Below are 72,089 nucleotides of genomic sequence, written 5' to 3'. Positions count from 1 at the left end.
CATAAAATGGAATGTGATACAGCAATGAAAAGAAATGAATTCTTGCTTCACAATAAAATGGATAAATCTGACAAACATAATGCTGAGTGAAAGAAGCCAGACATAAAAGAGTACACACTACGTGATTTTATTTATATAAAGTTCAAAAACAGACACTACAGTGTTAGAAATTACAATAGCCCTAGCCAGTGTGGCTCAGTTGGTTGGAGCATCATTCCATATACCCAAAGGTTTGATTCCTGGTCAGGGCACGTACCCAGGATGTGGATTTGATCCCCAGTCAGGGCGTGTGTGGGAAGCAGCCAAATGATGTTTCTCTCTTCCATCGATGTTTCTCTTTCTCTTTCTTAAAAAAAATCAATAAAAAATACATCTTTGGGTGAAGATTATAAAACAACAACAAATGAACAGAACATTAGTTAGCTGATACAACCTTAAGCCTTACATACATGTACCTGGAGCCCCAGAAAGGGGGTGGGGTGAAGGAGAGGCCAGAAAAAAATATTTGAAAAAAAAAACAATGGCTGAAAATTTGATAAAAACTATAAACTCACAAGTCAAAGAAGCTCAAGAAGCCCCAAGCAGAAAAGCATAAAGAAAACTCCACCAAGGCACCTCATGATCAAATTGCTGAAGAAAACTAATGATAAGAAAATGTGAAAAGCAGCCAGAAGGACAAAAACAGATTATGTGCAGAGGAACAAAGATAAGGATGCTAGCAAACATCTTGGACACATTGCAAACCAGAAAATAGTGGAGAAACATCTTTAAAACATTGAAAGAAAAACTGCCAACCAAAAACAAAATATCTTTCAAAAATGAAGTTGAAATAGACTTTCAGAAATACAAAAGTGAAACTCTGCTTCTGGGTGTGCTAAAGACTATACTGCACAACTCCTGCCTGCAGAAAACAATCACAAAACCTGGGTTTAAAACAAAAGGAACTACCTAAAGATACTAAAGAAAAAAACAGAATTGGACAGTCTACCCACCTCTCGGACTGTCCTCACTGAATGGATAAACAATCTATGGTATGCCCATGCAACGGAGCACTACTCAGCAATCGAAGGGAACAGACTACATGCACAATATGGATGAATCTCACAAGCATTATGCTAAGAGAGAGAAGCCAGACACAAGACTCTGTAATGTATGGTTCCATTTATATAAAATTCTGGAAAAGGAAAAGACAACAGTGATAAAAAGTAGATCAGTAGTTGCCAGGGGCCAGAAGTTGGAGGGGAAAAATTGAATGCTAAGGGCCATGAGGGAAATTTTTGGTGTAATAGAAACACTCTGAATCATGATTGTGGCAGTGGCTGCATTTGTCAAAACTCATTCAATTGGCCCTAACCGGTTTGGCTCAGTGGATAGAGCGTCGGCCTGCGGACTGAAGGGTCCCAGGTTCGATTCCGATCAAGGGCATGTACCTTGGTTGCGGGCACATACCCAGTAGGGAGTGTGCAGGAGGCAGCTGATCGATGTTTCTAACTCTATATCCTTCTTCTTTCCTCTCTGTAAAAAATCAATAAAATATATTTTTTTTAAAAAACCTCATTGAATTGTATACTTATAGTTGGCAAATTTTATTGTGTATAAGATACACCTCAATAAAGATGACCAAAAAAAATATAATAAATAAAAGGCTCACTTTACACATATAGATTAACTGCTTGTCTCCTCTCTGCTTCCAGCATGCATGAGTTTACAATCCCTGACTAGTATTTTATGTTTTCAAAGCTTTTCATAGCCTTTAATGTGCTAGTTGAGATTTGGAAACATGAGAATTGGCCTTTCAGAATTTGTCTTCTTGAACCCCAAGAGACAGCAGAAGTTATACAACCTGTTAAGATGTAAAAAAGAGGAGTGGAGGCATGTAGCGCAAGGCCCAGGCTTCCACTAGCTTCTGCACATTAGGAAAAGTGTCCCCCTCCTCAAGTAAAAACCATTGTCAGTATATTTTTTGCACAGCCTGTGCAGTGGCATATGCAGGCTCAGCTCCTTGGCTTGACTCAGGCAGCTCCTCTAGGGTCCTAGCATGGAACATCCATGGTTGGACCCAGGCATACTCACACCCTTGCTCTCTCCCACACAGCCCATTGCCACCTCACCCTTCCCCCAGCCTCCTAGATGAACTATGTCAAGTTTAGAGTTGGGGGCGGGGGAGTGTGAGAAGTTGGGCCTCTGAGAGGAACAGGCGGTAAGAGAGGAGACCTCATTTACACCACAGTGCCTTTGAGACAGGCATGGCTGTGCACTGGCTGTGAGCGCATGCAAGCATTTGTTCTCAAGTCTGTGCATAGCTGTGTATGCTAGTGGGGGTTTCCGTAGATGGGTGCTGCTCCAGCCCAGAGGCCTAGAATGTCTACAGCTGCTTACCTATTTTCACTCAAGTTGGTCATGTATGTTGCCTCCTTCAATGTTCCTGGTGACCCTGAGTAAAGATTCCTAAAACCTCTCTTCCTCTTAAGGAGAAACTCCTACCAGTCACCTGAGAAAAGGCAAGATGTGGAGATGTCAAATCTCCTTTCTTTCCACACCTTCCCAGATGAGACACTTTATCAGAAATGTCTTAGGTCTCCATGCCAACTTCTTCACACAATACCAGCAGGACCTGGGAGGGGGTGGGGGAAGGCAGCAGATGGAGCCTTCTCTGCCCTTCATAACTGACCACCCAGAAGTCTCCTTCTTCCCTCTGACATCTTCTCTCCCACAAGAGCACAGATGTCAGTCTTTGTAGTTCACATTGGTGCTAATAAATGACAGGAGACCTTGGTCTAGTGTGGCCCCCTTCCAGGATGTTCTCTTTTCAGTTTTGCAGATGCTGGACCTCAAAGAAGGAATTGCATTCTTATGTTTCAGTATTCAGAAGCTCATCTTTCCATTACATCTTGTTCCTTCTTTTAAAAAATATATTTTTATTGATTTCAAAGAGGAAGAGAGATGGAGAAAGAGATAAAAACATCAGTGATGAGAATCATTGAATGGCTGCCTCCTGCATGACCCACAATGGGAATCAAGCCCACAACCTGGGCATGTGCCCTGACTGGGAACTGAACTATGACCTCCTGGTTCATAGGTCGATGCTCAACCACTGAGCCATGCCAGCCGGGTTTTTTAAATTTTATTTTAAGCAAATACATGTTGAGCAACTATGCTGCCATGTACTGGCTAGGTGCCAGTGATATCTCAGTGAACAACAACAACAACAAAAATATATATTCGTGCCTTTATCTATCCTTAGGTTTTTAAAGGCAACCTAAGGACAATTACTTTTTCCTCCCTATCTTTGCTGTCAAAGTAAATCTTTGCCCTTCAAATCTAAGCTCAAATAGCAGAGACTAGAACAGCCGTGGGCAAACTACGGCCCACGGGCCGGATCCGCCCGTTTGAAATGAATAAAACTAAAAAAAAAAAAAAGACCGTACCCTTTTATGTAATGATGTTTACTTTGAATTTATATTAGTTCACACAAACACTCCATCCATGCTTTTGTTCCGGCCCTCCGGTCCAGTTTAAGAACCCATTGTGGCCCTCGAGTCAAAAAGTTTGCCCACCCCTGGACTAGAAGGTCCACACCACCAAATTGTTATCAATGGTACCTTTATGGGTGGCTTTAATTGCCCTTTGTCTCTGTATTTTCTAAAGTTTAAACATTTGCTATTACTTTATTTTATTTTTTTTTATTTTTTTAAATATGTTTTATTGATTTTTTACAGAGAGGAAGGGAGAGAGATAGATAGTTAGAAACATCGATGGGAGAGAAACATCGATCAGCTGCCCCCTGCACATCTCCCACTGGGGATGTGCCCGCAACCCAGGTACATGCCCTTGACCGGAATTGAACCCGGGACCTTCCAGTCCGCAGGCTGATGCTCTATCCACTGAGCCAAACCGGTTTCGGCTATTACTTTAAAAAACAACCACCTCAGTTTAAACATTGCCTCCGCAGGGGCACTTCCTCTGATTACTCCTCTCTCCAGTATGACTTAGGGATTCCTCTTCTGTACACACAGCACCCTGCACTTTCCTCTCGCCTAGACATTGATGAAGCAGAGGAATCATTAATGTGTGCATCCTCCCTTGGACTGTGAACTGGAGTAGAGGGCAGGGAATGTGTCTTATTCATTTCTGAATTCCCAGCCCCTAACAAAATGCGTGGTGCCCAGTAAGAGTTGAGTTGAATGAACAAATGGATGAGGTTATCAAGTCCTGGCCTCAGAAACAAGGCTGAGGTCCAGAGACCAGACCTTTGGTGGTAAGAGAGGCAGTGGGTCTTAAGTGTAGTTACTGAAACACATTCTCTCAGAGTCTGGGTCAGACTAGAGGGGAAATTTGATGCTGAATCCTTTGAGATTGGGCAAAAGCTTAAGTCTTCCTGGTAAAGGTGAGAGGGGGAGGTTCACAGAACCTGGGATACAGCTGAGCCTGTAGAAAGGAATTCAGTAACCTTAGGTGTGAAATATCACAGTGGGAAATTATCTATTGATTTGTGTTGTTATTGTCACCTCCCCTTAGTGTGTGCACTCCATGAGGACAGGGATCTTAATCTGACTTGCACCACAAGGGCTCGGACCTATGCCTGGCACATAGATGGCACTCAGTAAATATTTGTTGAATTAATGTTGAATGAATAAACTCACTCTAAACCAAACCCATGAAAGAGAGGCCGGATGCAGCATTATTCATTCATCCAGCAGAACATAATTGACAATAGGCCCGAAGAAAGCCCAGTCAGCACATTTTTTACTCTGTGGGAAGGCGTACTTCAGAAGCCACAAGCAGATCTGAGAGCTGTTTGGTAAATACAGAGTTGGACTAAGGGGACTTGGAAGATCTTAAGCGACTGTGTCACTGAGCTGTGGCACCCTGATGAGTCACGCTTTCCCACACGGGAACAGACTCCCTTGCCAAACAGGATCCTGCCTTGCCCAATGCTGCCTTCTCTTTCCTGTCACTGTGGGAGAGGCACTAACAGTCTGTCCTCTCTCATTCTCCCTTCTCTGTGCTCCCTATTGGTCATAATGCTTCACTCCTTTAGGCTCGACATCGCGTCACATCACATCCAGGTTGACACAGTGTCCCTTATCGGTTACATATTTCCACTGTGGCTTCCCAATGAGATTTTGGCCACAATTTCACGTACCCTGCTAAAGATAAACAATCCTAGATCCCAGATCAAAACCTTCCACTGTCTGAGTTGCAAAGTCACTCAGTGTCACTGTACCTCAATTTCCCTATGTTTAGAAGATGAAATACTATGCCTTTTCCATGTATCCCACGGGGTTGTTAAGCCAAAGAAACTGAAGATTATGAAAGTGAGTTGCTCAGAAGTTGTGCTTTGACCCTTATAATTAAAGGTCCATTCCAGATTTGCCAGTAATGAGTTACATGACGGTAAGTAAGTCATTTTGTGAGATACTTAGCCCAGTGTTTTGTTCTAAATAAGCCTTCAGGAAATATTTATTATTTCCTAATAATAACGGAGACACCTCCCCACTTTCCCAAAGAGCATGCTTGAGGGAAAAGGGTCAGCTGCTTTTCAGGTAGCTATTGTGTTTTTGTTTTGTTGAGTGTGCTATATAAACTTGGTACCATAGCTTGAATGGTTTGGAAAAAAAGAGGGAATGTCAAAGTTGTGTAGTAGGAGGGATGAAGAGAAGAGACCTGGCAATATGGTAGCAAGGGAGAAAACTTTTGGAGGAAGAACAGGTCTAGCTAGTCAGATGGAGGGATCTAATTAAGTATTGCTTTATGATCTTGATGTAATCCTCTTCTCCATCTTCCCATGAGGCCTTCAGTAAAAGCTCATTAGTCATAAATACTGTTGCATTTGAATGTATTGGGGGGATGCAAAGAAAGTGCTCGGCCTGGCCTTGATGGGTACAGGGAATAAGCTGATAATCCAATCATCTTCTGGTTATATTATCAATTTAAAAATAAGGGGGTGAATTACGTGACCCTATGGGCTCTCCCAGTCTTAGTGGTCTATGATTTTATATATGGAAGATATAGACTATCGCCAGGAAATTCTTTTATTTATATATTTATTTATTTCTGAGAGAGGGGGGATCTGAGGAGAGAGAGAGAGAGAGAGAAGAAACATCAATTTGTTGTTCCACTTATGTATGGATTCACTGGTTGACTCTTGTATGTGCGTTGATGGAGGATGGAACCCACAACCTCGGCATATTGGGAGAATGCTCTAACCAACTGAGCTACCTGGCCAGGGTTGCCAGGAAATTCTGATGCAGTAGGTTGGGGTGGAGCTTGTGAATTCCCATGAAAAAATGTTTCACAGATTATGATGATGCACACCAACATGTTGGCATCCTTGCACACATACTCATCATATTCTATAGTCAAATGTTTACTCACCCACAGAAAAATCACCCTCCTCCTCAATCTCCAGCATGTAACACTGCTGACAAAAACCACTGGGTGTGCTCAGAGAATATAAACTCACATTAATATTGTTCTAAGTAAAAACATGTTTATAAAAATATGGTTTTACCAGTAGGGGAAAGAATACAACAAATGGTGCCAGAAACAAAAAAATAAAGTTGAACCCCTCCCTCATACCATATTAAAAGATTAACTCAAAATGGATTGTAAACCTAAATGTAGGAGCTAAAACCATAAAACTCTTAAAAGGCAAAACAGGAACAGTTCTTCTTGACCTTGGATTAGGCAGTGGTTTTTTAGATATGATACCAAAAGCACAAGTGAGAGAGAAATAAAAAAGGTAAATTGGACTCTCAAAATCTAAAACTTTTGTGCTTCAGTGGACACCACCAAGAAACTGAAAAGAAACCCCACAGAATGGAAGGAAATATTTGTAAATCATATATCTGATAAGGGACTTGTATCCAGAATATATAAATAACTCTTACAAAATAAAAAGACAACTCAGTTCAAAACCAGGTAAAGAATTTGAATATACATCTCTCCAAAGAAGATACACAAAAGACAATAAGCACATGAAAAGATGCTCAAGATTATCAATATTAGGAAAATGCAAATTAAAACCACTAGGATAGCTAAAATAAAAAAGACAATGACATGTGTTGCTGAGAATGTGGGGAACTAAAACTCTTAAACATTGCTAGTAGGAATTTAAAATGATGTAGCTACTTTGGAAAATAGTTTGACAGATCCTCAAAAAGTTAAACATGAAGTTACCATATGGCTCAGCAATTCCATTCCTAGGTATGTAACAAAGAGAACTGGAACATATGTCCACACAACAACTTGTATATAAGTGTTCACAGCAGCATAATTTATAATAACAAAAAAGTAGAAACAACACAAATGTACACCATTCATGCATATATAAACAAAATGTGATATATCTATAGAATGAAATATTGTTCATCCATAAAAGGAATGAAATACAAATTCATGCTACAACATGCAAAACCTTGAAAACATTATGCTAAGTGAAAGAAGGCAATCACAAAAGACCACATATTATATGCTTCCATTTGCATAAAATGTCCAGAATAGACGAATTCATAGAGACAGAAAGTGGATTAGTGGTTACTAGGAGTTAAAGGAAGGTGGGGGAATGGAGTTTGGGGAGTGATGGTAATGGATACAGTTTCTTTTGGGGACATGACAATATTCCAAAATAAGATGGTGGTAATAGTTGCACAATTCTGTGACTATACTAAACACCACTAGATTGTATACTTAAGTGAATTTTGGATGCCTGAATTATATCTCAATAAAGTTGTTATAAAAAGAATGTTGTATACACAATATGATCATACAAAAATTATTACATAAAATAGAACATTTTAGATTATGCATTGCTCAGCCAATTACACACACACACACTGTATTAGTCAGGACTTCTTTTGCAAGTGACAGAAATTCAGCTTAAACTGGTTTAAGAAAATAATAGAATGTATTGGCTCACATAGCCAAAAATTATAGGGGTTGTTGGCTTTAGGCGTAGCTAAATCTGGAGGCTCAAATGATGTAACTCCAGAATCCCTTTCTTTCCATTTCTCAGCTCTGCTTTCCTCTGTGTTGGCTTCATTCTCAGGCAGACTCCGCCCAAGTGGTGACAAGATGGCCACCAGTGTCTACAGGATTACAACCTTCCAACTTAGCAGGGAAAGAAAATGCCTTTCCCAATAAAAATCCAGGAGTAGACTTTGCCTGTCATGGACTAGCTCATATGTGTGGCCCCAGATGTGTGACTGGCCTAGTATTACGGTAAGGGACAAACTATAGTGAGTTATTGTTGATGCCATACATGTCCAAATTGGATTTTTTAAAGCATGTGATCTTTGGGTGTTTTGGAAAAGAAAGATGAATACTTGGAACCAATTTCAATTCACTTAGAACAAATGGATCAAACTCTTAACTAAACAAATAGATTGCAAAAGTGGCAGGAAAGGATAATGCTTGAAATTTGGCATTTCTATTTTTGCAAGGAACTAGACAAGTCTTTCATGTTATCCTTGTAAACAAAGACTGGATAACTGAGGTAGGTGGAGTCATGGTTCATTGATCAGCCATTTCCAAAGAGGACTGACTGATGGATCAACCTTGTGGATCTTGGTGAGGCATAGAAATCTGTTCTTAGTTCTAATCTGGTTGACCTGTTTATTAACTACTTACATATAGGTACAGAAATCGTACTTATTAGATGGAGGAAGAGTACAGGGCTAAGAGCAGTTAATATGCTGGATGACAGAGGCAAGATACAAAATAATTTTCATTTTGGATAGTTTCAAACATTCACAAATGTGGACGTTATAGTATAAGAAACCTCATGTGCCAATTATCCAGCTTCAGCAATTTTCAACTCAGAGCCGATCTTGTTTCTTCTATACCCCCATGAACTTCCCTTCCATTATTTTATTTTGAAGCAAATCTCAGGCATCCTACTTGCTAAAAACAAACTCTAACACTATTATCACACCCAAAAAGAAACTTCAATCATTTCTTAGCATCATCAAATATCCAGTTCCAAATTTCCAACTGTCTCATAAATATAAATTTTGTAGTTGTTTTGTTTAAATTAGGATCCAAACAAAACTCTCACATTGCAATTGGTTGATATATCATTATGCTTCTTTCATTCTTTTTTAAATATATATTTTTATTTATTTCAGAGAGGAAGGGAGAGGGAGAGGCAGAGGAAGAGGGAGAGAGGGAGAGAGAGAGAAACTTCAATGATGAGAGAGAATCATTGATCAGCTGCTTCTTGCATGCACCCCACTGGGGATCGAGCCTGTGCCCTGACTGGGAATTGAACCATGACCTCTTGGTTCATAGGTCGACACTCAATCACTGAGCTATGCCAGTCAGACTCTTTCATTCTAAAAGTTGCCCTCTTATACTTTTTCCCTTACACTTTATCTGCTAAAAAACCAAAATAGTAATCTTGATAACAAAGTGATATTTAGTAGAGATAAGTAGATGTCATACTAAAGTTGAGCTTATAAAATCAGCTGTCACAGTACAAAATGACATCTGGGAGACACCTGCAGTTTGTGAATAAAGGTCTATAATTTCTAGTTGACCACAAACGTAAAAGAGCAACATTAGGACATAGTTGCCAAAGCCCTATGACTTAGGTTACATAAACTCCAGGACATATGCACACCATGAGAAGCGGTGGTCTTTTCTACCGTATCAGGTCAAACCATTCCTGGAGTATTGTCCTGATTGTGGCTCCCAATCCGATTTTCACAGGGACTGAAAAACTGACATGCTTACACAAAGCCCTGATCCTGGGAAGAGAGCTGTAACACCCTTCCTTGGCCAGGGAGCTATTTGGGGAGAAGGGAGGAGCTAGCTGTCTATTTGGGTCCAGGTTTCGATTCTGGTCAAGGGCACCTACCTTGGTTGCAGGCTCTTCCCTGGCCTGGCCCATGGTTGGGGGCTCATGCAGGAGACAACCTATCAATGTGTTTCTTTCACATTGATGTTTCTCTCTGTCTTTCCCTCTCTTTTCCACTCTTCCTAAAAATCAATGGGAAAATATCCTCGGGTGAGGAATAACAAAACAAAACAAAAGAAAACAAAACAAAAGAAAAAGAATTGGGTCTCCATATTGCCCCAGCCCTAGTTGCTTCTGGACTTGAGTCTAGGGGTAGAATCCTCCTCTACAGGAAGGTGAATGGTATCTTTATATTTTCTTCTGCTTTTCTCCTAAAGCAAATCCCAGAGTCACCCAGAAAAGGAAGATTTTCCTTGACAGATGGCAGGAGATGCTGGTACACAGCTCATCCTTTCTACCCAGGGACAGATTCCAGAGCCTTTTCTACATCTCCAATTGCACGGAGGTGGTCTTTCAGCTCCCTTCTGAGCTAAAGTTCCAGGCATGAGATTGCTGTTTTGGATGACAAGGGCAGTGCAAGGGTAGGAACTCAGGTGAGAGCAAGGGAGCAAGAAGCCAACGACTGAGGAAGATGCTGAGACAGGGCGGGGTTGGGCTGGCCCAACTGGTTCAGCCCAGCCTTGAAAGGGCAAGTCAGATCTGGCTGAGCCGTGGGGGCTGGGTGGGGAGTGGTGCTGATTCAGGGCCTGGCAAGTCAGGTGACAGCACAAGGACAGCTGTTGCCTGGGTGTTTTTAGAAAACTTTGGCTGCCAACGACTCTTACAGGCTGCTTCTGCACCTACCTACTCAGAAGCAGGCAGAGAAAATGAGGGCATCTTTAAAGTAAGTTCTAGGCATGGGGAATTAATATCTGGCCATACTCTATTGATCCCTGCCATGATGTGCCTGGAAAACAGGAGCAGAAATTCGTCAAGAGGCCTCTGAATCCCCTTTGAATGCTCTGAAAATCACTAATCTGTTCCTCTTGGTCTTTTTAGGTACCTTGGGGAGGATTCGTGTAGAGAGGTTAAGAGAGCGGGCATTGAAGTCAGGAAGGTCTGGAATCTAAACCCAATCTTATTACTTATTTCTTGTATGACTTTGATCAAGTTTCCCAACTTAAAAGAAAACAAAACACATTTCTAATTATGGAAAATTTCAAATACATGCAAATTAGACACAATAGTATAATAAATTCCCATATACCCATTATCCAGCTTGTATAATTATCAACCCATGGCCAATCCTGTTTCATCTACATCCTACTTATCTCCCCTCCTTCCAATTATTTTGAAGGAGATCCAAGGCATCATTTCATTCCATCCCTCTTAACTTTTTTAAAAATATATTTTTATTGAGTTAAGAGAGGAAGGAAGGAGAGATAGAAACATCAATGATGAGAGAAAAATCACTGATTGGCTGTCTTCTGCACATCCCACACTAGGGATGGAGCCTGCAACCTGGGCATGTGCCCTTACAGGGAACCAAACCGTGACCCCCTGGTTCATAGGTCAACCACTGAGCCATGCCTGCCAGGCGTCCCTCTTAAGCTCTTTAAACTCTTGTTTCCTCATCTGAAAATGGGTATTATAGTAGTCCCTACCTCAAAGTATTAATGTGAGGTCATGCATATAAAGGGCCAGCACAATGCAGGAACTCAGTGAATGACAACTTATATTATTAGATAAAATATAAAAACAGGAAAAGTCTCTGCTACCTTCCCACCTCTCTGCCTGTGCTCCTCTTTCCTACTGGTGACCCTCCCATCTGGCATCTGAGGACTCTCTCCTGTCAGCACGAGGCCTACTGCTGACATCACGACAGGGTTAGGATGACCACCCAGCTCTCCAGGCCTCAGAATGGGCTGGGAGCATAGGACACCTGAGTCCTGGGAGGGGCTTAGAGGGAGGTGGTGGAGACACGGGGAAGAGGACTTAGGAGAGAGACTGGCAGACAGGGGCCAAGATTGAGCAGAGGTGTGGCATGTCCAAGTGGTAAGGTCAGCAGAAGATGGGAAAGAGAAAGTGGACACGGTGGGAATACCAGGCAAAATTGAAGTCACATAGGAGTTCTACCAGAAACAAATAAGTCAGTCAGAGATCCTGGCTGCAACACAAATACACTTTGGCAAATAGAAGCAGAAAATAAATTTATTGAAAGGCTGTTGGGAAGCTCTCAGAATTATTGGGAAGACTGGATAACCAGGCTGAAGTATTGGGGGGCAGAGACAGACCACAGATGCAGTCTGTTGAGGCCAGACAATGAGGCCATCACTGTCCCCTCTGGAAACCAAGAGATTCTGCAGCCTGAAGCACAGCTATGGCCAGCACTGGACCTGGGATAGCATCCGGCTCTGGGGATTATATTATCAATTACAATATAACCTATTATATTATATTATATTATATTATATTATATTATATTATATTATAATTATACACCGGTGCCCTGGAAACCAAGTGCTGCTGCCGTACCCTACTGCCCTCTCAGTACATGCTCCACGGTGCCTCCTCTTTTGTGTCCTTAACCCCTGTGTCAAGGTTTTAGGCTGGTGCATCAGACTGGTAGAGCCCAGCTCAGATGTCTCCACAGCCTAGATGTGTATTTAGGGGTACAATGTGAGGTGGGTGCTGAGGAAGGGAATACAGTGGGAGGAGGGGTCTGCATACCGAATATTTGTAGTGGAGAGTTTCCTAGTCAAAGGAAGGAAATTCAATGCTGGGCAGCCAAAGATCTGGAAAATGTTCATTACTCAAGGAAGTGAGTGAATATGGGTGAAGGCTGGGAGCCCGGCACTGGGTGGAACAAGGCAAAGAATCAGGATCTCCATTTGGCTGTCAGGGACACCAATGCCCCGAGGTAGGACAAAAGGCAGTGGAACCCTGGATGCACGAGCTACATGGGCAAGGGCCTGGCTTCCTGTATTTTGGACAACATAGATGGCTGCGCTCAGGTATTAATCTTGACGTGTCTAATTCAATTTGTATGTAGCATGAAGGCTTTTGACACCCTGAGCTTCTACCTCTTTCTGGCTCCAGGAAAGAGGTGGGGCAGCCTGTAAATAACTGGGTGCTTAGTCCAAAGAGCTGGAACCAGACAGGGCGGGGCAAGGGCTGACAGGTGACAGCTGAGAGCTGAGCACCAAGCTTCATGAACAGACAATTCCATGAAGTCTGAGCTTCCATAATCAAATCAATGTGATCAAACAAATCTGTCACAAATTTTTAAATTTGCATAACTATGTTATGTTACGTGGCAATTAGGCATAAAAGCAGACAAGTTAGAATCTGTATTCTTTTTATCAAACCAAATCAAATATTTAGTTTTTTTCTCACTTTGCTATTAATCTGACATATGTAAGGCACATCAATATAAATTTCCTCTATCTCCATGTACTATTTAATCCCTTCCTCACTTTAGTTTTGTTTAAAAATTTAGATCTGGGAGGCAGAAAGAGCAATGAATTAATCATCCTCGCTTCTTAGCACACTAACCACTGACATTTTTAATCTGTGCGAGGTCCTGCTCATTTTATCTCATTTAATATTTTTCCCCTTCCCCCTTCTCTTTGCCCTCCCTCTCCATAGGTTCCTGCTCCAATGTACTTGATGTATGTTATTAAATATATATGAAACCTCATAAAGTACGGTTTTGTATGTTTTTAATTTACATGAATGGCATTGTACTATAAACCATTTTGTTTTTGTTTTGTTTGTTTTTTTAATATATTTTTATTGATTTCAGAGAGGAAGGAAGAGGGAGAGACAGAAACATCAATGATAAGAGAGAATCATTGATCGGCTGCCTCCTGCACGCCCCCCACTGGGGATTGAGCCTGCAACCCAGGCATGTGCCCTTGACTGGAATCGAACCTGGGACCCCTCAGTCTGCAGGCTGACGCTCCATCCACCGAGCCAAACCAGCTAGAGCTGCTTTTGTTTTTTTTGTTTCAGTTCTCCATGTTGCTGTATGTGCAGCTGGTTACTAGCTTATTACTGTTATATAGCACTAGAGGCCTGATGCACGAAGATTCGTGTAAGAATGGGCCTTCCTTCCCCTGGCTGCCAGCACTGCCTTCGCTCCGGTCAGAGCCGCCTCTCCGCCTTCCCATGCTGCCCAGAGGCCCAGAGTGGCTGGGGCAGTGCGGAACACCTGTGTCGTTGCCATGGCGACGACGACGCAAGCCTCCTGCCCTGCCCCTGGCCACTAGGCGCCTGTGTATGCAAATTAACCTGCCATCTTTGTTGGGTTAATTTGCATACTCACTCCTGATTGGCTGGTGGATGTCACAAAGGTATGGCCAATTTGCATCTTCCTCTTTTATTAGTGTAGATTTTATAGTATGTGGGCTAAGCCATGGACAGGGATGCTATAGGCTCAATTTTCTGTACAATAGAGGATGTTCTTACACGGTAGATGGTAGATGCTAGAATGCTGACCCAAACCCTCCCCAAGCCTAATCTCACAAACACTTTAGAATTGACTCTGAACTCATTAGACCAGTTTCTTCCCTCTAAATGGCCTGAACTGATCACCAGAATTTGGCCTGTTTCTGTGAGGAACTAGGAAGACATTGTTTTTTGCTTTGCTTGTTTGCTAATTTATTAAAAAACTGAAGTGATAACAACCTTGACTTGGGTCTGAGTTGCCCTATTAGCCAATTTTCAAACCCAAGCCAACCCTTTGGGACCAGGACTAACCAATACGCATCCACCACCTTTTATTTATTTATGCCCCTAGTAACAGATGCTTAGATTGATTTCAACATCTAGCAGCCACAATCAAAGCCATGATGAGAATTTCTCTTGGACACACCCAGGAGTGGTACTGTTGGGTCACAGGCATGCACATCATTTATTAAATATTGGCTGATTACTGTGCAGAATAGCTGGACCAGATTGTACTCCTACCATCTACGCATGAGAGTTCTTATCTCTCTACATCCTCACCAACACTTGGAATATCCATCTTTCTAATTTTTTATACTCTAATGGACAGAAAATACTATCTTAATGTTGTTTTAAGTTAAACTTATCTAATTACAAATGAGTTTGAATATTTCTTCATATATTTTTCTTATACTTCTGTGAGTTGCCGATCCTTTGTTTTGTCTATTTTAATTTGTATATGTAAGATGTAATTTTTATCATAATTTATTGGAAAGTTTTAGTAACTTAAAGAATGGTTACAATGTAAGCTTGATCTGGAAGGTGGTTTCTTCTCAATCAGGTATTACATCGCCTCAGTCTTAGGGAGTATCCCAATCGGCCCTTATTTCTATAACCTACTAATGTTAGCCTGATCCAGGCATCTCCACAGGGTTATGTCCTCAATTCTAGCACAGTTCTCAATTATGAATGCCACATTCCAAGAGGGTCATATGTAAACCAGAATGGTGTGCTGTCTTATATGAAGGAAGTTCACTTGGAGCAATTTATAGGAAAATACCAATGCTATCTTCAACTAGTTGAAGAGCTATCACATGAATGTGGGAAAAGGTTTATTCTATGTTGCTTCAAAGGACAGAATTAAAGCAAATCGGTGATGTGACAGGGAAGCATAGTGAGCAGTATAGGAACACCATTCTGTCAAAAGTCAGTCCTTTTCAAAATATATCTTTTTTTATTGATTTCAGAGAGGGAGGGAGATGAGAGAGATAGAAACATCAATGATGAGAGAGAATCATCCTGCACACCCCACATTGGGAATTGAGCCCACAACCTGGGCATATGCCCTGACCAGGAATCGAGCTGTGACCTCCTGGCTCATAGGTTGATGCTCAACCACTGAGCCATGCTGGCTGGGCAGAAGTCAGTCTCTTTGGCATCAGGAGGCTCACAAGCAGTATTCACTGAGGCTAGACAGGCCTGTGATTGTTAACCATCGGAAAACACATATATAATTACATATTGCTTTTGTGATTAATCACTATGCTTTAATTATGTTCAATTTGTAACAATGAAATTGGGGATCACCACAACATGAGGAACTGTATTAAAGGGTCACGGCATTAGGAAGGTTGAGAACCACTGTTATAAGGGGAAGAGAACCAATGTTTAAGGAACTGCTAGTCCCACTGCCAGGTTCTTTGCATGAAATATTTTAATTTTCACCATAGCTTGCGTTGGTAGTTACTGATAACCTCACTTTCCAGATGAGGAAACTGAAGTTCGAGTAAGTAGTAATTATAGAAGATGACCAGTTAAAATGAGCTACAACAGGGATTCAAGATAGAATAGGGATTCAACTGTGACTCCATTATATCATGCCATGAGTCTATATGTCATAAATGTGGCTTCATATTTCTTAGCTTCACATAGAGTTAAAGCATTTTCCTCTTGTCATTGCTTTTTTAGGTCTGATGGGTCTGTCTCTAGATCTTGACACTTGAAGGTACAGTTTTCTAGAGAAATAGCTAAAGTTGAATTAATTTCTGTTCCATTTGGGTTTCAAGTCTCTCTTTGAGCAGCCCTCTGTCCTCACTTTGCCAGGACTCCCCTGATCCTCAAATGGAAAATGTTTTCTCAGTTCTTGTGCTGGTAATAACATTTCTGAACATTAACTAACGGCCAAAGACAGTGTCTTCCTTAATCCTCACTCAACCCTATAGTAATTTCTATCTTGTTTTCACTTTGCAGAATAGAAAACAGGTTCAGAGAGGTTAGGTAACTTACTCAAGGTCTCTATCTCACAAGAGACAGATGTGGAACCCTAGGTTTAGTCAACTCCAGGCCCATGTTTTAACCACTATGCTGAACCAATTGCTCCAACATAGGTGAGTTGGGATTGATCTGATGGAGTTGATGGTATGAAGTTTTCAGTGTGTGTTTGTGAGGTTCTGCTGCTTTTAGCCACTGAATTTCTTTCTTTTGGTCTCATTAATCCTTTTTTTAAAAATTGTTTTTATTGATTTCAGACAGGAAGGGAGAGGGAGAGGGAGATAGAAACATCAATGATGAGAGAGAATCATCTATTGGCTGCCTCCTGCATGCCCCACACTGGGGATCCAGCTCACAACCCGGACATATGGTCAGACTGGGAATCAAACTGTGACCTCCTGGTTCATAGGTCACTGCTCAACCACTGAGCCGTGCCAGCCTGACTCATTACTCCTTTTGATGATACCTTTGAATCTTGGCAACTCAAGTCATTCCAATTCTTGCTTCTTCTAGTTTTAATCTTTCATTTCTCCTTCTCACCTATTCCTGTTCTTAGCTCAACTTTTTTCTGCTTTCTTTTTCCTTATGGTGCAATTCATCTCTCTTACCTCTTTTTTTTAAAAAATATATTTTATTGATTTTTTACAGAGAGGAAGGGAGAGAGATAGAGAGCTAGAAACATCGATGAGAGAGAACCATCGATCAGCTGCCTCCTGCACACTCCCCACTGGGGATGTGCCCGAAACCAAGGTACATGCCCTTGACCGGAATCGAACCTGGGACCCTTCAGTCCGCAGGCCGACGCTCTATCCACTGAGCCAAACCGGTTTTGGCATCTTACCTCTTTTTTTAAATAAATATATTTTTATTGATTTCAGAGAGCAAGAGAGAGGGAGAGATAGAAACATCAATGATGAGAGAGAATCTTTGACAGCTGCTTCCTGCATGACCCCTATTGGGGGATTGAGCCCACAACCCGAGTATGTGCCCTTGACTGGAATCAAACCTGGGACCCTCCAGTCCACACGCCGACACTCTATCCACTGAGCCAAACCAGTTAGGGCTCGTCACTCTTACCTCTTAATAATAATGGTAATCACTATGTTTGCATAGTGTTTTATGCAACATAAAGCACATTAATTTGTATTATCTTGTTTAATTTTTTAATCAACCTCATGAAGTACTATATCCTTTTGTCATATTAAGAAAATATGCTTAGTGAGGTTAAATGAATCATCCATTGTCACAGAGTTAGTCAGTAACAGAACAGGTTCGTGAGTACGTTTTCTGCCTCCCAGCTTAGCGTTCATTCCACTATCACAATTGCTCTATTAGCCTTAACAGTATTTCTTGTTCACAGAAATAAACTTTATCATGGAGTTAGGTGAGTTCTTCATATATTTTCTTAAATAAATAAGTAAAACATTCCTCCAATAGTTTTATCTTTCCATTACTTTTGAATTTTCAATTTTCCCCCAACATTTTGAAAATTTCTGCAAGTTAGTATTGTTTTCTAGGAAACAAAACATGAATCTCTTTCTGAGTTTCATTTTCTTTTTCCTTCAATAAGCTTGTTTTGATTTTCTAGTATATTTAAGGTAGTGTACAAAGTGATATATACAATAGTCACACCCCTCAAGATTCCAATTTGAGAAAATAAGATATGCACATAAGTATCTTTCATAAAATGTAGAAAATGTGTCATAAGATATGTCTAATTAGAGAGCTATAGGCAGAATATCCATAGGGCTATTAATGCTAATATTGGTTATCTCTGGGGGTAAAAGTGTTTTCTATTTTTTTAATTTATTTTTTTATTTAAGTATAGTTGCTATACAATCTTATATTGATTATATTAGTTTCAGTTATACAAAATAGTGATTCAACATTTTTATACCTTACAATGTGATCACCCCATTAATTCTAGTAATCATTTGTCACTGTGTGAACTTATCACAATATTATTGACTATATTTCCCTTCCCCTTTGTACCCTCTCACCCTCCCTCCCTTCTGGTAACTGTCCCTTTGGTTGGAGGTTGAAGTTTAATAATTAAAAATTTTCGTTTTGTTTATTGGCAGGTTCTAAGTATCTAAGAATAAATATATATTACTTGTGAAATAAAAGGGGGAAACATAATTGATATCTAAAAGTGAGATACGAGTTCCTTGGCAAGAGTGTTGGGGAAGACAGTCTATGGTGAGGACATTTAAGCTGAAGACTGAAGAGATGTAGCTGGGGTGAGGAGAGTGCATTTTGTATAGAGAGAACCACATTAAATTAAGCATGAAATCAAGCAGATATATAGTAACTGTGAAAAAGAGGACTAGTTCATCTTGTCTGGAGACTAGTGTGTGAAAGCTAGGATAGGAAATAAAGCTCACTGGCTAGGGCCTGGAGCCCCTTAAGTGCCAACTGAGGAGGCCAACACTGAGGTATCCCTGGAGGAGACTAGAACAAACACATCAGGTGGCCTGGGGAAGGCTCAGGGGGCAAAAATTCTCTAACAGGAGGTATGACTAAATCAAGATACGCAGACAGAGCAAGATATTGGCAGGCTATGGTGATAAGAAAAGTTGCAGCCTCTTGGCAATCAGTAGTATCTCATGGAAGTCCCTGGGAGACGATTGGGAATACGGACATAGCAAATAGGCAGTATAGAAATAGGCTAAGTCCCTGAGGTTTTACAGCAACGTGATGACTAGCAGTGGGGCTACCATTCAAAGGAAGACTCCATTCTTAAGAAGAACAGAGAGAGCAAGGGGCGGAGAGATTAAGGAGGAAGAAATCAGGTACAGAGACTGGAAAATATACACAGGAAGAGGGATAAAGATGATCCAGAGTCAATACCTCTTGAGGCAGAGATTTCTTATAAAGCAGGTCCTGAGAGTTGATGCTGAAGATTGGAACTATGAGCTGGCCAGCTGTGCGTTATCTAGAAAAATATAGAAATAACACCTTAATAGTATAAACATATAAATATACCAATTTTCTTTCTTGGCTTTGCAAATATTTGGACTAGATTTTTTGCAGAGCAATTTTGAAAAAGGCGTAAACCCTAAGCTAGTACTAAATTGGCACTTTCTGCCGAAACCGGTTTGGCTCAGTGGATAGAGCGTCGGCCTGCGGACTGAAAGGTCCCAGGTTCGATTCCAGTCAAGGGCATGTACCTGGGTTGCGGGCACATCCCCAGTAGGAGATGTGCAGGAGGCAGCTGATCGATGTTTCTAACTCTCTATCTCTCTCCCTTCCTCTCTGTAAAAAATCAATAAAATATATATTTTTTTAAAAAATAAATAAATAAATTGGCACTTTCTTTCATTTAGTTTGAAACTTTTTCAAATATTACTTCACAACTCTAGGTTTACCTTTTAGGCCTACATACACCCCCATTTTATTCTTTTTTTCAAGAGTCAGGGGATCTTCCATGCCTGACCACTCCAGCTGCCTTCAGTGGTAGATATGGCTTGAGGCTTAGGCCTCACTCCAGCAAAACCTTTAACTAACTTTAGGGAAGCCAAACATTAAGTACTGGCAGAGCCTTCCAAGTCTCACTTTCATGCAATATGGTGTCCTGTGGAGGTTTGCTTCTCCTTCCCCTGGCCCATATAGTGTTGGCTCTGCCACTAACAGTGTGATTTCTGACAAGTCCCTAACCTCTCTGAGCCTTAGACTCATCTGTAAATTACAAGCACAAGTTAAATTATGATTTAAAAGATATTACAGCCCTAAAATTCTAAGATCCTAATCCAATAATAAATAAATTTTATTAAGAAGTACAATTCTTTTAAAAAATATTTTTATTGATTTCAGAGAGGAAGGGAGAGGGAGAGAGAGAGAAACATCAATGATGGGAGTGAATCATTGATCAGCTGTCTCTTGCACCAATTGAGCCCGAAATATGGGCATGTGCCCCAATGGAGAATTGAACCATGATATCCTGGTTCATAGGTTGATGCTCAATCACTGAGCCTCGCCGACTGGGGGGATAATTGGTTCTTAAAGTTTGGAGTCAATGGAGAAAAGGCTCTAATTAATGAAACTGCTGAAAACATGGTATAAAGAATACTTTTTAAAAGTTTTTCGTTTTTAGCTGCCCATTAACCCCCAAATTTATATAGGGAAATTAATTAGGCTCTCTACATTTAAAAACCATAACAATTCTAAAATGCTTCACAACACTGAGGCTTGAGTTAATAGAACTTATTTTGAAAGAATCAAGCTAACAAGATATTCCTGAGGTGCTCAGGGTTGATTCTGAGTTGATAATAAAACTGTGAAGCACTGACCATCGCTCATTTTGTGATTCCCATAGCTAGCCTATTTTAGAATTGTTGGCCTTATCATAATAAGACATTCCCAATTGAAAGAAAGAACAACGTTTAGATGACAAGACTAAAAAGAGCGAGCATAGAAACAAACTGAAGAGCAAGATGTACTAGAGAAGACAAGCATCTTTAGTAATGAAGCTTAAGGGGTCATTTTGAAGGAAGAATGTAAAACAAGTCTTTAAAGAATGGGTGACTGAGATATGATTAATTGCCTGAAAGACTAATTTTAATTACATATTAAATAAACAAACATTTTGGTGGTGGGGGTGTGTGTAAAAATGTAGTTCTCAATACCGTTTCTTGCTTTTCAGATGTCTCAGTTTTCCCGTGTCAGGTGGAACCAGCCCAGGTTCAACCACGCTGCCATCCTAGGTGTGCTTTGGAGCCATGAAGCACACTGATACTGGTAGGGCAGGAGTGTGAATATTGATTAATTGATTGATTGATTTCAGAGAGGAAGGGAGGAGAGAGAAACATGAATGATAAGAGAATCACTGATCGGCTGCCTCCTGCACGCCCCACAAGCGATCAAGCCCACACCGCGGGCATGTGCCCTGACCAGGAATCCAACCCTGACCTCCTGGTTCATAGGTCCAGACCCAACCACTGAGCCACGCCGGCCTGCGCTGGAGCATGGATATTTAAATTACAGAAAGGAGGACGAGGAAAGGGTAGTCGTTATAAATAAGGCTGATGTGAGAGAGGAAGGATGTAAGGTGTAGGAAAAGAAAGTGCAAGAAGAGACCGTGTGGGGTTGGGGTTGGCTTCGCTATGCTCCAGTTTTGGACACGGGCGGCTCGATTTTGGCGGGAGGGAGGGGACCTGCCTGCTCGGTCCAGCGCCCTTGGGCTCTCCGTATTCTAAATGGACGCCCAGGCCCGGAGCGGGTTCTCCGTGGACAGCACCGCGCCGAAGGTTCCACGTGGTGGGCGGGTTCTCCCGGCGCCCGGGTGTCCCTCAGCCTTCCACGCCTCGCCCTGGAGGATGACATCATGCCAGCCAGAGCAGCGTGGCCAGCTTTTCCATGTCAAAGCTCTCGAACGCCAACTCTTGCTCCTTAAGTCAAACGGGATGTAGCTTTCACGTTCCCCCTGTCACGACTAGCCCACCACGGAGGGCACGCCAGGCTGCGCCGCATGTCAGCCAAGTATTAAATGACCGAGGCGCCGCGTTGACGAGGTTCAGCTACACAGGAACCCAGGGCCACCAAGCCGGCCGCGGCGCCAAGAGCAGCTCGACACCCGGTGACACACAGCCCGGGGCATCCTCCTCGAAGCGGGCAGGGAGACCCCGGGACTGAGAAGGGGGTGAAGAGGCTACGCCAGCCGACCGCGCCTGCGCAGTTACTACGCAGCGCCACCCGCGCGGGGCGTGCTCGTGCCGCCGCGCACCCTATCAGGCGGCCGCAGGGAGCGCGCCCGCGGCCTCGCCCTCTCTCGCCCCGCCCCTCTCGCCTCCGTCGGGCCTGAGGCTGAGGCTTGGAGACCCAGCGCTCCGCCCCCCGCCCCCGGCTGCCCCCACAGCCCCTGGCGCGCGTGCGCAGAGGCGGCCCGCAGGACGAGGGCGCGAGGGAAGGGCGGGCCTACGTCCTTGCGTGAGTCAGGCAGCGCGCACGCCGGCGTGAGAGGGCACGGGGAAAAGGTGGCTCTGGCCGGGCGGCTCGGCTTCCTGTGGCTATGTAGCTGAGCTCTCGGCTCGGGGTCCTCCTTGGCTGCCATCGCCGTGCCCTAGCGCGGAGTTTCGGCTCGGGAGAGAGACTGTCTTCACGCCCTCCGCGCTCCCTCGACGGCCGAGCTCGCCGGCTCGCCCGTGGGAGCGTCCCGGCCGAGCAGCCCTGAGGGGGGAGGGGAGGCCATTTTGTCCCGACCGACTCCCCGGAACCGGGCAGAGCGGCTTGGGAGAGGCTGCGGAGCCGCGGTCGCCGCCCTCGGAAGCGCCGAACGCCGCCACCGTCGGTGCTTCCTCGACGAGGCCGTTCGGAGGTCGCCCGCGCCCTCTCGAGCCCTCCTTTTTTCCCACGCTTCCCCGGTGCTCCGGCCTGAGGACACCCGAGCGAGGAGTTGGCCCTAGTGAGAGGGACCGATCCCTGGGGGCCGCCCGCGGCGAGCGCCGGAGCCGCTCCTCCCAATGGCGAAGAAGACGTACGACCTGCTTTTCAAGCTGCTCCTGATCGGGGACTCGGGCGTGGGGAAGACCTGCGTCCTTTTCCGCTTTTCGGACGATGCCTTCAATACCACCTTTATTTCCACCATAGGTAAGACCCGTGGGAGGACGGCGAGTGGCCTGCGTGGCTGCAAACCGTTTCTTTTTTCACTCCGGACATCTTGCTTCCCGGAATAGACGCCTTTGTTTCAGTGATTCCCATCCCGGGCGACAGACCCAAGTTACTGTTTTTGAATCGGCATCGAGCTCCCCGGGGCGGGGTCTCCCCGTGGCTTTCTGTCCGGCCTCCTGCGTCCGCGTCTCCCTTTCTGCTCGCTCGGTGCCCGTTGGTACAAAATGGGCAGCTCCCACAGGTTACTGTTTCTTTAAGCGACTGGACTGGCCTTTTCCATACCCATGTGGCCGTCCTAGATGTCGGTATCGGCACGGGCTGGATTTTAGTGGTGGCGATGGGAGCGGCCGGTGGTAGTTATTTGGCAAAGGCCTGGTCTGTACTTCAGGGTAAAGAGAAGATTCCATATGGTCATGACTTAGAGTAAACTTGAGGGTGGGTGGGAGGAATCGCCAAAGCTTTAGATGAGAGGGGAGAGGGGAGCTGGGCCTCAGGTGACTGATTCATTGAGGTGTCAAACAATCGGAGGCTCGTGGTGCTTGGGGTGGGACCCTGGCCTGCCGGCCTCCACTGAGCTTTCCGGGACGACGGCAGAATCAGCAGACTCAGGGGAGGGGATCTGCTTTCTCTCTCTCTCTCTCTCTCTCTCTCTCTCTCTCTCTCTCTCTCTCTCTCTTTTTTTACCCCCAAAGTTTCTGTTTTACTTGACGCTAGAACTTGCAGGTCAGTATTTTGCCAGTCATAGCCCTAGGGCTTCCCATGTACTTTCACCTCATGTTTCAGAATTACTTACTGTGATTCTGAAGATGGACTTTTTTTTTTTTTTTTTAAATCGGTTCCCCGTTTAGGAAAAGAAAAGGGAAGGCTCTAGGAAAGTCCCTGTTGACCCTGGTGGGAACAGTTAGTGGCATTCACACAAATTGTGTGGAATGGATTGTATGGGAATCCCGCCCCCAGTAAATACCTTAAAGGACACCTGGTTGCCTCTGTCCCTTGAAGGCCAGCACTCGGTCTTGGGACAGTGCAGTGAAACTCCTTTTTGGTTTTTTGTGGGTTTTTATTTTTATTTTTTTAGTGTAACTAGATTTATGTTTAGATGATTTTTAAAAGTAACTGCAGTCTTCTTTGAACTCTGGAAATTGTCAAGCTTAAGCTGATTTCATACAATTTATAGCATTATTGAAGTTGATTTGGATCTCTTATGACATATATATATAAGCTACTTAATTCATTCTCATAAGTTGTGTTGACATTGAATTGAGCAAGTGATCATTTAAAATAGATTTTTATTTAATTCCCCTTTTTTTGGAAGGGGAGTGACAGCCTAATAATTGTTTCCTGAGTATTTTACTGTTCTCTTGACCTCTCATAAACTTAGTGAAACTTAGAACTTGTGTCTGCCTGTGGGTTAGCACTTCCTACCACTAAGATTACTTTTAATATTCCACTTCAGTAGTAGCTGGGTGAGTTAGGTGATTAGATAGTTAAGCAAACATTTATCGAGTACGTAATGCTGGGCGCTGTTGTAGGCACTGCTGATAAGTGATGATAAGAGACCCCTTTAGGGGCAGTCTAGTGAGGACAGCCACATTGGAGTGTGCAAAGTGCTGCATTAGGGGTAAGCATAGGAAGGAGGGGTGACTAGCCTCAGTTGTGGAAAGTCTGTGTTGGCATGCATGGAGATGATGTTAAAATGAAGCCTCCTGGCTGGGACGCTCAGTTGGTTAGAGCGTCATCCCCATATGCCAACGTTGCAGGTTTGATCCCCGGGCAGGACACATGCAAGAGACAACCAGTGAATGCATAAATGGGTGGAACAACAAATCGATGTTTGTCTCTGTCTGTCTATCTCTCAATTCCTCGTTTTCTCTAAAATAAAATAAATTAAAGCCTGAATGACAGATAGGAATTGGACTAGAGGGGTGGGATAGAGCCTTTCTGGGAAAGGGAGCGTAGAAGAAACCTGTAGTAAGATCAAGGATTTAATTCATGTGATCAACTTTAACCTGCCATTGAAAAGGGTGGGGTGGAGATCAGGAAACAAAGCATTAACTCCATCTACTCCACTCTTTTTTGTAATGGGTGCACACTCCACTAAAACATAATCCTGTAAGATAATGACATAATGTTTTTGTGTAGTCCTTTTACGTGGGAAAATGTGTGATGGTTCGGATAAAGCCTGCTGGGTTGGAATTGTTTGGCAGGTTAATGGGACTTTGGCAAGTTACTTAACCTCTCTGTTTCAGTTTCTTCTTTAGTGTTAATGATAGTATCTACCACATAGGATAGTTATGAGGATTTTATGGGTCAATGTGAGTAAAGCGCCTAGCACGGTGCCAGGCACACTAAGGGCACAGTACATATTAGCTATATATAGAATATGTGACCCTTCTGCTGCTCAAGGGTGGCAGAACAAATTACTTTATGGATTGAATGTCCTACACAAGTGGCCACCCTCATATTTGCGAGTGCTCTGCTAAACAATTTCACTTTAGATTCTGAGACTCGCATTTTGATATAAAAATGTTTGATATGTTTGATTATTTTTTATATGGTTTATTGAACAGTATAAGTTGAGAAATGAATAAATAAATAAGTATAAAATTCTGAGTACAGTTCTAACATGTATTAGCTCTGTGTGCAGATTTAGAAGTCTACTATTGTCTTAATCCAGTGCTGTCCAAAAGAAAAAAAATGTGAGCTACAAAGATATTATTTTTTAGTAGCCACATTAAAAAAGTAAAAGATGCGCTGGCTGGTGGTTAGAGCTCGGGTTCGGTCTCTGTTCCCAGTCAAGGGCACACACCTGGGTTGCAGGTTCAAGCCTTTGGGGAGTGAAGCATGTGGGAGTCAACCAGTTGATTTGTCTCTCTCACATAGATGTTTCTCTCTCTCTCTCTCCCTCTCCCTCTCCCTCCCTCATTCCCTCCTTCCCACCCCACCATCCTTCCCTTCCACTTTCTCTAAAAATCAATGGAAAAAATATTCTCAGGTGAAGATTAACCAAAAAAAAAAGTAAAAGAAGAATTTAATAATATATTTTTGCTTACTTTATTCAAAATGTTTTATTATGTAATCAATATTAAAAATTTTTGCGATATTTTACATTCTTTTTCTCCAGTGTGTATGTTATACTTACAGCTCATTTTTAAAAAAATATATTTTTATTGACTTCAGAGAGGAAGGGAGAGGGAAGGATAGATAGAAACATCAATGATGAGAGGGAATCATTGATCGGCTGTCTCCTGCATGCCCCCTACTAGGGATAGAGCCCGCAACCCGGGCATATGCCCTTGACCGGAATCGAACCCGGGACCCTTCAGTCCGCAGGCCAATGCTCTATCCACTGAGCAAAACCAGCTAGGGCACTTACAGCTCATTTTAATTTAGGCACATTTTAAGTGTGGCAATTGGCTACCATATTGGACAGTGCATGTCTATATAGTTTGTCTAAACTAGCCAATTGTCTAATGTGCAGATAACTAGAAATACTTTGAATATATACTACTTTTAGGACATTTAAAATTTTATCAGTTGACTAGGAGTTTTTTTTCTGTTTCATTTTGCTCTTTAAAAAAAAAATCTAAAAGATTCTCTAATTATAAATGATAGTGAAATTTGAGTTGTCACCTGATAGTGAAAACCTCCTGAAGTTTGAATAGAAGTTGTTATCTTGCAAGTTCAGAGGGGCCAAACTGTCGATATAAAGAAAGCCACCATTTTTTCAGGCACAGCCATTTCAGTTACTTATTGGTTATTGATTCTTGGAAGAAATAATTTTTATAGGCTTATGGTGCTTGCTTACAGTGGTCACAAAGACTACTGCATTTAAATTTTTCTGTATACTTTCAGTTTCCACACATCTATATGAGAAATTATGTATGATGCTCATAAGATTTACTGCAGATGGTTGCAAAAAATAAAATTACTGGTATGTTCCACACTCACTAATTTCAAAGTGAATAGAAGGACAGTAGAAACTCCACAAGGGCAGAGATCTTTGTCTTCTTTTTTTGCTGATAGATGTTCAGCACCTAGAAGAGTCCTTGCATTTCATGGGTTCGTGATAAATAATGATTGAAAACAGGCAGACAGGTAGTACAAGCAGGATTCTCTAATACAGAATTGGGGCTTGTTTTATTTTAATATTTTCCTGTCTACCTACTTCCTGAGTATTATATATGTGATGTAGATTGGGATCAGATTTTACTTAAGAATATCAGCTGTTTGGCTAATAGAGTAATTTAAGGGTAAAACTGGTCTTGGAAATTCAAAGATTGAGAAGTATTTACTAAATAGAGTTACTGGTTTTGAATGAGCAGATTTCAGTGGTTGATCTGACCATAACCCTCTTGGCAGTAAAGCTCAGGAAAGCATTACCCTTTAGTGATAATGGCAATTACATAGACTTGTCCCAAAGTAGAAATTTTTGGTGGGCTGTTTTACTGAATGTATACCTTTTGGTATTGTTAATCCTCCTTCCACCTCTAGATTATTATTACTTTTTTAAAATGTATATGTTTTTATTGATTTCAGAGAGGAAGGGAGAGAGAGAAAGTGATAGAAAAGAGACATCAGTGATGAGAGAATCATTGATCGGCTGCATTCTGCATGCCCCCTACTATGGATGGAGCCTGCAATCCAGGCATGTGCCCTGACCAGGAATCAAACCATGACCTCCTATTTCATAGGTCAACACTCAACCACTGAGCTGTACTGGCCAGGCTATTATTACTTTTTCCATACGGTATATCTTTCATGGGAAATGGAGTTTCTGGGCTTTGTATAAGAAATTAAATTGGTAAAGCCTCTTGTTCCTAGGAAAGGTATAATGAATGCATCCTTTTTGTTGTCTTTCTGGGTGTTTTTACTGAGCTTTAGAAGAGTAGGATGGTTTCACTAATCTGCATTTAAGAACTGGTTGGTTAAATTGAACTGAGCCCATTTTATATGGAGAAGCTACTTTTTAGAGCAGGGGTCCTCAAACTTTTTAAACAGGGGGCCAGTTCACTGTCCCTCAGACCGTTGGAGGGCCGGACTATAGTTTAAAAAAAAACTATGAACAAATTCCTATGCACACTGCACATATCTTATTTTGAAGTAAAAAAACAAAACGGGAACAAATACAATATTTGTATTTGCATGTGGCCCGCGGGCCGTAGTTTGAGGACCCCTGTTTTAGAGAAATGAGTAAAACCTTTGTCATATTAAACATGTCTGTGCTTTGCTGTGATACTCAGGCAGCAAGTGGCTCATGCTGCAGGAATGCCAGAGTGCCTAAGGAATTTCTTTCATTCAAACACATATTTTTAGGATTGATTAAAAACTATTCAGACATTTTCCCAAAGAAGATATACAAATGACCAAGATGCACATGAAAAGATGTTCTACATCAGTAATCATTAGAGAAATGTAAGTCAGTACCACTATGAGATGTCATTTCACACCAATTAGGATGACTGACTTATAAAAATGAATTTCCTCATACAATTGCCTGCTCAAGTGCTTGCTTTCAGTTCTTTTGGGGGTATATACCTAGAAATGGAATTGCTGGATCATATTATAGTTATATTTTTAATTTTTTGAGAAACCACCATATTGTTTTCCATCGTGGCTGCACTGTTGTACATTCCCATTAGTCCTGCACCCACGTTTCAATATCTTCATGTCATCATCAACATTTGTTATTATCTGCTGAGCAGCATTATTCACAGCAGCCAAAATGTAGAAATAATTCAAATGTCCAAGGGATTAATGGGTACACGAAATGTAGTTTATACATAAGGTGGAATATTATTCAGCCTAAAAAAAAAAAGAAATGAAATCCCGATATATGCTACCACAGTGTTGAAAACACTGTGCTAAGTGAAACAGTCCAGACACAAAAGGACAAATATTATGTGAAATCACTTATATGAGGTACATAGAATAGACAAATTTTTAAAGTAGAAAGTGGTTACCAGGGCCTGGAAACTGGGTCATGAGAAGTTATTTATTGCTTAATGGGTACGGAGTTTTAGTTAATGGGGAATTATTGCTTATTGGGTACAGATTTCATTTTGGGAAGATGAAAAGGTTATGGAGATGGGTAGTGATGATGGTTGCATACCAATATGAATATATTTAATGCCACTGAATTATACACTTAAAAATTGTTAAAATGCCGTTTATAGGTATCTAAAGTCAATTTCATAGAAACAGAAAGTAGACTGGTGGAAAGTAAAATGATAGTCCCCGAGGACAAGGGAGGTGAAATAAGGAATGGTTATAGAGTTTCAGCTTTGGGAGATGAAAAAGTTCTGGAGATTTGTTGCACAACAATGTGAATATACTTAACACCACTGTACTCTACATTTAAAATGGTTAACATGGTAAATTTAATGTTACGGCTTTTTTTTTTTTTACTTCAATTGAAAAAAATGGTTTAAATGGTAAATTTTGTTATGTATATTTTACTCCAAAAAAACCCCAAAACCAAACAAATAAAAACTAATCAGCACTTAATCCAGCTCTCTAAAGAGCATCTGATTACAGACAGCTAACTCCTCACTATTCCATGTAATAACTAGTGTCAACCAGTGGTCATTGAGTCCAGAGGCTCCCTTTATGGTACTTTCCCATGCTTAATATCACTGGTCTGTATCTTTAGATATTGAAGGAAGTTTGTGTTTTTGTTATGTGTATTTACATAGAACTCCATGGAATGTTAGAATCACAGAATATTAATGCAGGAAAGCTCCCTACAATGAATCTTAAGAGTCAGGAAACAGGCAAGTGAAGTAATTTTCTAAAAGATTATATGAAAAACTTTTGACTAGAGTCTATATCCTATCCTGTTCTTAGCCCTGTTTCTCATTCTAAGAATTTCATTATTTTACGCATATGGAAAAATTGATAGGATGATTCTCCTACTCATTAATTTCAATTTGAAAAGTAGAGTTGCAGTATTTTTGTTCTGTTTTTTTGACAGAAGTGGAGAAGTAACAAGTCAGCACCAAATATCAAGCGATTTGTTCAGGTTACTTGTTCTTTGCAAATTTAGAGCATAACATAGCAGAGCTGAGCTGATAATGTTAGGGATAATTATTTTCTTTTCAAGAATTGTAGTGTATAATGGTGTACAAGATGTGGCAAAGGAAATACTGATATTCCTGTTTGGTTTGTAAAATGGAAAGAATGATAGAAGAAATAATGGCATTCTGTTTTAACTTTTAAAAGTACAAGGCTGCCCAGTTTTTTCTGTGGTAGGATCTATGGTGAATAGAGAAGCAGAGGCTTGTTGTGTTAATTTACAATAGTTATTTAGCACAAAATATAAATTGTTTGATTGGCTAGTGAGATCTGCATGGGAAAACTGCTTATGGAGATAGGTGATAAAGGAAGTTTAAAGGAGCTTCAGAGGGTGTTGGGCTTAATAGAACATTGTCTAAATCCATAAAACTGATAAAAGTCTTGTAAAGGTCATGGGTTTGCTTCCTTCAAATAGATAAATATTGAGAATTAATGGAATAAGTAATTTGGATTATAAAAAAAGGAATTTGAAAAGATTATTAGACTAAAAATTTGGTGAAGAAAACTCATTTGAAGGGAAATCCGAAATGAGAAATTTTCTTTGATGACAGTGCCATATAGGGTTACATGCAAAAGTGATTGCTTGATATTTATCCTTTTTTCCAGAGATGAAAAAGAATATGTTTTTGAGGAATACAGCAACTGGTGATGGAACATTAAGTTTCCAGTATGACCCAGAAACAAAGCATCCAAGGTTGTAAAACATTAGAAAATGGAAAAAATGTTATTCTGGAGACTCAAAAAATACAACATATCAAAATCAGAACAGAGGACAGTGTTGATTTGTTTTTTTCCTATCAATAGCAATGCTTATGCAGATTTTTTTAATTGAAAATTTTATTTAAGGCAATTGTATATTCACATGCAGTTGTAAAAAATAATACAGAGGGCTCCATTGTACACTTTGCCTGGTTTCTCCCAATGGTAACGTTTTGTGAAACGAATATAATCACAACCAAGTTATTGACATTTGTGGTAGTACACTATTTTTATTCAGATTTACCCAGTTTTACTTATACTGTGTATGTGTGTGTGTGTGTGTGTGTGTGTGTGTGTGTGTGTGTTAAATTCTCTACAGTTTTATCACTTGTATAAGTCACCATCACAGTCACGATACTGAACAGTTCCAAGGGACAAGGATCCTGGTTATTCTTTTTTTTAAAAAAAATATTTTTACTCATTTCAGAGAGGAAGGAAGAGGGAGAGAGAAATAGAAACATCAGTGATGAGAGAGAATCATTAATCAGCTGCCTCCTGCACATCCCACACTGGGAATCTGGCCCACAACCCGGGCATCTGCCTATAACCTACTGGTTCACAGGTCAATGCTCAATCACAGCCATGCTGGCTGGGCCTGGGTATTCTTTTATAACTATACTAGAGGCCTGGTGCATGAAATTCGTGCAAGGGGCTCAGCCCCCGCTGCCACCACGGCTGCCTCTGCCTCGGCCCCCACCACCACAGTTTCATCCAGAAGGTCTTTCGGAAGGACGTCCAGTCTAATTAGCATATTATGCTTTTATTATTATAGACTAGGGGCCCAGTGCACGAATTCGTGCACCTTGAAAGGAACTGTGGGCTGCGAGGCTGCGGTGGGCACAGGGGTGGGTCTTGGCCCATCCTCTGTGCCCCTGCCTGGCTCCTCCTACTGCGGCCCCTGGGTCCCCTGTCTGCCAGCAGCTCCTGCTGTCGCCGCTTGCACGCACTGATGGTGCTGGCCTTGCTTGCACCCACTGACGGCGCCGAGCGATTGGGGCCAGCGCCAGCAGTGGGTGCGATGGCAGCAGCTGCTGCTCTGATCATCCCTCAGGAGCAGGGGGTGGTGGAGAAGCCCTCATGGGTGATCGGGGCCAGCAGCGCCACTTGCACCCACTAATGGCACTGAGCGATAGGAACTGGTGCTGGGCACTGGCAGTGGGTGCGAGTGGTGGCTCCGGTGCCAGCAGCAGATGTGAGTGCTGGGCAGGACTGCAGCACGCAGCAGCAAAGAATTTTCAGTAACCACCAGAGGCTCTCCCCAATGACAGCAACAGGTGCCCCGCCTTGGTCTGGTGCCCCCGCTCACCTGCTCCACCATCTCACTGTGGTCGACGCCCGCCATGTTCTGTGCATGCCCCCTGGTGGTCAGCTCACGTCATAGCGACCGGTTGTTCAGTTGTTCCACCGTTCAGTCTATTTGCATATTAGGGTTTTATATAGATAGATTCTTTTTCTCTCCTCCCCCTACTCTCATCCAAAAATTTGTTCTCTATTTATAAAATTTTATCATTTTACAAATGTAATGTAAATGGAATCATACAGGATGTAACCTTTTGAGATTGGCTTTTATTCACTCAGCATAATTCCCTGGAGATTCATCAAAGTTGTGTGCATAAGTAGTTCTTTTTTATTGTTGAGTAGTGTTCCATGGTATGCATTCACCACAGTTTAACCATTCACCCATTGAGGAACATCTGGGCTGATTCCAATTTTTATAAATAAAGCTGCTATGAATATTTTGCATAGGTTTTTCTGTAATCATAAGTTTTCATTTTTTGGGGATAAATGTCCAGTACTGCAATTACTGGGTCATATAGTAATTACAAGTTTAGTTTTGTAAGAAACTACCAAATTGTTTCCAGAGTAACTGCACTGTTTTACATTCTCATCAGCAATGTGTGTGATGTGATTTCTCTGTATCCTTACCAAAATTTGGTAGTGTTACTATTTTATATTTTAGCTATTCTGGTAAGTGTGTAATAATAATCTCATTGTGTTTTAAAGTTAATTTCCCTGATGGCCAGAGATGTTGAGAAATCTTTTTATGTCTTTACTTGCTCTCTGTATATATTCTGGTGAAATGTCTGAGTCAATTGCCTATTTTTCTAATTGGATTGTTTTTTACTGTTGAGTTTTGAGAGTTCTTTATACATTTTAGATACAAATTTGTTGTTGGGCATGTGGTTTGCACATTTTTTTTCCCAGTCTACATCTTCTTCATATGGGCTTTCACAGAGCAAAAGTTTTAAATTTTTGTGAAGTCTAATTTGTTAATTTTTCTTTTTATGGATCATGCTTTTGGTGTCTAATAACTTCGTCTGATATTAGATCCTGAAGATATTTTTCTAAAAGTTTTATAGTTTTCGATTTACATGAGAGCCTATGGTCTTTTGCATATGGCAGGCATTTTTAAAAAAATATATTTTATTGATTCTTCCACAGAGAGGAAGTGAGAGGGACAGAGTCAGAAACATCGATGAGAGAAAAACATCGATCAGCTGCCTCCTGCACACCCCCCACTGGGGATGTGCCCACAACCAAGGCACATGCCCCTGACCGGAATCTAACCTGGGACCCCTCAGTCCACAGGCTGACGCTCTATCCACTGAGCCAAACCAGCCAGGGCCATTTTTTTTTTTAATCTCAGATGATGCAGATGGTCTGAAGGCTTCAGAGATTCTGTATGATACTGCAGGAGTGAAAATTGACCCTTTTATAATAATTTATACTGTTTTCTGAAAGGTTTTAAAAATTAATTTTTATCAAATACACACACACACACACACACACATATATACACACACACTTGAAATAAAATATTACTAAAAGAGTTACTGTAACCAAGAAAGCAATCTCTTGTTCTATCCCCAGGTTTGCTCTAGAGGCATCCTCTAGCTCTTTGTTCTATTACATACCTCTGTATTTTCAAGTGATATGCTTATACTGCCATTTCTTGAGTCATAATTTAATATTAGATGAAAAATTTTTTTAAAAATATATTTTATTGATTTTTTACAGAGAGGAAGGGAGAGAGATAGAGAGTTAGAAGCATCGATGAGAGAGAAACATGGATCAGCTGCCTCCTGCACATCTCCTACTGGGGATGTGCCCGCAACCCAGGTACATGCCCTTGACCGGAATCGAACCTGGGACCTTTCAGTCTGCAGGCCAACGCTCTATCCACTGAGCCAAACCGGTTTTGGCTATTAGATTAAAATTTTAACCTCTCATAATCTCATCCCACTCTTTATCCCAATTTTTTGTTAAATTGATATCTGGTGGTTACTTTAATATGCCTATGTAACTATTCCCTGTCAAGCCAATATATAGTCTATTATAACTATATTTCCATAATTTAAAAAGACCAAGTTTTAGTGCCATATGTATAATCAGGCTTTAACTTTAGTGGAATAATTGTTCCACAAGATGCTGGATAAGTTATTTATTTTAAAATAACAAAAATTACTTCTTATATTCAAAAGTATTTTAAAAATTGGATGCATCGATGGAAAAGTGAAGCCTGAGGGTGAATATACAAACAAAATATGAGCGTGGATAAAGTACACCAATCCTCAAGTACTAAGATTGTCAGAGGATTCCTTTGAAATGTGAATGGGCCAGTTTTGAAGATAAACATATGGATTTTTCCATATTGAAGAATACCTTTAAATAAATGGATTTATTTTAAATGGATTCAAAAGGGTTTGCACAGATGTGAAAATGTCAGAGCCATAAATAGCACCTTGTGAAACTGGCTTATGCCTAACCTTTAAGATGGACTTCCAGGAGGTCAGCCATGCTCTAAACTTAATATGCCTCCCTTAAGAATAGTGGGCTTTTTATTTATCTGTAATTTTTTAAAAAATCCTCACCCGAAGACATGCTTAGAGAGAACAAAGGAGAGGGGGAGGGAGGAAAAGGGGGAAGGAGAGAGAGAGGGGGGTGAGATAGTTGCCTTCTATATGTGCCCTGACCATGAATTGAACTGGCAACCTTTCCATGCACAGGATGACGCTCAACCAATTGAGTCACTCCAGCCAGGGCTTTAAATATTAATTTTAAAGAAAGCATTATAGCCTAACTTAATTTCAAGAGTAAATAATCCAGAATTTTTATTAATTTGTTTTTGACTGTTTAAAATACATCTTCCTGAAAACAGTGTTGTCCCGTGCCTGCTTGGAATTGCATAATCATATGTTGTTTTGTAGATTTTGAAATCTACACTTTTCCGTACCTGTATGGTATTTATGTTAATTTTTTGTCAGAAATATTTTTTATGTACCTATTATGAGCATAATACTTATTAAATTATTTATTACCTACTACTTATTAACTCTTATGACCTATTATTTTACATTTTTGGCATTTGTTGGTATTCAGTTTTTGAGTGAATACTAAGAATCTGAAGTAAATTATTTCATTTTCATGCCTCAGAAAGACTGGTTCTATTTTTTAGAATGAAAGAATTCGTTTGTAAAGTTCCAAGGACATTTATCTGGGTACTGTTAATACTTAAATTTAGGGAATATGACTCTTGCTGGGCATGTGATAATTTTGCCAATGACAAATAAACTGAGGAAAAGCTTTTAATTTTATCTCAAATTAACTGTATTTACTTAAAATATATTAGAACAGTGCTAAATTTTAGTTCATAGCATGTGTCTGGTAAATTTCCAGATTTTTAAAAAATGGTTGTAAATGAAAATATAACAGACTTTTAAGTTAAAAATACTACTTTAGAAAGTGGTGGTTTGGAAAACACTTTTAATGGCTTATTCTATCTCTTTTGATAGAGTATTACAGAAAGAAAATTGTTGACAATAAAAATAACTGAGATATATATTTTCTTGTAATTTTTTTTGGAGTTAGCAGTTGAAATCTGGATTATGGAGAAAAGTCTTTTCAAACAATGTGATACCAAGGAATTTTGGTTATTTCAGTAAGCACTTATCCTATATAATAAAAGCCTAATATGCAAATTGTCCCCTTGGGAGTTTGACTGGGAGTTCGACTGCTCACTATGACATGCGCTGACCATCAGGGGGTGACGCAGGGGGAAGGAAGGCCCCGGCCAGCGGCTGGCAGCCTGGGGAAGGAAGACCCCAATTGCCCTGACCACCAGTCAGGTCTAGGGACCCTACCCGTGCATGAATTTCGTGCACCAGTCCTCTAGTTGGGTTTATCTATAATAATAAAAGTGTATTATGCTAATTAGACCGGACAGCCGAACAACCTTCCAGATGACCTTCCTGACGAAGCCGGGGCTGCGAGGGCCGAGCCCCTTGCACGAATTTCATGCATTGGGACTCTAGTATTGCGTATAAGGGGCATGATGCTTGTGTAGAGATGAAAGGAAAAAATATGAAAGTTTCTCTTTCAAAGAGCTCACAATTTAGTGATCCTGTTGCTCACCTAACTTCAATAAAATGTGTAAAATTATAATAAAGCTATGTAAAGATGTTATGTGTGAAACAGGAGGGCCTGGTAAGCTCTGATTGGGAGTATAGACCTCAGAGGAGGTCATTTAAGCTGAGCCTTAAAGCATGATTAGTAAGGTGCAGGGTTTGAGGACTATGTTCAGGTAGAGGGAACAGAATAGGAATGTAGTTGTTTGTACATGGTATGTTTGGAGATTGCAGGTAGTATAAAGAGGCTAGAGTGGAAGCCATGCAGGATATAAATTATGGCTGGATTGTAGAAGGCCTTGAAAGTCTTGTTAAGGAATTTGGATTTTCTAAGGTTATCGAAAGTTTGAAGTAGAGGACAGTGATTTCAGATACAAGATACGACTTTTTTCCTGTTTAAAAAGTGTGCTTTATATACTTTGTGTAAAAAAGAATATGAAGAGATGCATACTAAACTATTAACATGGGAGTTCATGGAGGCAGAAGATTTGCAAAATGCTGGGTAGAATCCAAGAGAGAGATGATGAGGGGCTGAGCTAGGAAGGTAAGCATTAAAATATTAAAGAAATAGAGTTGGCCCAGCCAGTGTGGCTCGATGGTTGAATGTCTACATATGAACTAGGTGGTCACAGTTTAGTTCCTGATCAGGGCACATGCCCAGGTTGAAGGCTCGATGTGTGCAGGAGGCAGCTGATAAATGATTCTCTCTCATCATTGATGTTTCTATCTCTCCCTCTCCCTTCTTCTTGGAAATAAAAATACATATATTTTTAAAAAGAAATAGATTTGATTTATTGTGATTAGATGTTGGGGACAAGATTGGTGAGAGCAAGGAATCAGTTAGATTTCTAATTTGGGTAACTAGTAATTGATAATATCTTTAACTGAAATAGTTTATAGTAGGTGACAGAAGGTTCCCCCCTTATTTGTGAATTCATTTATATCAGGTCTCTAATCTGTATAAACTATTGGAAAGGTTGAAGGGATGAGCTGTTCAGTTAGGAAGCACTGTGGGCATTGTGCTGGGTCTTGGGGAAACCATGAACAAGAGAGTGCTAAAAATAGTTACATCATTTGTCAAAATGTATATATTTACAAACCCTTATGTCGAGGGCTGATTTTTATTGAAATATTTGATACTGTTTTTTGTCTATTCAAAAACAGGTTTCAAAAGTTATTTTAAAAAATGAGTATGTGGCCCTAACCGGTTTGACTCAGTGGATAGAGCATCGGCCTTTGGACTGAAGGGTCCCAGGTTCGATTCCGGTCAAGGGCATGTACCTTGGTTGCGGGCATATCCCCAGTAGGGGGTGTGCAGGAGGCAGCTGATCGATATTTCTCTCTCATCGATGTTTCTAGCTCTCTGTCCCTCTCCCTTCCTCTCTGTAAAAAATCAATAAAATATATTTTTTTAAAAAATGAGTATGTGCCCCTGGCCGGTAGATCATTTGGTTAGAGCATTATCCTGACACACCAAGGTTGCAGGTTCTATCCCCAGTAAGGGCACATTCAATAATCAACCAAAGACTACATAAATAAGTGGAACAACAAATTGACATTTCTCCCTCTATCTTTGTCTCTTACCCCCCCCCCCGAAATGCACACAAAAACCTGGGTATGCATTTTTAAATAGACAAGATTATTTTTTAAAAAATGAATATAGCAAAAAAAAGAAAAAAAGAAATGAATGTAGCTCTGGCCGATATGCTAAGTGGTTAGAGCACTGGCCCGAGCACCAAAGGATCTCGGGTTCGATTTCTGATCCAAGGGCATGTGCCTGGGTTTCTGGGTTCACTCCCCATCCTCTGGTGGGGTGTGTGCGGGAGGCAACCAGTTGATGTTTCTCGCTCCCTCCCTGAGAAGATATTTTCCTCTGGTGAAGATTAACAAAAAATAAAATAACATAAAAAATGAATGTATTTGTTAGCGCAAACTTTTTCTTAGTATCAAATACAGTATTTGACTGTTAAAATCATGACCCAGGAAGAATATTTTTTTTGTGGTATTCATATAACTTTATTAGCTATATCTCTAATGCCCTGTCTCTTGTATTTTTCTGAAGAATGTTTTTTTCACATGGTTGTGTTGCTTTTTTAAAAATATAATTTTCTGCAGTCCTCTAAGTTGTATTTTAGGATTGATAAATTGGAGATTGTAGATGCTTTGATTTGGTACTTGCTGTTTGCAAGCTTTTATTTTCAATAACTGCAATTACCAGAGACCTAAAAACCTGAAGATTCTTTGGGCACTTTAATTCTTTGAATACTTTAATACTTCCAACTGATTTAAAAATGTAAGCAAAATTTAGAAGACTCATTTATAAAAATTTACAAAGTAGTTCTTTACAGGTAAAAACATTACCAAAATATGATTGGCGACACATGCAATAGAAGTTGCATGCTGCCTTGCACCCAAGTGTGTGACAATTATCAGGTTGATAATAAATTTTATAGTTCAGTCACTATTTCTAAATTTTAGCTTATGTTTTAGTTGATAGCATATTGTAACCTTTTTGTATGCAGTTGTGAATAATGTGTATTCCACAGTCATTCCAAGTATGTTTTTTGTTCTGTAGGATTTTTTATTTATTTTTTGCTTAGTGGGAACACTGTTTTTACCATGATACTAAACCACTAGAATTTGTATTCTCATTATCACTAAAAGAAAAAAATTATCTTCAGTGTTATATACTTTTTATTGAATTCACAAATAATATTCACAGTACAATGTTATCAGATGTTTTATTTTCAATAGAATGAACTTCCAAAAGCTTTATTTTGATTCCATGAATTGGATAAAAGATACCATGCTATTAATGGGATGATGGTTTTTCTTTTTGAAACATGATGGTTATACACTTGTATTTGTGATCTCGTTGTGAAGTTCTTGTGGTAATGAATCCAACAGATGAATAATTATTCTTTTTTTTAATGGGCAAGAAATCGTAGAATTGAAAAAATGAAAAATCAATTCAAAACACTCATTTTATTAAAGAAGCATTAGAATGTTTTGTAAAGGCATCTTTTGCAGCTGTATGTTTTCATCTTCAGTGTTACAGTAACTACTAACTTGGATTAAATGCTAATGTTTCTTCAGACTTGCTTATTTATGTCAGTGTTGTCACTTTAAATATAAACTTTCTCTGAGTAAATTATTGAAAAGGCTTATTGCAAAATATCTAGATTAGTTACAGATATACACTATAAAATAATGATCAAATCATTGTAGCCAAAGCATTTATACTCTCTCTGTATATCCCGAAAGGACTGCTCATGCACATTTCATGTATACATATAATTTTCCATGTTTCCTATTCCATTGACTGGTAACCTGATGACTTTTTTTGCATCCTGTTGAAGCAACAGTTTTAAACATTCTCCTCCTAACATCTGTTAAGACCAGAAGGAGTTGGCTGCTTTTTATTACACTTGATATCAGCTTGCTGTGCTGGAAGGGGAAATGTATTTTGCATTTGTAGAGGATTGGGAAAGGGACAGGTTATCACTGGTCATCTTTTTAGATTTAACCATGTGTTGCTGTTTACATTGCACATTTGTCTCACATAACAGTGTAAGTCCTTGGCAGAATTTTTAGTACCAATTGAAGGTCTACTAAACCCTCTCCACTTACTTTAAAGCAACTGTGTTAAAAGTGTAAAATCTGAGGCAGTTAATACATGTGGACAGGATGTTGGGAAACATGACAAATGAAGACTCTTCTGGTCAAACAGATTTAGTGGTCCCCTTACCTGCAGCAGTTTGGTGGGATGATAAATATTCATCAAATAAACAAAAACACCAAACCAGAAATGTGAAATCAGAATAAATGGAGGTTCTTATTCTTAATCTATTTCAGGGCATGGGCAGGTGGATCAGGAAATGCTCTCCCTACTAAGAAACTGACATTTATGCCAATATCTGAGATGTTATTGGGGTAAGGTAGGAGAAAAGAGTAAGGAGAGGAAGGACATCCCAGGCAGAGGAAATAGTCACAGAAAGGTCCTTGGTGAGTAAAGTAGGCTATTGAGTGCAAACACTGAAAGAAGGTCTGTGTTTCTGGTGTGAGTCAGGAAGGGGAACTGAAACAGATGTTGAAGAGCAGGTGTTGGCCAGATCAAGCAGAGCCTGGAAGTCCTTGCTAAGGATTTGAATCCCATTGAAGGTTTGAGAGGAATGTGACATTTAAATTTAAAAAAAGATGGCTGGCCCAGATAATATGCAGAATGGATTGTAGTTGAATTTTCTAGTTAAAGATTTATCAAGATGTATTTAAACTCATATATACATTGAGTGATTTAATCTTTAAGGAGCATGGGAGACTATAAAAGGGCCTATCAGTGACCATGAGCCTTTAATTTTTCCTGGAAATGGTCTTTTAGTGCCAAATATATTAGAATATTGAGCCAAGAGGCAGGGTTCTAATCAGAGTTAATTTGTGAGCTTGAGCAAGTCATTTAACCTCTGAGCCTCTTTCTATATTTGTAAATTGGGCATGTTAGAGAAATATGTGTTTAACTTAATAGTGTTAATCTCTTAACTCTTGTTAACATATGGGCTGAGTCTTGCTGAGTCATTTTTCTCAGACTGTGTGGGCAGGGTTTAATTAAAGCCAGCTAAGCAAACTTAATGACATCACACACCTCTTTTGTAGAGGTTTTATGTTTTGTTTTTAATAAGTTTTTTTTTGGAGAGCAGTTAGTATATCAGTTCATACATATTCCTCAAGAGAATACTGTACACTATGACTAGGACCACTGATGCACCTCCTTATATTTCAGTGGCGGTTTGAAATTAAGAATTTCTGATTTGTGTTATGCCTCTCTATGATCTCATATATTTAAAAACATTTTTCATCTGACAATACATTCTTATTGGAAAATTTTTGTCTCCCTCTATGAGCTTGACAGGTTTCCAGTACTTAGGAGATTCCCCTGATGATGTCCATGGTAATATTAATGAATATGATTTTTTTCATATTGTGTAATGAAATGTGTCAACATTTGGAAGAACTGTGTAGTGAACCAATATTTTCCAAATGACCAATACATGGTGATATAAAATCATGCATGGATAAAAAGATCCAATCAAAGTATAAAGTAACAGGTAGATTTAATGTAATATGAAATATTCATTGCTAAGGTTTCAGATTCCACATTGCAATTAATCTCTAAGAAACTATAAGTTATTGACTTTTATAGTGTCCAAGAAGAATATTTAGAATTATCTGAATAGGCTCTGAAAATGCTCCTCCCTTTCCAACTACATATCTGTATGCAACTAGACTTTTTTCATATTCTTCATATGTTTCAACCAAAATAGCATATTGCAACAGATTGCAGAAGCAGATATGAAAATCCAGTTGTCTATTAAGCTGGACATTAAATTTGCAAAACTACAAAATCATGCCACTCTTCTCACTAGTTTATTTTTGTTTTGGAAAATATTTTTTTTCATAAAAAGTTTATTTATGGGTCTATTATTTTAAAATAAATTTTTTCTTAGTTTTAATCCCTAGTATAGTAAATATAAATTGATATTACTCACATAAACAAAAACTTTTTGGGATCCTCAGTAATTTTAGGAGTATAAGGGGGTCTTCAGACAAAAAGTTTGAGAATTGGTGGTATACTTCTTTCATTACTTCTCTGGTTTCTAATTCAGTTTATAATCAAGGAGAGACTGACATAAATGAAAAGTGAAATGATAGGATAATGTATGAAATAATGGTAATGAGAAAAGTCATTTAAAGGAAATTCATTCAAAACAGTAAACATTTTCCTAGCAAATGATGGAAAACAAAAATGTTTGGAACTTGTAGAGAAATTAAATGAAACTTATGAAAGCAGGTTTTATCTTGTATTTGACAAAATTTAGATTGTAATTTTAATTCTTAGTTACCATTTAGCATTGAGAGAGACTCTAGTGTGTGTTGGCCTACTTTTTCTGACAAAATTGTGTAAATAAGATCCTTTAAACTTATTTTTGACTTTTATAGTGTGAACATAGAGTCATTAAAATATATTTTAAAGCATTCATTTTCAGGGACTCTTAATATTTTGTTCATATAATTTTATTTTTAAGTCCATTTGTGCTGTCATTCTGTTTCTAGTTCTATATTCATTCCTCATTTGTCAGTGGCTTTGTAGTTCTCCCCTATCATTTTTCACTGCATCTTTTACTGGATTTGCAATCTCTCTTTGTAGTTAAGTTTACACTGTTTTATTGGAACTATTTGTCAAGAGACATACCAACAATGTTCAAATTCCATTACTCTGCTGGAATGAAGTGGTGTTGTGCTTTGGCTGGTGGTATCCTAAATGAATCAGTGCAAATTTAACTTGTTTAAGCAGATGTTTTGTCTTCTGAAAAATAAGCTAGAGAAGAGATGCTTGAAAGGGTTTTTGTTGTTTTTTAGACGAAACAAAATGTGAGCTGAAAGCTAGAGGTGAGGAGGAGGTAAAGGTTTGTGGAAGCCAAATAACTTAGCAGAAATTTAAAGTAGTTGTGTTTTTATCTAATACAGAATAAACAAATACCATTGCAAAGTATTCCGATGTAAAAGTATCATGACAAATGACAGGTTGTCATGATATTATGTGGAGAGTAAACATTATGCATTAGTAAATTTGAAACAGTTAATCAAAAAGTCCTAGATTCTGACGATTTGGTGACCTTTAGAGATAGTATATGAACTCATTTTTTAACAGTTTAAAATAACTTTTATTGCCCTGGCTGGTTTGGCTCAGTAGATAGAGCATATGCCTGCAGACTGAAGGGGGTCCCAGGTTCGATTCCGGCCGAGGGCACTTGCCCGGATTGTGGGCTCAATCCCCAGTAGAGGGCGTGCAGGAGGCAGCCGATGAGTGATTCTCATCATTCATGTTTCTATCTCCCTTCCTCTCTGAAATCAATAAAAATATATTTTAAAAAATAAAATAACTTTTATTATGTGACAAGTTGTAATATCCATAAAAGGGAATGGGAAGCGGAAAGCAGACAGAGTTTTGGAGATAAGTGAGCAAATTCGGGGAAAATTCACAAGAGAGTTGCTGACCTAAGAGTCATGCTGTTTGCTGTTGTCTGGGATACAGTTTGGACTGGATCAAGATGCCTAATCAGGAGAAAAAGATAAGGACAGGCCGCAAGGAGGATGGAGTTTGTCTCACTAGTGGCAAAGCATTAGACTGGGAGAAGGCTGAAGTTGAGTAGCTAGAGTAGTACTCAGAACCAATTTAATAGCTTCATTGGGGGTTTTTAACATAATAGGCTATCTACGCGTGGACTCATTTAATCCTCACAACATATTGGAAATCGTAATTCATACTGTAGTTGGGGAAACCAGAGGTACATCTAGAGAGGTTCAAGTTTCACCCAGTGCAACACAGCTAGTATGCGGCAGAGCCAGAGACCGTGTTTGCCAGTGTCCTCTTAATTATTGTGCTCCATACTGCCTTTCTTAATTCCTAAAGTGAATTCACACAGGACTTGTATTTTTTATTGATGTACGGTATATAACCTAACAGATAATCATATTTTCAAATGAGAAAATTTAACTTTTTCTAGCTGGGTGACAAAAGGCATATCTTTTGTGTACAGAGAAACATGTTAATTCTTTGGTTTTATGGTGTTGCTCTTCTTGTTTTTATATTATTGTCTACTAACTAGTATTGTGGAATTTTTCAGATTTCCCAGCTGTCTTCTCTAACTATACTACTTCTAAGAATCTTAACGACCTTATGAATTAAGGGAGTTTCTCTAAAATTAGTACATAACAAATAAGACTTTCTTCATCTTGACTTATACCTAGAGATTCAGCAATTTGGGGGCTTTATTATAGATTCAGCAATTTGGGGGCTTTATTATATATTAGAGGCCTGGTGCATGAAATTCGTGTACGGGGGTGGGCAGGGGGGAGTCCCCCACAGCCTGGCCTGCATCCTCCCGCATTCTGGGACCGCTGGCTCCTAACCCACTCTGTCTGCCTGCCTCATCGCCCCTAACCGCCTCTGCCTGCCTGCCTCATTGCCCCTAACCACTCACCTGCCTGCCTCATCGCCCCTAACTGCTTGCCTGCCTGCCTCATTGCCTCTAACCACACGCCTGCCTGCCTCATCGCCCCTAACCACACGCCTGCCTGCCTCATCGCCCCTAACCACCTCTGCCTGCCTGCCTGATCACCCCTAACTGCTTGCCTGCCTGACTGATCACCTCTAACCGCCTCTGCCTTAGCCCCCGCCCCCATGGCTTCATCAGGAAGGATGTCCGGAATGACGTCTGGAAGGTTGTTAGGCTGTCCGGTCTAATTAGCATATTATGCTTTTATTATTATAGACTAGAGGCCCAGCGCACGATTAAGTCATGTGCGTGTAGGGTCCCCTAGGCCTAGCCTGCCATCAGGGCCATGTCCACTGCCCCACGATGCCTCACACGCTCCACGGACGCTGCTGGCTCCCCGGGGGGGTGGGGAGAGAGCCCCAGAGGTGCTCCAGCACCTCCTGGTGACTGGTTGTTTGGTCATTCCACCATTACGGCGTCACGACCACAGGCCTTTTATGATATAAATTACTATGTAATGTCAGCTTTTGTTTACTTGGATGGAATTATTTTTTGTTAGAATGACTTTTGTCGTCACTTGCAATTTTAATGCTTTGCTTTCTAAAAGTCTATAAATGGGTCTTGGACTGTGTGGTGCAGTTGGTTGAATGTTGTCCCATGTACAGAAAGGTTGCTAGTTCGATTCCTAGTCAGAGTATATGCCCTAGTTGCCAGCTCAATTCCTAGTAGGAGGCATGCAGGAGGCAGCTGATCGATATTTCTCTCCTTTTGTCTCTTTCTCTCTCTAAAATCAATAAAAAAAAACAAACCAAAACCAAAAAAGGGAGGGAACACTTTGATCATTTAAAAGAAAAAAGTCTATAGTGGGATACAAGAGCAATATACAGAAATCAAATGTATTTCTATACACTAGCAATGTAATTAAGACAATAATTCCATTTATAATAGCATCAAAAAGAATCAGTATTTAGGAATAAATTTAACATAAGAAGTACAAGACTTGCATACTGAAAACACTGTTCAAAAAGATTAAAGAAGATTTAAGCAAATGGAAAGATACCCAATTTTCGTGGATCAGAAGGCAAGATGGCAGTACTGCCCAAAGTGATCTACAGATTCAATGCAGTTCCTACTAAAATCCTAGCTAACTTATTTTTAGAAGTTGCCAAGTGGCTCTAAGAGTCATGAAAATTCAGGGGACCCAGAATAGCCAAAATAATCTTGAAAAAGAAGCACAAAGTTGAAGACATACTATCTGATTTCAAAACTTACACGAAAGCTATAGTAATCAAGACAGTGTGGTACTAGTATGAAGATAGACATACAGATCAGTGGATTAGAATTGATTGAGAGTTCAGAAATAAACCTTTACATTCTGATCAATAGATTTTTAATAAATATCAAGCATCTTAAAATGCTCTTCTTTCCTGTTTACTCTGTCTCTACCTTCTCAACCTCCTCCATTACTTAAATCAGTAAGTACTTATTGTTGAGTATGGTGATTTTTGAGGAGGTATTAACTTACATGCATCTGGCCTGCCAGGACTGGCTTATGCTCCAAGGACTAGTAATCTAGGAAAGTGCCAGTTTTTAACAGCAGTTAGAGAAGAATGAGTAGGTATGTATGTGAAATACAGTAGCCCCTCCTTATCCATAGTTTTGCTTTCTGCAATTTCAGTTACCTGCAGTCAACTTTGGTTCAAAAACATGAAATGGAAAATTCCAGAAATAATTAATCAGTTTTAAATCACACATCTTTCTGAGTAGCAATGGTGAAATTTCACAATGCTCTGTCCTGCCCCATCCAACCCAGGAAGTCAATCATCCCTTTGTCCAGAGTGTCAGCACTGTGTACTAGACCTTCCCAGTTAGTCACTTAGTGGCTATGTTAGTTATCAGATCAACTGCTGCTCAATCACAGGTGGTTATTTTACTTAATGGCCCCAAAACTCAAGAATAGTGATGCTGGCAATTCAGATATTCTAAAGAGAGACTTCAAAGAGGACTTCGTTTAAGTGAAAAGGTGAAAGTTCTTGACTTAATAAGGAAAGAAAAAAATTGTATGCTGAAGTTGCTAAGATCTGGTAAGAATGAATCTGCTATCCTTGAAATTGTGAAGAAGGAAAAAGAAATTTGTGCTAGTTTTGCTTTTGCATTGTAAACAAACAAAAAATTATGGCCACAGTGCATGATTAAATGCTTGGTTAATATGGAAAAGGCATTAAGGCATTAAGTTTGTGTGTGGAAGACGTGAACAGAAAAAGCATTCCCAATTGACAGCAGCTTGTTGCACCAGAAAGCATTGAGCCTATATGAAGACTTCAGCAAGGGATCTACTAAAACAAGTGACCACATTCACATAAATTTTATTACAATATATTATAATCTATTTTTGTTATTAGCTATTGTTACTAATTTCTTACTGTGCCTAATTTATAAGTTAAACTTTATCAAACACCATATATGTAGGGTTTGGTACTATCCATGAGTACTATGCATGGCATCCACTGAGAGTCTTGGAACGTATGCTCCACAGATAAGGAAGACTACCACATATATATCTATAATTCCGTATCACTGTTGCTGGTGGCTAGATTGGGAGTAGTAAAATAAAATAATTTGCTTTTTAATAATTATATAATGAAAAAAAGCAAATTAAGAAATCAGGTACAAGTCCAGATTACTTAGGCTTTGTTTCTTAAATCTGTAGTATCAAACGGCCAGTATGTTGCCATGAAGATATGAGAAATATCTGCTGCCACATGTGAAGAAAGAATAGTAGCTGGATTTTTTTCTGAAGTTTGATCAAAGGAGACACTCTATAAAAAAGTAAAACAACAACAACAACAAAAAACAGACTTCCCTGGCTCAAATATTTTAATTCCAACCTTAGCAAGTTTTCAGGAAATAAAAATTGGCCCTACACCCTTGAAAGAATGATAAATCATAACACCATGAAACAATAGAAGGCAGAGGGACTGAGCAAAGGATCCATGATTTTCGTTGGGTTCTCAAATTATTTTGAACATATTCCAAAAGAGATTAAGGATTGCTTCATCTTTAGAAGACAGTAAAGCTGTTGAGAACTTTCACTTCTAGATATTACAGAGTAACTGGTACTAGACTATCCTTTGGCCATAAACAGCTAGGTAACTGGACAAAACACATGAAACAGCTTTTTTTTAGAAATTTGGTAACAGGCAGGGCAGGACTGCAATCCCCGAGAGAAGGAAAACAAATTGAGCTCTGCTATCTCCCTGGCTGTCTAAACTAGATTCCAGTGCAGGATCTAAACAAAGCAAGGCAGTCCTGTTGGGCCAAGGAAATAGAAATAAGAGATGGGAGGCTGGAATTAATTACCATTGAAGATGGAGTTATACAAACAGATCTAGAAATCTGCAGAGGAGTTCCTTTGAGTCTTTGGCTGGATATTAAGCTGCATGGGGCTCCATGGGCTGGATAAACAACAGCTATTGGGAGAAGAACAATTACCAGAGAGCTGGTAAAAGTATTGAGGTTTATAATGAGTTAGGAGATATTTTAGTCCTGACCAGCTAGAGTGGAGAGATTTCATTGAATATCAGGGCCATTTGGAAGAGACCCCAGAAATGGCATTCCTTAGGAGTAGGGCTAAAGTAACTCGAGAGAAAAGGCTACTCCAGCCCTACTCTAAAACTGTGCTGAAAAAACAGGCCTCAAAAGGATTAGGGTGATTCTCAACTAAGTTAGCTGCCTACCTGAACAAAACTTAACATTTAAAAAATCCATACATTGCCCTGGCCAGTGTATCTCTGTTGAGCATGGTCCCATGTACCAAGAGGTTGCCGATTTCATTCCTGGTCAGGGTACATGCCCAGGTTGTGAGTTCGATCCCCTGTAGGGAGCATGCAGGAGGCAGCTAATTGATGTTTCCGTTTCTCCCTCTCCCTTCTCTCTCTAAAATCAATAAAAATGTATTTTTAAAAAGAAGCAATGGATGTTTAAAATTTATTTAAATAAAAAATTCATGCATTGACAAAATACACAAAATGTTAATCTAATCCTATCTAATAATAGACAAACATGGTAATTAACCATACCTCCGCTATGCTTCCCATTGGCTAATCAGCAGGATATGCAAATTAACAGCCAACAAAGATGGCAGCCGGCAGCCACGCAGCTGAAGCAAACATGAGGCTTGCTTGCTCCAGTGATGGAGGAAGCCAAGGTTCCCACCTGCTGCGGCCCAGCTTTGAGCTCCAGTCTATGCAACAATATTGCAATTATAGAAGCTAAACAAACCCCAGATACCTGCTTTCAGCCAGCCGGGGCCTCAGAGCTTAGAGCGCTAGTGATGGCAACAGAGTTTCAATTATAGAAGCTAAACAAACCCAGATACCTGCTTTCAGCCAGCCGGGCCTCAGAGCTGGAGCCGGCTCTCAGCTCCAGTGACAGCTATAGAAGGTAAATAAATCCCAGAATAAAAAAAAAAAGAGGCTGGGAGCTTCAGTCGCCTGCCAGCCTGAAAACGGCCCTCAGCCCCTCACCCAGGCTAGCCAGGCACCCCAGTGGGGATCCCTACCCTGAAGGGGGTGTGACCAGCTGCAAAGAGCCATCAGCCTGTCATCCAGGCTGGCCAGGCACCCAAGCAGGACCTCCACCCTGATCCGGATGACCCTTCAGGGCAAACCAGCCGGCCCCCACCCGTGCACCAGGCCTCTATCCTATATAGTAAAAGGGTAATATGCAAACTGACCCTAACAGCAGAAAGACTGGGAATGACTGGTCACTATGACACATACTGACCATCAGGGGGCAGACGCTCAATGCAGGAGCTGCCCTCTGGTGGTCAGTGTGCTCTCACAGGGGGGACCTCTGCTCAGCCACAAGCCAGGCTGATGGCTGCCAGTACAGCAGTGGTGGTGGGAGCCTCTCCTGCCTCCTCAGCAGCGCTAAGGATGTCTGACTGCAGCTTAGGTCTGCTCCCTGCTGGCAAATGGACATCCCCCGAGGGCTGCTGGGCTGCCAGAGGGATGTCTGATTGCCATCTTAGGCCCAATCCCCTGGGGAGCAGGCCTAAGCCAGCAGGTGGTCATCCCCCGAGGGGTCCCAGACTGCGAGAGGGCACAGGCCAGGCTGAGGGACCCCTTACCCCTGAGTGCACAAATTTTTGTGCACTGGGCCTCTAGTCCAAAATAACTAGACATAATGATGAAATAGAAAAATGTAGCCCTTAACTAGTAGAAAAATCAGTAAATGGAAATAGACCTAGAAATGACAGGGTTGATAAATTTAGAAGACAGATGTTGCATTTAAAGGAAAGTGTGAGCATGAGAGAAATACAAGATGTAAAAAAGACCCATTAGAACTTCTAGAATTGAAAAATACAGTAGATGGGCTTAATAGCAGATTAGGCACTGCAGAAGAAAAGATCAGTGAAAGGGTAATAGAAACTTATTAAAAATGAAGCATGGGTAGGGGGAGCTGGGAGGAAAAAGCCTCAGTGATATGTGACATTATCAAGTAGTCTAATATATGTACATTTAGAGTCTAAGACTCAGAGGTGGGGAGCTGTGGTTGCAGAAGAAACAATGGCTGAAAATTTTCCAAATATGATGAAAGCTATAATTCCATAGACCTAATGAACCTAGGTAGGATACACTGGCTCATATCCTAATCCAACCATTTATGAAGAGAAATCTTAAGCCAGAGGGGGGGGGGGAATATAAATATATCAAAGTAATTTTAGAAAATAGTATTTTGATTAGATACTGTAACACTAAAGATAAAAAGAAAATTGTATACAAGTATTTAACAAATCTAGTTTCTCATAGGGCATTGGTTAGCAAGTCTGAAACTACTTTATGTATGTAGCAGGTCCTCAAGTAATGTAGTTTTGTTTAACATTCTTTCATTACAACATGGATGAAAAGCAAAATCCAGGACCACTGTCTTGTGTGGAGTTTGTACATTCACCCAATGTCTGTATGGGTTTTCTCCAGGTACTCTGGTTTCCTCCCACATCCTAAAGATATGCATGTTAGGTGAATTGGTGTGTAATTTTCCAAGTCTGAGTGGGTGTGGCCCTCTGAGAATGGCATCTGTCAAAGTTCCAGTTTCCAAGAACCTATTGACTACATTGAGAGGATTTACTGTATACTAGGATTGAATATATAAGTAAACAGATTTTAAATACTGAGAGCCAGGTTTCTAATAGTTAAAGAAGAGGGTTACAAGAAAAGGAGAAAGTCTAGATGAACTCTTGTGTTGTTGGATTGCAATCAGAGGTGTCAGTATGAACTGATTATCTTATATATACATATAGATAGGTATGGAATTGTAGATATGTGTATGTGCATGGATTAGTATACATAAATATATTTCCTCTGTTTTGTGGGAAGGCCTCAAAGTAATGACACTCTGGTAGCAAAGGGCATGCTTAGTGTCCAGATCTCGGACTCTACAAATCTTCAATAAAAGTAACCAGGGCTCTTCAAAGAACTGGTTGATTCCCAGAGCTGAGGTAGGAGAAATGCAAGATGTTCCTGGAACATCTTTAGTGCCAGAAAACAAAGAAGTGCTCAGAAAAGGTGCATTGTACCAGTGTGACTTTCTTGTTTCTGATAAATGATTGTGTAAGTGTTAACATTAGGAGAAGATCGATAAAAAGTATACATGAACGCTGCTATTTCTGCAAGTTTTCTCTAAAATTGTTTTTTTTTAAAGTTTCTTAAATTTACATTTCTCTTAAAGGGAGAAAGGGGAAAAAGAAACAGTGCAAGCCAGAAGACAATGGAGTAACATTTAAAGGAAAAAACTATCAAGTTAGAAAACAATCCTAACAAAAATATCTTTCAAAAATGAAAGCAAAATAAAGACATTTTCCAGACAAAAGCTGGGAGAATTTCTTGCTGGCAGTCTTGCACACTATTAAAAATGTTCAGGGAAGTTTTTTAGGCCGAAGAAAATTACTCCAGATGGAAACTCAAATCTACACAAAGCATGAAGAGGATAAGAAATTGTAAAAATGTGGAGAAGGAAAATTTTTTTTCTCAAATTTTAATATATTTCAAAGACAATGGAATGTTTAAAGCAAAAATATTAATGTTTTAAAAAGTAAAATTTAGACATATAACCAGTAGAAGTACGGGTTTTTAAAAGCCCAATAATAGGAGGGAGAAAATACAAGTATACTACTGTAAAGTTCTAGTATTAATGTAAGAAGCAATATAAAACTGTTTGAAGGTAGATGGTGGTGTTAAATATGTATATTATAAACCCTAGCACAACCACTAAAAAAATGAAGTATATCTAATAAGCTACTAATAAAACACACATGTGGCTATATTAATATTAGACAAAGTATATTTCAGAGCAAGGGATATTAGAATGAAGGGTTTTTTAATAATGATAAATGTGTCCATTTGTCATATTTATATATTTAACCAGAAACCGGTGCATGGAATTACTCCCTCTCTTCCCCTAGCCGCTTGCCACTGCCAGCCAGGGTCTCCCTCCCTTCTCTGGTGGCCACTGCCAGCCAGGGTCTCCCTCCCTTCCCCTGGCTGGCCCGCCCCCTGGCTGAACTGGATAAACTCCCGGTTGAGGGGACAATTTGCATACTACTCTTTTATTATCTATATAATAAAAACTCAATGGTCGTAATGACCAACGACTGGTCACCAGGAGGTGCATTGATGGGGCCTGTGGCGCCGGCAGGCCTTGACACTGGTTCCTGCGGTGCAGCAGGTCTGGGTCTCGCGCAATTTCGTGCGCTGGGCCTCTAGTATAGGATAACAGAGTTTCAAAATACTTGAAGCAAAAACTGACAGAATTGGAAAGAAAAGTAGGCAATCCATAATTACATAGTTGGATATTTCACCATTCTTCTTTAGTAGTTGATAGAGTAAGTGGACCTGTATTAAAGAAATTGACTTTTGCCTTAGCCGGTTTGATTCATTGGATAGAGCGTCAGCCTATGGACTGAAGGGTCTGGGGTTCAATTCTGGTCAAGGGCATGATCCCTGGCCCTGGTTGGGGTGTGCATGGGAAGCAACCAATTGATGTGTCTCTCTCACATCAATGTTTCTTTCTTTCCCTTTCCCTTCCACTCTCTCTAAAAATCAATGGAAAAATATCCTCGAGTGAGATTAACAAAAAGAAAAAAGAAATTGACTCTTAATTAAGATTTTTCTGAATAAAAGCTCAAGGCCCAGATGGCCTTTTGCATTTTGGATTCTAGTGTTGCTTTTAAGAAGTTTTGAGGCTTTCAGACTTGTCATTCTTGATTGTTTAATTTAGTTTGTTTCGTTAGCCTAGTTTATTTCTTATTTCTCATGTCTTGAAATGTCATGATTATATTACTTGGTATAGATTTTACTTTATTCATTACTAGAGGCCCAGTGCACAAAATTCATGCATGGGTAGGGTCCCTAGGCCTGGCCAGCGATCAGGGCCGATCTGTGGGGCAACCAGTGGGGTGATCTGGGGCCCCCCACTGGCACCTGCCTTGGCTCGCCTGAGGCCTGCGGGCTGGGGGCAGCTCCTGCGTTGAGCGTCTGCCCCCTGGTGGTCAGTGTGCATCATAGCGACCGGTTGTTCCACCAGTCATCCCGCCTTTCAGTCGATTTGCATTTTAGGGTTTTATTATATAGGATAGGATGCTATGCACTTAGCAGTGGGTCTTTCAGTCTAAAATATTGTTTTTGTTTTGTTTTTCCTATGTTGTAGGAATAGACTTTAAGATCAAAACTGTTGAATTACAAGGAAAGAAGATCAAGCTACAGATATGGTAAGTGACGCTAATTTACTCACTTGATGTAGTAGAATTCCAAGTCTGAAGGTCTTGTCACCTGTTCAGATTCTGTGAGACTTCCCTTTCTAAAGCCAGCAATCAGGTGACCTCCTTTCAGTGAAGTAAAAAAATTATTGCCATGGATTTTGGAGTCCATGAGATCTAGCTGAGTATTTTGCCTTTTCCATTTACCATATGAACTTCAGCAAGTTACATACCCATTGTGAGCCTCTCATATCTTCATATGGAAAATGGATTCTCAAAAGATTGTTATAAGGATTTCATGAAATAATCTGTGTAAAACCTCTAGCACAATACTTTGCTCACACTCAATATAAAAGTTAATACAATCCTTTTGATACTTTGACAGGCTTAAGCTGAAATATTTATTTCCTTTAATGTGTAACTTTATAGGCATTATTTTTACTAATTCTTTTAGCCCCCCCATTGAAGTATAATAAAATTCTTTAAATTTGTATCAAGTATGAATCATAGACTTTAAAATTATAATAGCAATTTTCAATGAATATTAAGTTTTACATGTGTGTTTTAACCTATTAAATACAATTTCCCTGTGAAATGTTACTTTTTTAAATTGAGGTATAACTGACATAATAAACTATATATACTTAAAGTGTGTGGATTGGAAAGTTTTGATGTGTATAAACCTGTGAAGACATATCACAATCAAGGTAATGAACATGTTCATCAAAAGTTTCCTCAAGCCTCTATAATCTCTCCTTCTTCCCTATCCCTGTTCCCCAGGCAACCACTTCTCTGCTGTCTGTCACTGTAGACTAGTTTCCATTTTCTAGTACTATACATAAATTCAGTCATATAGTGCTTTTATGTGTTGGGTGTTTTTTTTTCATCTTTTTGTGGGGGACTTATCTGGCTTCTTTTACTCAGTATAATTATTTTGGAAATTATCAATGATTTTATGTGTATCAGTAAGTTCATTACTTTTTATTTCTGATAGTGTTCCATTTTTGGTATATCACAATTTGTTTATTCACCATAAAACGGCTATAAATCTTTGTATAAGCATATGCTTTATTTTCTCTTGGATTGTTTCTGTTTTACAGATAATGAAACAGACATTTTGATATAACTGAGGTCTTATAGCCTGAAAATGTTAGAGCTAGGATTCATTACTTGCTCAGAATATAAGTTAAGAGTCGCGTTCTTTTTTTCATTGTTTTTTAAAAATATATTTTATTGATTTCAGACAGAGGAAGGGAGCGGGAGAGAGAGAAACATCAATGATGAGAGAAAATCATTGATAGGCTCCCTCCTGCACGTCCTCTACTGGAGATCCAGTCCACAACTGGGCATGTGCCCTAATGGGGAATTGAACCTTGACATCCTGGTTCTTGGGTCGACCACTGACCACACCAGCCGGACAAGAGTGGCACTGTTAATTGCTTTTGCTGCTGCTCCTTCCAGTTATGCCCTTTTCTTTCTTCATTGCAAATCAGTAGTGTTAAGTTTGCATTCATCTTGGGTTTCATTGTAGAAGGACCTATCATACAATGGTTATTAGGATGAGTGAGACATGTAAAGTACTTAGAGCAGTGTCTGATGCATAACTAATGATCAATAAATCATAGCTGCTATTTGGGAATCACCTTTTATGAGGATAGAACCCTAAGAATAATATTTTATTTTAGGATATGAGCAGAGGAGGAAGTTAGCAAAGGAGATTGCAAAGCCATACTTAGAGAGGGAAAAGGAAAATTAGGGAAGAACAATGTCTTAGAATCCAAAAGACAGTTTCAGAAAGTTAGTTCCCTTTTAAAGGAAGCTAATAATTAATAGTAGGTTATTTTTAACCAAAATGTCTTCATTACCTGACGGTGTAATTTGAAGTACAATCTTTATGGCATCTTTAAAATTTAATACAAATTTAAATGAAATTTAAACATTCTAAAATGTTTTCTAAATTTAATGAATCTATTTGAAACATAACCCAATTGATAATCATTGTGTTTTCCTTACTTTGAGAAATAACTCAGCAAATGAAACATATTGTTTCATTATAACTAAAACTGATCTCAAGGAAAGAAAGGATGTTATTCTGAATTTCAGCCAGCTCTGCCCACCTTTTTTTAAATATTTACTTATTGGTTTCAGAGAGGAAAGGAGAGGGAGAGAGAATCATTAATTGGCTACCTCCTGCCACACCCCCCAATGGGGATCAAACCTACAACCTGGGCATGTGCCCTGACTGGGAATTGAATTGTAACCTCCTGGTTCATTGGTCGACACTCAACTACTGAGCCATGCCAGCTGGGCTCCTTCTAGTTTAAATGCATATATTCAGATTCTTGCTTCAGCATGAAAAGTTCTGTGATTAAAGTTTAGGTTTGGAAACTTCAGTCTGTGCTTAAAGCTTTTTCATATATATGTGACACAGCAATAATTTATTCTGAAATGTCCATTTAATTTTTGTTGAGACACAATTTATGTCCATTTAATTTTTGTTGAGACACAATTTATGTCTCATTAATGTCTTATTTTTTCTTTATTCAAATGATCTTCCCTTCTTGTTTTCTTCCCAGGAGACTTGTAGTCTATCTGTTGCATAAGAGTGGGAGATGGGTCTCACCCTGGTAACGCACATGTCTGTAGGCCTAATATTAGCTTGTTTGGCTGATAGAGAAGTATCTGCAGCTTTTAAAATCCCAGGTCTCTAGAAAGTTCCACTACATTTTCCATGGAATAGCAGGTCCTGTCAGGAAAACAGCCATAGTTGCTTCAAGTTAGCCTTTTTTTTAAGGAGGGGTGGTCAAAAATGCTTGCTCCAGTCACTAAAAATTGTTAGTGTCCCGTTGTAGAAGAATTAACTGTTCACCTTCATAAGGTGCCAGAGACTTCGGAGTCATCTTTGATTCTTTCCATTTCCTTTAACCCCAACACCCAATTTTAGCAAACCTCTTAAAATTTATCTAGAATCCATATACAATTTGCCATTTCCATTGTTACCCACCCTAGTGAAAGTCACTATTACTTCTTTGAATCATTGTAACAGGTCCTAATTCCCTTTTGCCTTCTTCCAGTAACAGAACAGCCAGAGTAATAACCTTTTCAAGTCTAAATCTGGTCATCATGGTTGTCATTCCTTCTCCTATTTATAACCGTTTTAAATTTCCATTTCACTTCAAATGAAAGTCCAAATTTCAAATCCAAATTTCTTATTACAGTTTACAGAATGGGTCCTGCCCATCTTTCTGACTTCATTTTGTGCTCCTTTGTATATATAGTTTCTGCCCCCAGCTGATCTCCTTTTAATTCCATGAAAATGGTGAGTTCTTTTCCAGTTAGGACTTTTGTACATTCCCTGTAGCCCTCCCTCAACCCCCTAACCTCCCACTTCCTCCCTTCTGTAGGTAGGCTGAACATTCTGAAGTGCCACTCCATTCCAGAGGCTTCCCATTTCAACAGAAATACAATTTGAAAACTCCATGTTCTAGCTACTGTCCCTTCCGACCTCATCTCTCTTCAGCTTTGCTCCAGTTACTATGGCCACTTTTTTCCTCCCTTGACCATGCCAAGCATGGATGGTCCCATTTCAGGGCCATTGTATATCAACTGTTCCTTCTGCTCAGAATGCTTTTCGTCAGATCTTTGCCCTCCTGTCTTCTCTCATTCAGATCTCAATTTATTTGTTTATTGACAAATATCAAGAAATATCCTCACCAGAGGATATTTTTTCCATTGCTTTTCAGAGAGAGAGAGAGAGAGAGAGAAAGAGAGAGAGAGAGAGAGAGAGAAATGTCAGAGACAAATTGATTGGTTGCCTTCTGCTCTTGCATCCCAACTCAGGGTAGGGGAGCGAACCCAAAACCCAGGTACGTGCCCTTGACCAGAAATCGAACCCACGACCCTTCAGTGTGTGGGCTGACACTCTAACCATGGAGCCACACTGGCCAGGGCAAAACTTACCATATTTTTTAAATGTGTTATTTATTGCCCCTTCCACTACAGTGTAAGCTTTTTTGAGGGAGGGGTCCAATCTATCTAATTAGTGGTTATATAACCACCTAGAACAGAGCCTAGCAAATGTAGACACTCAATAAATATTTATTGACTAAATGACTTTCATTAATTTCTGTTCATATTTCTCGTCACATTAAGCATCACCTTTATAGAGAGGAACACCCTGATCATTTTATCTAGATTACTTCCTCCCTTACCCTATTCTTCATCATGCCACCTTGTTTACCTTGTTGGCATTTGTCACAATTTAGGATTATATATTTATTTACTTGTTCATTCCTATCCCCATAGGATTGTAAGCTCTGCAGGGCCGGAATCGGGCTTTAGATTTTTTTTGTTTTAGACTTTTTTTAAATTTTTTTAATGAAGATAATAATTTAAGCTCATGGTGTTTTGGATGTAGAGAAATTACACATCTATGAGGAAATCCAGATCTTGTTAAAATAAAACTCAGTCTGAGAAATTTGACATCCTAATTTAAATTTGGAGCCTTTAACTTATAGAGCAGATTGATGTTGTCTCTGGCCTGTTCCAGTGCTGTCAGTGCCCAGACTAAAAATAACTATCATAATAGCAGCTAGAGTACACAGCTTCCCTGACCCTGCATGTGGGACTAACAATTAAGGAAATAAGCTATTTTAGTTGCTAAAAACATATCACTCCTTTTATACTATGTCATTGGGAAAAAATATTCTCTTAGCTGTGTATTGTCATTTTATGTAAGGAGAATTCTATTGTCATTGGTTTACAATTTCAGAAATGTGATTATTATACATAGGCTTAGAAGAAAAAAATTAATGGGAGAGGAAAATCAAGTGAGTAGTTTTGTAAAAACCTGTATTATGGTGACATAAAAAAATATTGTGAACATATACAATGTTTATTTGCTCTTCAGATAGTTCACATCTGTTTTTATTTGAACCAACCAGCTGTCCTTAGACCCGGGTGTATGTGTGTGGGGGCAAACCTAAAAATAATTTGAGGATGAATAAGCAGCTGTGGCTATTTTTAGCCCTGGGCAAAGGGTCACCAATTAGCCTAGCAGTAGTGGGGAAAGGGCTCTGTAGATGGCCTTAACAATTGGTGTGGGCTGGTATAATGAAGATCCAGGAAAAGGATAATTTGAGATCAAGGAGTCAAGGAGCCAAATCATCTTGTGGGGTGGATACAGTGATGTTGAAAAGTGTCAGAGTATGAAATGCATAAATGAAAATAAGTTATAGAAAGTTTTAAAAACCTTAATAGGGAGAGCATATAAAAAGAGGGAAGATATTTGTGTGCAAGAGATTTTGGAAGATGGAGGAGACAAAATTAAAGAATAGAGTAGCGCCGAAACCGGTTTGGCTCAGTGGATGGAGCGTCGGCCTGCGGACTGAAAGGTCCCGGGTTCGATTCCGGTCAAGGGCATGTACCTTGGTTGCGGGCACATCCCCAGTGGAAGATGTGCAGGAGGCAGCTGATCGATGTTTCTCTCTCATCGATATTTCTAACTCTCTATCCCTCTCCCTTCCTCTCTGTAGAAAATCAATAAAATATATTTAAAAAAAAAATAGAGTAGTGTGCCATGGGTCAAAACAGAAAGTTACTATGAACTTAAATAGTGATTATTTTTCTTTTCAGAAGCCATTAACGTTTCACTATCTCTTATATTAATATTTCATAACTAACCAGCATTATAATATAAAATCTCCTCTCCAGGGGCTGTTGATGTAGACTTCGTTGCTTTTGCAGAGTGTTCTTTCTTGGTGGAGAATTTAGTTATAGATTTGACACTGAAGTGTGTGTATTATTTGCTAATTGTGTAAAGGTGAATGAAGGGGGAAGAAGGAAGCATATAATACATAGTGTTGGGGTGGTGCTCATAGTGGAATGTAGTGTTAGGTCTCCCTAAATTGTCACTATTTACGACAAAATTGAAGTGCAAGTTTTCTATTCCTCCTGTACTACAGCTGCTTGGCACTGCTGGAAGCCCGGTCCTGCACACTCTGTCTTGGATAAGTGCATTTCCAGCCTGGGTTTTAAGTGGGGACTGTTAACCTCTCTCTGAGGTTATAGGGTAATTAGTTAATTTATACTTTTTACCAGTTCAGAAAAGAACTAAACTATTTCTACTGTGATGAGACACAGTTTTTGTTGTTGTTGTTTTTTTCATGAAAACATTTATAAATTACACCTGATTTAAGGTACTTTGGAACTAAATGGGTAAGATTAATAAAACATAAATAAGAATTTGTAATTCAGAAAAATGGAAGATATAAATATAGTCTCTCTAAAGGACAGTTTGTTTACTATGCTTGCTTTTGTAAAATTTACCTATAAACTTTTTTTAAAAATACATTTTTATTGATTTGGGAGAGGGAGAGAGAGAGAGAATCATCAATGATGAGAGAGCACCATTGATTATCTGCTTCCTGCAATGCCCACAACCTGGGCATGTGCCCTTGACTAGAATCAAACCCAGGACCCCTTCAGTCTGCAGGCTGACACTCTATCCACTGAGCCAAACCAGCTTAGGGCCCTATAAACTTTTTGGCGACCAACACAACAAAAGGGACAGGGAGGGGGTGTTACCCACAAACATAATGTAAGGGGGGGCATTATATCAACAACAGGATAAATTTTTCATAGAGCTCGATTTTGTAGTGATTCTTAATAAATTGATATAATGTTAATGGTAATGGAGATAAAAATTGTAGTCTAAGAATGTAAATAAATATATAAATGTGTGTGTGTGTGTGTGTGTGTGTGTGTGTGTGTGTGTGGCCTCTTCCTGGTTTAACATGATTTAAGGATACAACCTAGAAGAATTGGTAGCATGTCTCTTAGATGGTTTTTCTTTTTAATATTTTTTAAATTGTTGACAGTAATATAGATGTTTCCTGTCTTCCTCTCCCCCCCCCCGCCCCCAGTGGTTTTTCTTAAATGGCATTTCTTTTGGCAGTTTTTTGGATAGGTATTGCATTACTCCTAGCTCTGCTTCTTGCACACACACACACACCCATTTTCAACACAGTAGACAGAATGATTCTTTATAAACCCAGGTTTTTCTTTGCACAAATGTGACAATAGACTTCCTGTCTCACTTAGGGAAAGCAGAAATCCTTGCAGAGGCTGATAAGATCCTACATAATCTTTAATTCCCCCTCTCCCCCCCCCCAACACACACACACACACACACATCTATTTTTTAATTGATTTTAGAGAGAGGAAGGGAGAGGGAGAAAAAGGCAGAAGCTTCGAATGGCTGCCTTCCATATACACTGCAACCCAGGTATGTGCCCTGACTGGGAATCAAACCCACAACCCTTCAGTGTGCAGGATAACGTTCCAACTGAGCCACATCAGCCGGGGCTACTGGTGTTCATTTAAAAATAACTTTAAGAGCCCTGGCCGGTTTGGCTCAGTGAGTAGCGTGTCGGCCTGCAGACTGAAGGGTCCCAGGTTCGATTCCGGTCAAGGGCATGTACCTTGGTTGCGGGCACATCCCCAGTAGGGGGTGTGCAGGAGGCAGCTGATCGATGTTTCTCTCTCATCGATGTTTCTAACTCTCTATCCCTCTCCCTTCCTCTCTGTAAAAAGTCAATAAAATATATTTTAAAAAAAAAACTAAGAGTTTTATGTGTCACTTCTTACTGTTTTCCCTTCCACTTTTTCATCCAATATAGGTAGGTCATTAATTTTCTTTGACTAACAAGTTTTATATATACACATATGTTTATGGATAACCATAGTGGTTAACCATTTAAGAATTAAATGAGTGGTGGTTCTGTTTTGTGTTGTGGCATATATTTCTGTCTTAACTAAACTATTCTACTGTTTCACCTTTTATCTATAACTAGAGGCCCAGTGCACGACATGCGTACACTGGGGAGGGAGGGGGTCCCTAAGCCCGGCCTAGGCCCTCTCGCAGTCCGGGACCCCTTGGGGTATGTCCTCCTGCTGGCTTAGGCTCAATCCCCATGGGGTGCGGGCCTAACCCGGCAGTCAGACATCCCCCCGGGGTCCTTAACGCTGCCACTGCGCTCGCCAGCAGTCAGCTAACTTCTGGCTGAGTGGTGCTTCCCTTATGGGAGCGCACTGACCACCAGAGGGCAGTGCCTGCATTGAGCGTCTGCTCCCTGGTGGTCAGCACGTGTAATAGCGACCAGTCGTTTGCCCTGTTTGGTCGATTTGCATATTAGGGGGTTATTATATAGGATATAGAATATCAAAATGCTCAACACAAATTATTGTTGTTGCCCTAACCGGTTTGGCTCAGTGGATAGAGCATCAGCCTGTGGACAGAAAGGTCCCAGGTTCGATTCCGGTCAAGGGCATGTACCTTGGTTGTGGGCACATCCCCAGTGGGAGGTGTGCAGGAGGCAGCTGATTGATGTTTCTCTCTCATCGATGTTTCTAACTCTCTATCCCTCTCCCTTGCTCTCTGTAAAAAATCAATAAAATATATTAAAAAAAACACACACACAAATTATTGTTGTTTATTTCAGGGATACAGCAGGCCAGGAGCGATTTCACACCATCACAACCTCCTACTACAGAGGAGCAATGGGTATTATGCTAGTATATGACATCACCAATGGTAAAAGTTTTGAAAACATCAGCAAATGGCTTAGAAACATAGATGAGGTAAGATGAAGAAATTGCATAAACCCTTCATAAACACATTTGTATACTTGGTTGAGAAGAATAAGTGTTCTAATTGATCTTTAGGATATACTGTACTGTCATTATTGAAGTCATTATTATTGAGCATTTCTTTTTGATGGAGTGAGCCTTTGTTTTTAACTGAGCAGTATGTTTTGAGACTTTAAGGGCTCTGTAGAATTTTTAATTAATACTTCTATAGAATAATACATGATCTAAAATCATGATCCATCTTGAATTTAGATTATGCATAAGAGATTTAGGCTTTAGATCTTTTGCCTATATCCTTTTTTGATGAGAACATAACTAGAAACTAGACAGCCTTATATAGTGGGAAAATAATATTTGACAGGGATATGTCTTTGTTTCTTTTTCTAGGTAATTTAAGAATTTATGTAGGCTTTTAGCTTGGGGTGGTTTCAGGGTGATTGGTTTAAAACTTTCAGACTATTGAAATGGCACTGTAAATTGAGAAAAAGTCATTTGGAGGGAATATTAAGCCATAATTCATGGTAGTGTGTAAATAAAATTTTTTATTCCATTTCAGCATGCCAATGAAGATGTGGAAAGAATGTTACTAGGAAACAAGTGTGATATGGAAGATAAAAGAGTTGTACCTAAGGGAAAAGGAGAACAGGTAAAAAGTTCTGAATGAAACTAATGTGCTGTCCTTAATTTGTGAAGATGGTATTGCATTTGATTGTTTTTATAGTGGTAACGGAGTGCCCTGAGCTGCTCACATCAGTTTTTAAATGCTGTTGGAAACAGTAGCTTATCATTTGAGTGAATTTATTTCAATACATAACCAGCTCTGTGGCAGTGCTATTTTCAGCCTTATTTATACTACAAAATACAAATTAGTGATCTCAATTTTTAAATTTAAGACGTTAAAGAAATATATTAATTGTTTCAGTTTGACAGTCAGTAGCCTGTGACAAGCAGAAACTAGATACTGCTTAAGTCACTTGGAACTTTTCTTAAGTTTGCCCCTAGAGTAAAATAACAATTGACCCTGGAACAATGTGGGGTTTAGGGTGCCGACACTTGACTCCTGTGCAATCAAAAATCCACATAAAAACTTGGCTACAGTTGTTACTCAGTATCCACAGGGACTTGGTCCTAGACCCCCTGTGGAAACCAAACTCCGAGGATGCTCAAATCTCTCATATAAAATGGCATAGGGTAATGCATACAGTTGGCCCTCTGCATCTGCAGATACAAAACCCAAGGATATAAAAGGCCAAATATACAGGATGTCCCAAAAAATGTATACATACTTTAATAGCTGATGGCTCAATTTTGAAAATAAAATGTATTTTAATAAACAAAGCCTTTATAATTATTCAAAGTGTGTATATACATTTTGGGGGCATACTGTATTACCTACTGGAAAATATCCACGTGTAAATGGACCCATATCGTTCAGACCTGCGTTGTTCAAGGGTCAGCTGTACTTCAGAATATCTGAAGTAAACTCTTATAGTGAAGAGAGGATTCTTTTATTTTATTTATTTTTAAAGAGCTTGACTGTTTGAACCTTAACCCATTTAAATCTGTTTTATATAGCCTAGTTGAAACTGCTGCCTATAGCATAATATTACTATTTCCTCTAAGTCATCAATGGCAATCTGTACTTGATAATTTTATGGTGACATTTTGCTTCTATTTCAGATTGCAAGGGAGCATGGTATTAGATTTTTTGAGACTAGTGCAAAAGCAAATATAAACATTGAAAAGGCCTTTCTCACATTAGCTGAAGATATCCTTCGAAAGGTAAGCTGCTATTTTTATCTACTGTTAAGGTGACCAGTGTCATAGTTGAATACTTAGTCTTTTCTAAAGTACTAGATTTACATCCAAAAATTGGGCTTGGATGTTACTGTTTCAAAACAGTTACGCATCACCAGTATCTAATCCTTCAAAGTCAAGTAAGGAACTGGAAGAACAGAGAGCCATCTAGAAATCTGTAGGATCTAGTCGGTTCAGTTAATATTCTGAACACCTATGCTTATTCTCTAGGCCCCAATTTCCTACTCCTTTTTTTCCTTTTTTGTCTGATCCATTGTGTGGTGGCTTTCTGTTTACTTTTGGATTGATTTCTCTTATACATCCTTTGCATTTCCATAAATTATTTTTTTAAATTTAAGGTAAGTGGCGATACTGTATTCTGAAGTTATTGCTACAGAATCACTATTCTTCTGTACAGTCGTTCTCAGACATGCCAATAAAGGGCATGCATATATTATATACTGAATAAGCAGACTAAATCTACCCCCAGGTTTCATTAGGGAATCATTTCAATCTGTGATGTAAAAAATAATAATGACTAGATTTAGTTTATGAGTCTTGAATTCTCTATTCAGTGTGTGGTATATTTATATGCAAATAAAATTAGAGAAATCTGACACAAATCCTAAAGGAGAAACAGACAGTGTATAGGAGAAAATTTAATTGCTTCTGGTAACCTTTCTGTTTTTATACTTGAAATATTCATTTTTTTTTTAAAAAAAAACAACAACTCAGAGATGTGTGTGTGTGTGTGTGTGTGTGTGTGTGTGTGTGTAATAGAGGTGGTATATCAAATAAAAATCTAGTAAAATTTCTGAGAAACCAAGCAACTTAATTTTTCTGGAGTGAAATGTTATGTGTTAACTATGATTGAGTGTTCAAACTGCGTAAGATAGTTATCAGTTATTGCCGTCCAGGGTGACTGCAAAACAAAGGTTGTGCCCTTTCACATCGGTCAACATCCTGCATATTAAGTTTGATAGTTAATATATATTGAGTAATAAAAAGTAAGTTAGGATATAATATATGTAGTGTGATCTTATTTTTCAAAACTATGTATGATACCAAACACACGTATATGCATGAACACTCACACATCTTTGGTTATGTTTAGCAAATAAACTGGAAGGATAGTGAGTACTCCAAGGGAGTAAGAGGAGGGGGATATAGGACAGAACCACCAAGTGGTGGAAAGCTTTCTATTTCAGAGGTAGGTGAGTCTCAGTGAAAAATTATTCTGGTATTTACAGAACTTATCACAAAACTTGTTGAAATACCCTTGTCTCTGTATACTTTCTGGATATTTTGGTCTTCTTCATTGTTTTTATTTATTTCTGTTTCTACTGTGTTCCTTGATCTTCTCATTAATCTTTGCATATTTTAAAAACTAGTGCTGCCCTAGTTCGTGTGGCTCAGTTGGCTGAGCGCTGTCCTGTTCACCAAAAAGGCCACCAGTTTGATTCCCATTCAGGACACATACCAGCTTGTGGGTTTGATCCCCAGTCAGGCGAGTACAGGAGGCAACTGATCGATGTTTCTCTCTCACATTGATGTTTCTCTCTCTCTCAAATCAATAAAACATATTAAAAAACCACACAGACTAGTGCTATATAGTCATGATATAATCTGTGTCCCCGTGAGGTAAATCTTTCTTGCTATTATATTAAAGGTTAAAAAGTATGGATGCACCAATAAATAAAGCTCTCAGTTTAGCATCTTCCCCATGTAGGCAGGCCCAAATATGAGGTAGCTTTATTTTCATACACTTTAATCTGGTAATAGGAGTTAAAACATCAAATGTAAACTTGCTTAACAAATGAGATGTGGAATACAGTAGTGATTTTTTTAAAAATATATTTTTATTGACTTCAGAGAGGAAAGGATAGGGAGAGAGAGATAGAAACATCAGTGATTATAGAGAATCATTAATCGGCTGCTTCCTGCATGCCCTCTACTAGGAACGGAGCCCATAACCCCATGCATATGCCCTGGCTGGGAATCAAACTGTGACCTCCTGATTCATAGGTTGATGCTCAACCACAGAGCCACTCTGGCTGGGCGACAGTAGTGATTTTTGACTAGCAACTTTCTTTGCAGTATTTTCTCTCCTGAGTTGATAAAAGAAAAGTCATACCATAATACAAACTCCAGTCTTAAAAGGCAAGTAACTACACAGAAAAGGGCTGTTTTACTTTCCTGAAGTAAGGCATGACCTAACATTGATTTAATGCATATGCTTGATGATAATGCTTTTTAAGTCCTAAGTACTCAGGGCTCTAGGCTAGGAGATAACAAACCTTTCTGCTAAAGTGTTAGCGGCAGGGAAGATTTCAGAAGTTTTATAAAGGAGTGCTGGGAGGCCTCTAGACATTTCACAGCTTGGAGAAAGCAGGCAAAATGAAGACTGAAAAGAAAGCTTCCAGATCTTTACTTTGCACGGGTCTCGTGACTGTAATTGCATTCTGTTACATAGATTAACGTTTATGAGTGTTTCTGTTGAATCTTGATTTATCCGTGGTAATGTTTTTTTCATGGGTTCCTTTCCTTGTGTATTTGTTCCAGACCCCTGTAAAAGAGCCCAACAGTGAAAATGTAGATATCAGCAGTGGAGGAGGCGTGACAGGCTGGAAGAGCAAATGCTGCTGAGCGTTCTCCTGTTCCATCAGTTGCCATCCACCACCCTGTGTTCTCTTCTTGCTGCAAAATAAACCACTCTGTCCATTTTTAACTCTAAACAGATATTTTTGTTCCTCATCTTAACTATCCAATCCACCTGTTTTATTTGTTCTTTCATCTGTAACTGCTTGCTGACTTTATAATTTTCTTCAAACAAAAAAATGTATAGAAAAATCATGTCTGTGACTTCATTTTTAAATGTACTTACTCAGCTTACCACTGCATTTCAGTTGTATTATAGTCCAATTCTTGTCAACATTAAAACTTATAGCAATCATTTCAACTCTATTCTGCAAATTGTATAAGAATAAAAGTTAGAATTAACAATTTTATTTTGTACAACAGTGGAATTTTCTGTCACGGATAATGTGCTTGAGTCCCTATAATCTATAGACATGTAATACAAAAGAAACAAACAAAAGCCAGGAAAACACTCATTTTCGCCTTGAATATGTAAATGGGTTAATTTTGTCCTGTGCCTTATGTGGAAAGGAACTTCTTTGGTTTTTCCTTTTTTGTTTTGATGGAAGCATGTGCAGGAGTTATCATCCAGACATAAACATTAAGATATTTGTGGTTTGCTTGGCTGTAATTTTCAAAGTAATCAATTGAGGACAAAGGATAATGCAGAAGTAATAGCTTTGGTTTGCTGAATCTCATTTTAAGTGGCCTTGATATTTAAAACTATTTCCTGCCACCTGTTCTCCTCCGTTCTTCTCTCCTCGGCCACTTTTCCTTGTTTGTCTTCCTGCATGCTCCTTTATTTGCTTCTTTCTCCCCCCTCCCTCATGGTATGAGTTATTTAAAAATGAAAGGGGCAAACTAGTAGGTTTGTCGAGTTCAACATAAAGCACTGATTTAACTTGCTAAGTAAACTGAAAGAAAATTCTAACTGCCTACTAGTCAAATGTCAGTTAGCTGTGTCTTCCCCTCATTTTGTCTCTCCCCTAAAACTGCTGCCCCAGATTCCTTCATTTGCTGTTTGGCTTCATGTTCCTCTTTTCCTTCCCTCTTTGTTCCCTTCCTGTCTTAACTATTGAGTTTATGAAATGGAAGAGTTAATTGCATGCACTAGTGTTTGGAGGGTGTTGTGGTTTGTCTTTCTAATTAGGTGTATAGCCTATTCACTTTCCTAGAATAAATCTTTAACCTAAATTTGAGTAATCTCCATTTTGGCAACTCCTCTAGCAGTTTGGTAGCCCAGTAAAGGTTGTTTTTAAAAGGTGGGAAGGAGGAGTAGAATTTATTAACATGTTTGCCAAATATATTGAGATTTGGCCTTCTCGGAACACTTTTTCAGTGTTAAGTTATCTTTACCTTAAGATTTAGATATACTTTAGTGTATTATTAATTTTAAGTCCTCTCTTCACATCCCTTTGGAAAACTTGTATTACCATGGATTCAGAAAAAGAACAAAAGGCTTTTCATGGAGAGATAAGATCTCTAGCTATCTCTAACCCTGTCGGTTTTTTTCACTTCATTTTTTCTAGTTGTGCTTCATTGCTTATCAGTAGGATAGGGTAAGTTAAGTTTGCTATGCTGCTAGCATCCTAAGATGATACCTTTGTTGAAATAATTGTGAATAGCATGATTCATTTCTAGCAGAGGCTGAGTTTAGGACAGCAGCTTCCATTGAAAAGTCTTTTCTGTGTCGTGGACAGCATTTTAATGCCCTCTTGGCTCTCATAAACAACACAGGGACGGATCTGCTACAAACACCCATGCATTTTCAGATAGTGCCCTAAAAACCATTTTCTACGCCTCACCTGATGATGGTTCTTAGTTATTTTCCCCTCACTTGAATTTTATCATTGTTTACTACTAGTAAAAGCAGCATTGCCAAATAATCCCTAATTTTCCTCTAAGAATAATGAAATGATGTTAAGCTTCTTGAAAAGCTTTGGGTTAAACCTGTTGTCAGATTAATTTTGATGTGTTTGTTGCTTTCCTTTATCTGGAATGTGGCAGTAGCTTTTTTATTTTTAACCTTTAATCCTTATTCAATTCAGTCAGTGACTTAAGGTTTGAGAGCTCAACACTGGGATTTTTGGGTAACAGACTGACAGTTTTGTTGTTTGCATAATTATAATCGGCATTGTACATAGAAAGGATATGGCTACCTTTTGTTAACTCTGCACTTTCTAAATATCAAAAAAAGGGAAATGGAGTATAAATCAATTTTTGTATAATCTGTTTGAGTTTTATTTGCTTAATATTAGGGCGTTGCCCCTTTTTCTGTAAGTCTCTTGGGATCCTGTGTAGAAGCTGTTCTCATTAAATACCAAACAGTTTAAGTCCATTCTCTGGTACTAGCTACAAATTCGGTTTCATATTCTACTTAACAATTTAAATAAACTGAAATATTTCTAGATGGTCTTCTTCTGTTCATATAAAAACAAAACTTGATTTCCAACTGTGTGGCTTGGTTTTCATTTATTTATGGAGTTGAAGATGGAGGATTACTTTGAAAAATCATGCAGAATGAATATTAGAGGACAAATAGGAGGGGAATAACTTTCTCAACCTAGAGAAAACTGAGAAGGCAATTTCAAGAACTATCTTTGGTAAGAAACTACATTAAAAATAGACTTATCTCTAGGATACTAAAAAAACTCATTCTGGTGTCAAAAGAGATACCACAATTCCAGTCACTTTCCAGCTAGCAATACTAGAATGTACCAAAGGCCAACTCCTGCTGAAGTCAGCTGATTACCCATGGCATGAAGGTAGGCTTGCTATTCTGGAAGATGAACTCTCTTAGCATTGACTCCTTACCTGAAAAACAAAAGAATTTCCTATTTTTTTTGGTGAACTATAGTGTGAAACTTTTAAAAACTCACCTGAGAATATTTTCCATTGATGTTGATCCTCACCCAAGGATATTTTTCCATTGCTTTTCAGAGACAGTGAAAGGGAGGGAGGGAAGAGAGAGAAACATGGATGTGAGAGATACATTGGTTGCCTCCCAACTGGGGGCTGAAGCGAACCCACAACCCAGGTACTATGTGCCCTTGACCAGGAATCAAACCCAAAACCCTTTGGTATGTGGGCTGGTGCTCTAACCATTGAGCCTACGGCCAGGGATCCACTGATTTTTGTTTTTTGAGAGAGAGAAATAAGAATTGGTTACCTCCTGTGTGTGCCCCGACCAGGATAACCCAAAACCCAGGTAAGTGGGCTGACTGGGAGTTAAACCCGCAACCTTTTGAAATAATGCTCTAATCAACTGAGCCACCCGGTCAGGGCGAAACAGCTTTTTTATATATAGTGTGGAAGGAAATGTTTAATCCTTTATTAAGGCGTTATTATTCCATAAGCAAAGATAAATATCTGTTGACAAGATTGTGCTGGATGGGTGATACGTAGAAGTTCTCTCACTGCAGACAGTGGTTCTCAATCTTCTGGGCCTTTAAATACAGTTCATGTTGTGACCCAACCATAAAATTATTTTCATTGCTACTTCATAATGTAATGTTGTTACTGTTATGAATCGTAATGTAAATATCTGATATGCAGGATGGGCTTAGGCGACCCTGTGAAAGGGTCATTTGACCGCCAAAGGGGTCGCGACCCACAGGTTGAGAACCGCTGGTTTAGAAGAATCACCTGGAATGTTTTAAATGCTTCGTCATTCAGTTCCCTCCAACATACTGTTTTGTGTGCCTAGGTTGGGGCCTACGATTCTGCTTTTGAGATTGGTATAGGAAAATAGAACATAGTCTCTATCTCTCTATACATTTTTATATATATAATTCAGAGAGGAAGGGAGAGAGAGAAACATCAATGATGAGAAAAAATCATTGATCGGCTGCGGAGACCCAGCCCGAAAACCGGGCATGTGCCCTTAACTGAAATCAAACCCAGGACCCTTCAGCCCACAGCACTATCCACTGAGCCAAACTGGTTGGGGCTCTACCCTTAAATGTATAATCTACTTTTTAGAAAGCAAAAGCAATTTATCAGCTAAGCATATACAAGAGCCAAATAGTTGTGATCCAGATCTTAAGTACTGTATTAAAGAAGAGCAAGTTCAGTTGGGCAAGAGCAGTTGAAAGAATAAAGAGCAAGAATAGTTGGGATGGCTTTGGAGGGAGGAGGGACGTGAATTGGTTCTTAGATATAGATACTGGTTGGCTAAGGGTAAGAAGGGCCTATAGGCCAATCAGTAACAGGTATGTGAGAAAGCAGAAGTCCAACTGGATGGTGTGATCGGGAGGTGGGAGACCTGTGAAGCCTTCGAAGGGGCAAGAGCAGCATGTTTGAGGGAAAGTCTAGATGGGTTGGGAGAGAAACTGAAGGGTTCTAGAGATCACATATGAAGTCAGATTTAAGTAGGACCCACCTAAAATGATGGCAGAGGGCAATGCAGGGGTAAAGTTCAAGGGACTATGTGAAGGGGAAAGACTGTTTGCTACTACTAGCTTGCTCAGTGCTGTGGCACTCGGGTTCTTTGGGTTATGTTGTCAACAACCTGGTGAAGTAGTACCCGATTTACACGATTAACTCAGAATAATTTAAGGTTGCACAGCCAGTTGGTCCTGGAGTTGGGTTTTGAAACCAAGCCTGACACCAGTGGCCACTCATACAGTTTCTCAGGATAAGGTCCTAAGGTTTGGTCATAATGATTATAATGGGGTTAATAAACGTGCTAGAGCCAACAGCAAGCAGAGTGGTAGTGAAGTCTTATCTAATGTAACCATTTCGCCCAGTGGTTCTCAACCTTGGCTGCACATTAGAATCACCTGGGAATCTTTTTAAAATCCTGATTTCTGGGCCTCATCCTCCAGAAATTCTGTTTCTTTGTTATGGGGTGAGGCCACAACATTAGTAACAAAGAAACAGAATTTCCGGAGGATGAGGCCCAGAAATCAGATTTTAAAGAGTCCCAGGTCATTCTAATGTGCAGCCAAGGTTGAGAACGACTGATTTAGCCTAACTGGTACCTTCTAACAGAGTAATGCCCTTGAAACGTACTTGGCTCAGTTTACTACTGTTTTTGCTTTAAACCTTATTACCCCTCCTCCTTGATAATTCCGTTTCCTCCTACTTCAAACCATCCTTTGGCTGAAAGTAATAACGGCGGTTGCTTTCCACAATTGTCTTAATTGGCTTTTTGAGGCGAAACTTCGAGCAGATCTTTGTTGAATGAGTAATAGTGGTGAAATAACTCAAAATATGGGCGGGCGAGTAAGGCAACTGGGTATAGTGTATGCCAGCTTCCCAGATGGACTTGCACAGTTTAAGTAAGTGACTAGTGGTATAGTCTGACTCAATTGAATATGAAGAGCTGTGGAGGGGAGAGGAGGCCCCGGGCTTTTCTGGGACACTGAATTTAGGTCTGAGATTTCCAGCCTCAAGATAGAAGGAGGGGTGGTATATTCCTATTGCAGCCAGTTAAAGAGAGCGTAACAGCTGATAAGGAAAGAAAATCTCTAGCACAAAACACACAAGTTTCTACCATTAAGGGTTATTTACAATGCAAGTAAATTGTCTCCAATGCAAGTTCATTAAAATGCATATATTTGCTTGAATGCCTCTATCATTTTTTGAATTTCAGTAAAAATGCAAGAGTAGATTGCAAATCAGTGGTGACATTTCTACAGGGAGCTTAAATAATAAAGTCTAGGTTTGTAACTTTATGGTGATTTGACTTGATATATACAGTTTATTGCTTCTGAAAGAAAGGGTAATTCGCATTCTCATTAGATTGTGAAATGGCCTCAGTTGTTCTTTTGACTGGAGCTAGACTAGTCAATCCAAGATTAAGGTCTCCGGTGAGCGCCTGACGTGCAGGGTTTCAGTGCTGAATGAAAAGG

At 39.7% G+C, this 72,089-nt stretch overlaps 1 protein-coding gene and 1 long non-coding RNA gene across 5 annotated transcripts; one reads left to right on the top strand and one right to left on the bottom strand.

Moving 5' to 3' along the window:
* Positions 1–15,406: 15,406 nt before the first annotated feature.
* Positions 15,407–22,245, bottom strand: LOC111823612. Its single transcript, XR_002826682.1, has 3 exons — positions 21,124–22,245; positions 19,349–19,433; positions 15,407–15,706 (listed from the first exon to the last, which is right to left on the bottom strand). It is a non-coding gene; the product is annotated as an uncharacterized LOC111823612 (long non-coding RNA).
* Positions 22,211–68,686, top strand: RAB10 (RAB10, member RAS oncogene family). Of its 4 annotated transcripts, none has more exons than XM_006104582.3 (6): positions 22,211–23,083; positions 53,103–53,163; positions 61,653–61,791; positions 62,357–62,446; positions 63,481–63,582; positions 66,160–68,686. In XM_006104582.3, exons 1-6 carry the CDS (start codon positions 22,957–22,959, stop codon positions 66,241–66,243), a joined length of 603 nt encoding a protein of 200 aa, XP_006104644.1. In that variant the 5' UTR covers positions 22,211–22,956; the 3' UTR covers positions 66,244–68,686. The 4 variants fall into 4 exon arrangements, with proteins under 4 accessions (XP_006104644.1, XP_023601583.1, XP_014302367.1 ...); XM_023745815.1 differs by lacking the exon at positions 66,160–68,686 and adding an exon at positions 64,989–65,036 and having other exon boundaries at positions 22,429–23,083; XM_023745816.1 differs by lacking the exon at positions 22,211–23,083 and adding an exon at positions 30,830–30,869.
* Positions 68,687–72,089: the final 3,403 nt, after the last annotated feature.

Source organism: Myotis lucifugus, unplaced genomic scaffold (assembly GCF_000147115.1).
Source record: "Myotis lucifugus unplaced genomic scaffold, Myoluc2.0 scaffold_584, whole genome shotgun sequence".
Classification (NCBI taxonomy): domain Eukaryota; kingdom Metazoa; phylum Chordata; class Mammalia; order Chiroptera; family Vespertilionidae; genus Myotis; species Myotis lucifugus.
This window is presented reverse-complemented; position numbering and strand designations above follow the sequence as displayed.

Bases quoted from the DNA above. Each gene is read 5' to 3' on its own strand.
- RAB10 (XM_006104582.3), top strand. From the start codon at position 22,957: ATGGCGAAGAAGACGTACGACCTGCTTTTCAAGCTGCTCCTGATCGGG. The intron at 53,164-61,652 runs GTAAGTGACGCT...TGTTTATTTCAG, and splicing joins AAGATCAAGCTACAGATATG to GGATACAGCAGGCCAGGAGC. The intron at 62,447-63,480 runs GTAAAAAGTTCT...CTTCTATTTCAG, and splicing joins CTAAGGGAAAAGGAGAACAG to ATTGCAAGGGAGCATGGTAT.